Raw genomic sequence first — 72,089 nt, 5'->3', positions numbered from 1 at the left:
TATATCTAGCGTTCGGTACCGATAAAACTGCTGATATTGACTGAGTAGAAATCTATGATGTATTGACAACTTTATCTGAAGCGAGAAGTCCTAGAACGCTGCCTATGATGTGTTAGGATTCATACCAAGATATACTTTTTGTTTTCAACCCAAAATGCTGCTATTGCATTACACATTATATGAACATTACCAGTTTTGGTAGCTTCTCTGCGCGATTTTTCAAAACTGAAACTAATTACAAAATTACTTAAGATCAACCATGACAAAAACATATAAATCAGGACTAATATTAATATCAACTGATGTTACTACAGAAAAAAAACTACAGTTAAAATTTAACTGAAATATTAATAAGACTATGCAAGCCTAAAAAGTAGAACAATTAAATTTATATAACTTTTTTTTGAGAAATGGGCTCACACACCGGAAGACACTAACGTTTCTCTTCGTTAGAGTATGTGAATAACAGTTTAACTAAAAATGTTTGGAGTCCAGAGGGAGGACTCGCTCGCTGAATGATCTCTCAAGAAATCCCTGGTGAGATTCAACAGGTGTTTTCTTCAACAGCCACTAAAAGTCTGATGACCTTCTCTGGATTTTCTGAATATGACGTTAAATTAGTTCAAATCATTTGGTAGTTAACAGAACGAAATGCTTTGGAGGTACATTTAAAACAGCAGAGCAACACTGTAGCACTTCGTGTGTGACTGAAATTAATTGTGTAAAACTGGCTCTCTATGAACACGAGCAAAGAGTTCTCACTCAACAGAAGATTGCGATGTGAGCACAGTAATATAAGACACCTGGAGATGCCGGGGATTGAACCCGGGACCTCATACATGCGAAGCATGCGCTCTGCCACTGAACTACATCCCCTAGGCTGCCGATGGTGGAACTGACGTAAAGATGTTCATATGTTTACTGAACACAATCCACCCTTCACGAAGAATGCCTGCAGTTTCCCACTTTCGCGTTTCTTCTACTACAAAGTAAATTAATGGGAATGAAGAAATAAGGAAGGGAAAATAATCGCATCGAAGCTTCCAGAGACTGGGCAAAATGAATAATTTATTTTTATATCCAATCACATGGGCGACGGTGGTTGATTCTTCCACGGGGGGGGTGCGTTTTTCTACCTCCTTACTCGATTGTCTTTCAATTATGTTTTCCTTGAAACCTTTTTGCATCTTTTAAGTGCTTGCGATTAAATTACGCATAGAAAAACACCAGTACAGTTGATGTTCATGGACCGATGCACACAACTCCAGTGATAAAGCCCTGTCTGTAAATATTGTAGAAGAACGTTAAAGGGCGAAACAACGCTCCAACCACGTGAATGGTAACAAGAAGGATCGTGTTCTTATTTAATATGTGCTTTTGAATTGCCTTGTCAATACACACAGGCTTTAGAGATGGACAAATAATTTACAGTGGTGTTTGTAAACAAAGATGGAACATGTTATTTCTATACCAGGAAGAAAGGAGCAGACTCTTAAACTTTAAGAGGCAGAAACAACACCTCATCACAGCTAACACTAATTAAAACGACATCACAACAGAAGAGTGAAGCCTTGAGTGAATCAAATCAGTTTTTGTTGGTCGTCTGTGTCTTCATAACTTTGTAGGTGAGAGAGAGGATTGCGAAAATGTGCAGGTGCTTCTCAGAAGTGCATTGGTGGTATAGGTTCCTTCAAATAACTGAGCCAGTGCATCCCAAATCTTTTCAAGATGATCTGTGATCCGGTAACACATCTCCTGAAACAAACATTCGAGGTAGGAAGCATGCTCTTAAACACCAAAACACTCAAAAAGGAAGAAGCAGATCTCTGTACACAAGACGGCAGTGCGATATTAGAATTTCTGAGTTCTTGATGGATTCAGGCTCCTTCTCAGAGGTCCTTGCTCGCCAAATAACTTTGCATCTGAGGAAGAGCACCACGGAATAAAACCCAACTCAACAAGCAAGCGCGTTGGTTGCTCTTGCTCTTAATGCAAGGAGCTGTTTTTTTTTTTCCTCACAATAATCATTATTAACCAGAAACAGCAGCACAGGTAGGTCGCATTTGTGATTATGTCACTTCTCTGCTTCAGCAAGGTCAATAAAAGACTCTGAAAGTAGTAAAGCAAAACTGAACTCAAAATCATATTAGGAATTCTGAGCGATATCTCCATACAGGTAATCCAATAAGAACGTTGAAATATTTGAATATCATCTCTCTGTATATTGCTCTGCTTTTTACCCAGAGTAAAACTATTAGATTGAAGGAATGCTAACTGCTGGGTTAAAATGTATAGTTGTTAATTTGGAGAAATCTATAAACTCGTGATCTTTTATGTTTTAAAAGACAGCACAGGAAAAAACGACAGTGCTTATTATTTTCCGGAGATGGAGCACTGATGACCTATCCGAGCTAATTGATAAAGCCCACCCAGTGGATACACTAGCAGAACGTCAAAGAACATTCACCTTTGTATCCAAAGAAACCACAGGAACAACATCAGGAAGCACAATCAATTCCCCTTTTAAATCTTTCCTGTAAGTTATGCTATGTGAATTCATGAAGTTAATCCTCTGATCTCTTTTGATCATGAACAAAGTATTTCTGATGGAGCGCTTTGTTAAAAGGTTTAATAAGCTTTTCCCCTGCCAACGATTCGGCGCTAAGAATTAAAAGTTTCACAGACAAAAGCAGCTCACCACCACAGCCAATATTAAATGTGCTTTCCGGAACACTATCATGTGCACTGCCTCAAAAGTGATCTCGGCAGACGTTGTTCCCTACATAAAGCTGAACATGCCAAAGAGAATTTCTGTTGAGAAAACAAAATATTTCTTCTGCCTTGATGTTAAGCTGACAGCCTGTCTTTTAGAAAGTCTATCTCTAAGCACCTCCCGCAGCCTAACAAAAAGCGCTTTTACTGATCTTATTGCAGGTCTTAAAATACTAACATTTGGCAGCAGTGGGATTCAAACCCACACCCCAAGAGAGACTGGAGCCTAAAATCCAGCACATTAGACCACTCGGCCACACTACTGTCCTCCATCCCCATCTTTCTCACATTGCTGGCTTGGACTGGGGGGCTTCAGCTCTTGTCGTCCGATCTAATGATATCATGACATGTGGAAGTGACTGCACCTTCATCTTCCGAAATGCTTTCAATAGCACAAACGCTACTTTCACCGGCACAAACGTGGCAATAACAAAGGAGGTGGGATTCATCCTTTGTGCTGTTTGTAGGGGCGCAACTCTACGGCGATTTACTGACTTGAAGAGCAAAAATCAAAATCCTTTGCTACTACTGTTGCTTTTTTCATAGTTTCTTCAAATCCTTCATTTGAACGTCGATTTTGAAGGATATTGATGATAATACCACATAAATTGTGGTTTTCTTGTGATTGCCAATTTTATTCAAATACCAGCCTTTTTTACAGTTCCTTCTGTGTTTCACAAGGTGTAATAGCCCCCCTCGCATCCTCAGCTAACATATTTTAAAATTACAATAGATTATACAGCATGCATGTTTACATTTATATTAAAATTAAAGTTAATAAACCAGAATACATACAGTGCTATCCCAATAATTCTTGCCAGGTTCTCCAACAAATCTGCTGAGGGTGCAACAGGAGTATAAATGAATTTTCCCGCCAGCCATTCAAAGACCAAATTCCATGAGTGAACATTATTTTCTCAGACGTTGCCGGCATTGGACTTTGCCGGTGGTATTGAATTATGTCCACAACTGTTGTAGTAGTTCCTTCTTGAAGTTCGACATGTGCAAAGCACTCGTAATATCATAGGTGTTAAAGTTTCGCTGAGTCTAATCGACGTAATTGAAGCCGTTTTGTTATTCTGTTGTAAAAGCCGAAACCCGAAACAATAGTAGTGTTAAGAGGAAATGCCTCCTAACAGCTGACAAGCGCTCCTAGTTAGTGTCATGGTGTGTATCCCTGCCTATCATTGGGAGACGGGTAGCTTTTTTACACTCAAGATTCCAATCTCTAATGCTGTGTGTGAGAGCTTACGTACCTTTCCTTTTCTCACATTTTCTGACAACTATTCCAAAGGGGCACCCTGTCAATTCCGAATACTTTTCAAAAATCTGCCTGCATGTTTGATTATTGTCATTTCATTTCGAAAAAGTTCAATATTGATCATAACTAAAGAAAATAATGATCACGAACAAAAAAGGGATAAAGATGCAAGTCGATCTTGAATCACAGCTGGGTGACACGTGCTTCTGTTCTGATATGGTTGTACGAGAAACAGGAGGAATCGCCAATCTCCTATAGAACATGAGTTGAATCAGGAGTGAGACATTTCGTATACTCGTGCATATGTCAACGCCTGACCTACATCGTAAAACTAACATTAAGTTGTCAGAGACATTCATTTATATACAAACAAGAGACAGACCAAGTAATAATTCTACATTAGTTCAGGTGGGTAAACCTGAACTAACTAATAAACGTATTAATAATTCTACATTAACGTGTCCTACACTGATCAGACTAATTGACATGGTCTGATTCAGAGCCTGTGCAGCTCGTGCTAATTACAGCAATGACAGTTCTGAACCCTCATCACCGAACTGAGCACAAGTTCAGCTGTTCTCCAGTTTTGTTACACATGTTTTTTTTTATTGCAATTGAGTTCAGAGCTGGAGCTGATCTCCAGACAGTACAGTGTTTTGGGTAAGTTGTCGAAATTCGCATGAGGCTGCAGACAACTTACCCAAAGTGTTTTCTATAGTTTTCAGGTGCAGTTCATTTATATAAAAGAATGTAAGTGTTACGAGTTCGGTAATAGGGACCGAACTAGTGAGTGAACCCACTTGCAAGAGCGAACAAAGCCAAGTCGTAAACCGAAAGCAAACCGTAATCGTAGGAACGAGCCGAGAGTCCAGGGGGAGCAAGATATCCGAAAGGGAACGTGTACCGAAGCCGAAGTGTGATCCGAAGTCGTAGTCCGTAGAGCAATCCGAGAATCCAGAGGAAGCCAGTAATCCAAGACAGAGCGAAAGTACCAATCCAAGCCGAGATCCGAAAAGCCGAAGTCCAAAGGGAAAAACCGTAAGCCGAAATCCAAGACAAACACAGAGTAGAAGAAGCGCAACCAGGAAGCTCGATAGGGAAAACCAATACTGAGCAACGAGGTAGGGAAGGACAGGTGTTTAAGTAGGATGAGACGGGGGTGTGGTGGTGAAAGGGAAAAACTGATAGGTGAACTGATGGATAGGGGCTACACCTACTTCTGCCTCCTCCGTTGCCGAGAGGCAGGGATCGTAACAGTAAGTGGTATAAACTCAACAAGCCAGACGGCAGTCCAATCTATAATTTTCTGACGCGAGGCTTGACGCGTTATTCATTACGCCACTGACCCTGCAATTATAGTACTAAAAAAAACACGTTTTCTACATTTATGTCTGTTTAAAAATCACTCTAAAAAAGACAAAGGGTTTGTGTGTCGCGCTAAAATTCCGCTTCATTTCGAATGCAAATAAAAACCGTTTTGTTTCAAGAAATCATAAATTTGTCACACCCTTCATACTATACTTCTCTCTTGTATTAGTAAAGCATTTTGATTTAAACTGAACAATATATGAAAGGTTTCATCTATACACTTACACATAATAAGTATACGAATAAATACTCGGAACAAGCCGCAGCTCAGGTATTAGAGAGATTTAAAATCGGATCGGAGGATTTAGAGTCCAGACTGCAAACCAACAGCTGACACAGGTCTTTTATAGAACCGTTTTGATTTCCTCTACTTTGTCCCCGTGACGTCATTGTCCTGCTCGCAGCCGAGCGCGACACACGTCTGGTTTCTGTTGCTGGGCGCACACCCTGCGGTCCATGCGGGTCCTGATACGCCAGTACAATGACGGGAACACTAAACTGTAAACAGGTGCCGTCCTTCGGCTGAGACGTAAAACCGAGGTCCTGACTCTCTGTGATCATTCAGGAGAATGGTGGTGGTGGAGGGGAGTCCCCATTACCTGTAAAGCGCATTAAGTGGAGTATCCAGAACAGCGCTATATAAGTGTAAGCAATAATAATAATTATTATTATTATTATGTAAAATGCAATAAAAAATAAAAAATATCAAACTTTGATTCAAAATAGATTAATGTAAAAACTGATAAAGCTAATGCTTTTTCAGGGCTATATCTACTTTTTTTTTTTAAAAAAGCGAAGTCTGTCGCGATTGTGAAAGTTAGAGAATGTGTACCAGCGCCTTCATATCGCGAGCGTCAATCTCGCCCGTAGCTGCGAGAAGGTTAAAAGCGCCCGAGTGAGCTGTCTTTCGTCAAAGTAATTGCCGGAGCAGTAGGACGCAGAGCACCATCCAGCAGCTGTAGACGGTGTTCGGGGAAAAGCTAATTCTGTTTTTAGCACAGGGAGTGAGAATGAGCTCAGTCCGGCTCCCAGCACAATCCATCCTGGTTTGGTTACAGTGCGTCTGAGGCTCTTTGGATCGTAACATAAAAAAACAATTGCTCACATCTTGTGACTTCCACGACAGGAAGGAAAGATATCACTTAAAAAAATCAGAACTGAAGATTTGGATCCTGGGCCTCAATTTGATCAAATTATTAAAATAATAATTATCAAAATATCAGATTGTGTTTCTGCAACATTTCGTGCACAGTACGCCATTTTTATCTAAAACAGTCACAGCGAGGGTTTACACGCAGTGTGGGGTATTTTCCCCTTTTATATTTTTGCCACTTTATATCGAACCTGTTATACTCCCAGAAGGGCACAGTAGCTTGTACTTAATAAAAATGTACAATTCACCGCTGGTATAAACATATGTGTGCCGTGTTTGCTTTTGTAAGCATTTGTTTAAAAAATAAGTTCACAATACGATAAAAACACAGAAAGCACAAACTTTATAATACAACGATACAAAATCAATACCAAATCATTATGCCAATTAAGTAACTATCCTTTGAAAACAGAGAACACCTTTATATCTACAAAAAAACTTGACATTTGTATGTATTTTTGAATTACAACGCATGCAGTGTAGTCCCTTAATTCAAAGATCAGATCTTGGCCAAAACAAGACAATCAAACGTGGGCTGAATTCGGAACAGGAGCCTCTGCTTCGTCGTTTATTGAGCTTTTGATCAATGTCTGAATGAAACAGATTCACTTTTTTATCTCTTTGGTTAAAGTACAGAAAAGCACCTTCCTTCGCACCAGAATCGAACCAGCAACCTAAGAGTTGCCACTGATTCTACTACACTCTTCTTCTATACCAACTGAGCTATCGAAGGAATGTCAGTGATTGCTCTCTGGCACATGCTGCCCAATGTAGTGAAATGTTCCGGGTGATTTAAATCCCACTCCGACATCAAGTTTCCAACTCGTTTCCTTAGTCTTGTTTACCTTGAATTTAAGCCACGAACCAGGGTTCTACTGTATAAACTTCCAGGGATATTACAAAATATTTGATGGGGCATCAATCATTCCAGGCGGAAATTGACTCCTTTTTTTCTCGAGAGATCATATTAAACATTTCATTCGTATCGAGAGGAGGATCACCATGAGCCACAAAACAAACAGTTTCTTTCTGTCTTTATTATAAAGTAGCGTTTGTGCTACATTAATAACATTTTCGTGGAAATAAAGAAGTTGTAAATTTTAAAATTTATATTTGAATCGAAATGTGGTTTTGAGTTAAATATTAGCGTGTTCATGTAATTAGTTTGTGTTTGTCATTACTATATATATATTGCCATGTTACTAGAATTTGTAACTGAAGTTTACTAGTTGTGTTTTTTTATGATGATTAGACATTTGTTGATTACAATATTGTATATAATCTATAATTTGAACTACATATTTTTCAGGTGTGAATAATTGTATATTTTAAGAATACATTTCTAAAATAAATCATTGGCTTTATTTACTAGTTTCTACACCTATAAAAATCTTTCTTTGATGTATAATAGACCTTTAACTATATATGTATTATAGTCTTCTAAATTTATCCGTATAATAGAACTCCAACCATTTATGTATAATAAACATATAATCATAGATGTCTAATTGACGTATAACGATATACGTATATTAGAATTTCATTCTAGACCAGTTACGGAGCACATTTACACGTCTAAGGCATGCGTTTAATAGTCGTATATTCTACATCTTTTGCCCACTGGGATGTGCCGATTTTAACTTAGCAAACCAAGATACACATTTTCTAATGAAGCCTTAATTAAAAGACAGTTTGTTTCTCGAAAGCGTGTTATGTAAAAAAAAGAGAAAAACGAAAATATATGGATGACAATCTTTCAAAGCTGAAGATTTTACTTTTGAAAAATTGACATTTTATGTATGCAGATGCATTCGCTGGTTTTAGTACTTTGCTGTACTTCCTGAATCATTTTCAGTATTATAAAGTGGGTGTAGATTTTTCTTTCAGGTTAGGACGCGAGTGTGTACATGTGTTTGATTTTCGTTTTACTGATTCTCATTGAAGATTTGGGAATTAACGACGAAAGAATCAGTTGCCTCGGAAAGCAGAAGGTTTGGTTCTCAACGATATTGAAGACACGCCCATGTAGAGCAGCGGGTGATGTTTTGTACTATAAAAGACCAAGTGCTCAAAGTGACGTCTGCGTTTACCGTTTAGACTTTTCATCTTGGGCGCACTTTTAGAAAGCAAAGATAGAGCAGTTGTGTTGAATCACCCCATAGCAGAGTGGCGCAGCGGAAGCGTGCTAGGCCCATAACCCAGAGGTCGATGGATCGAAACCATCCTCTGCTATGTACACTTTATGCACGATTGATAAGGACACCATCAATTTAATGAAGTGCATTAAAACTGTTTTTTTCTCTTGTGTGTATGCAAGCTTTACACTTAAGGTACTCTTTCATCTTTACCAATAGCAGATGCCCAAGTGTATCTTTGGTTGTTCTGCGATCTTTCATAGCTTCCTCAATTCCTTCAAATGAACATCCATATCAAAGCAATTATGTATATATATTACAATTAAGGTACATATTAAAAATATCAACGCACATTTGTATAATGCTCATTTAATAATGATTGTCAAGGATTGTCAGGTTCTCCAACAAATCTGTGTACTAATTTTAAAATATTTTTGCTAAAGATACAACGGGTGTATAAATGAATTCTCCCAACAGCCAGTTAAAGAAAAATTCCACACGTGAATATGGTTTTCTTGGACATTGACTTAGGTACTTAATTGTTTACTTGTTGTAGTTGCACACGAGTAAAATACGAAGATTTCCTGCAACATTCAAGAGGGTTTGCAAAGAAATCCCTTCAATTTTTAGCGGAGATTATGTTTAAATCATCACAATCTGAAGCGCATCCCTGAGTGCGTTTGACCCACCAGCGCTTTGTTTAACAGCTGCACAAGGACACATTCCCGTTGCTTTTCACAAATCACTGGCATTTTTTGCAGCATTTTTTCTGTCCTGAGAAGCAAGATTTGTATTTTATCTTTCAGAAATTGTATGAATTTCTTGAAGTTCAGAAACAACTTGTTCCAGTAAAGAAATGAACACTTGCTTCAAAGTAAATCAAGACGTATGTGTCTCTTGCTGTATGTGCTCTTATCTGTCCATCTCTCTCTCCTCTTCTCTCACTCTGGCAGTCTGTGCAGAGTATCTGAAGGAGATGTAAAACCACTTGGAAAAGAAGAAAAATTCTCAGGAAAATTCTCAGGCAGAATAAAAAATCATTATTCTCTTCTCAGTCAGAATCACAGCTCAGACAGGATCTCAACGCCGTACTGCTCTCTATCCTCACAATCCAGAACCAGAAGATATTCAGACAATCAGTGCTGCTATATGAACAATATCAGACAGAACAGCCTGGACTCATGTCACATTTCCCCCTTTTAACCTTCCTCCCAGCCCTCTTAGAGACATAAAAGAGCTCCTGGTTCTCCTCTCTGTGAACTGGGCTCAGGGGTCACTGATCTGGCAGTTGGGGGTTCTGATCCAGGTCGAAAGCAAGATGGTTCTATTAACGCTTTCCAGGACTTCCAGCCCTTCAGTATTACTTTCTTTACTGTATGTCAGCCTCCCAAAATGTTTATAAATGTTTTATAACACATATGACTGTGGAATTATCTTATTATTTATATATAGTATTTATGTAATAAACACCAATAGTGACACTATGATCAGTATATTGATTATTTGTAGCCGATGGTCCGATGGTCGTGTCTACAATAGTGACCATTTGACCAGTCTGTAGCTCTGAGCAGTGGGACTCAGATCACACAGATGACCTGTCTGTGTGTGATTCCATACCAGTCCTGGGATTCAGCTACTCTCACAAATGTCTCATAGACCGTCTTATAAATTTACAATTAGATGAAGACATGTAACAGTTTTACAGATAATTTTAATAATCAGACAGCAGTTTTGGCAGTGGATATATCTCCACATGGGAGAAAGAAACTGAAATATATGTGCTCACTGTAAAGTAGGAAGAGGTGGTCAGACAAGCAAAACAACTTTGCAGATAATGTGAAGTGACATTGTTTTGTGTCAATCTGCTCACAGATTTCACTTCATGTGCCTTAAGCTGTGCAATTTGTATGGTTGTTGAATGAGATTGATTTCTTCACAAGCCCAGTCAATTGCCAGTGGAGAGCTTGCCGACGCACACCTTCATGAAGACTTTCTTTAAGATTTCATTGTCACGTCGCCTCCTTTGCATATATTAGTAGCTCCGACACTAAGAGAAAGGATGAGAAATGGCGTTTATCATGCGATTGCAGTGTTTGTTTGACTGAGGATCCTTGTGTGCTGAACTGGCCTCTGGAGAAATGTAGTGCAGTAAAACAGAAGGTTTGTGTCACTCAAGATTGTTACAGAACAGAACAATACAATTACAATACTTTTATAAGAGTAAATATTACTGGTGCATCACAGTTCTTATAATGGTGAAAACAGGAGCACCTTCTCTACATTTTTGACTGAAGTATTTAAACGGCAAGAAATACTATCACTATGCAATTCATAAATGCAATTGAGCTCCTCTAAATGTTCTAGTCTGATGAAACAATGTATGGAATTAGGTGACAATATCGGAATTCATTCAAATGCACAAAATTAATTTTCAGCAACAAAAAAAGTGCTCGGAAATATTTTACAAGAATGAAACCTTACATTCACCTAAATAAACATTCACCCTCTACATTAGCAGAGAACAGTAGGACAGAAGGTTAGTGTCACTAACTGCGTCAGAGAGGCCGATCTCTTCTCCCTCATTATGCAGGCTTACCCACTCATGATGAACTGTCCTCCAGCGATACTCAGCTGCCATCATCGACTCAGACATGACGTTCATGTACATATTATATCCTAATATGGCACTGCGTTACAATAATTTGATCAAAACAACTGGTGAAAAAATAATAATCAAATATTTCTTTCCTTCTTTTAGTAAAGATAAAGACTTTGTCCAAAAAAGAAGCATTTATACCTTTCCTCTCCTACCAGCCCTTACAAGTCACCCAGTTTTTAATTTAGACTAGAGCTGGATTAAAGCTCTAGTCTCTTTGGGGTTGTGAGTTGGAATCCCACTGCTGCCAAATATCTCCAACTATCTCAGTGTTAAGAAGCAAAAAACACACATTTGCTGCAGAAGGAACAGGAGAATTTGTGCCATTCAGCCTTATAGCTTTCATTTCTCATGCTCATTTTTAGATGCTTGTGATCGAGTCTATGATTCTTATGAGTGTGCCCTCCATAAAGGTAGCAGATATAACGTGCCAAGTTTTCAGAGAATCGCATTAAATACAGGTCTGAAGAAGGTGACAAAGTGTCCGCTAGGCAGTTCAGTGATTTCAACGGTGTTCTCTGTTGTTTAGGTCCAGAATGACACCCGTTACAACCAGGAAACACACAGTGTCAGGCATCAAAAAGACTTCCCAAAACCCTGATCCTCTCCTTGATCCGGTGATGGCATCCAGACATTTCCTGCAACAAAGCCAGGATACGGTCTTCAACAACACGAGTGAAAGGCTAATTCCCAACCTTTGCAATCCTTTGCAAAGAAGGACCGCATGTCCTCAGTGTTAAATGCACTGTTCATCATTATTAATCATAATAATAATAATCTTTACATTATATAGTGCCTTTAAAGGTGGCTTTCCAAAGCGCTTTACAGAATGAAACCAATAAAGTTAAAAAAATACACAAGATAAGCAGGATGAGAATACACAGTTAGAGGAGACAATAGATGGTGGTATTAAATACAGTAGGAACAGAGGGGTAAAGAATAGTTCATTAAAGGCTCTTCTAAAGAAGAGGGTTTTGAGTCTGGATTTGAAGGAGTTTAGAGAAGGTGACTCTCTGATATCCTTGGGAATAAAGATCCAGAGCTTTGGGGCAAAACAGGAGAAGGCCCTGTCACCCATAGAGTGTAGATGGACTGGGGGACAGATAGGAGACCAGAATTAGAAGAGTGAAGGTTGTGAGGTGGGGAGTAGGGCGATAACCCAGACAGGTACTGAGGTGCCAAGCCATGGAGAGCCTTATAGATGAGCATGAGGATTTTGAAGTTGACAGGAAGCCAGTACAAGGAGTCCAGGACAGGAGTAATGTGATCACAGTCCAGTGCTAATTTCTTTCTTGTGGCTGCTGGTTCATTTTCAACTGTGGACTCTTAAGAAGTCCTTTATTTGACTTGATCAACACTAATCCCTAGAGGATTTTGAAAGGTTGAATCAAAATGTTACATGACTCTGGTGGGACTCGAACCCACAACCTTTGAATGACTTCATTCTATCAAGGCCTAATAGTCCAATGTGCTCCATTGCGCCACAGAGCCAACCAATATGTAACTATATAAAACAGCTACAGAAAGCTGTAACTCATGCTTCTCCCATTGTCTTTAAATTAAGCTCCATAAATATTAACAATGAGTGGCCTGTTGTCTACGAATAGATACCGCTGGGATTCGCACCCAGGGTCTCCTGGTTTTTAGTGAGGCATCTTAACCAGCTAAGCCACGGTGCCAAACCTGCTAAATGTTATCCACAACTTCAAACACCTGTGAGAAACGGGCAACTGCAGTGTTACGCCTGCTGGCTCAACAGATAATCCTTTTCGAACTTTAAGGAGAGGATTTCTTTGTCAATTCAATTAAACATTTTAGAAATGCTGAACGATTGATGTGTTTCACGCGCAGAAATATTTTATCGTTACGTACTTTTTCTGTGCAGTTAGTTCTCCTTCAACTCCGCCCAACAACAGAGGTCGTTTTTAATACAGGAGTAAAGGCACATTGCACATCAGCAAAACATCATGTACAGGTTTAGGGAGAGTGACATCAGTGATTGGAAGGTTGGAAGTTTCGGGTCACTTTTTTATTATAGATTCAAGCAACCCTGAATACCTTTTCAAGAAACATTTCAGAATCCCAGTCACGTCCAGTATGATTGCTACACAGGTCTACAGTATACAATCAGAATACTGTTTGTGCATTATATAAAACACACCGCCCAAAGCATTTCTAAAACAGGAATTACATGTTCCTGAATGCGCCCTCCTTTATAAATAAAATAAAGGGTCTGAAGCCTGCTCCAAAGAAGCACTATATTCAGAGCTGACAAAGATGTGATAGGAAACATCTCGGAAAACGAAGATGCAGTCATTTCCACGCGTTGCACAACAAGAGCTGAACCCACCCGACGTTCTCCAAAAGAGTAAGGTGTTGGGAGTGTGGCTGGGTGGTCTAAGTGCTGGGTTTGTGCTCCATTTTCTTCGCTGGGTTAGGTTTGAATCTTGCCGCTGCTAAGTGTTGGTGGGTTAAGACCTTCCTTCTATTGCGACTTCAATGGGTAAAAGCTTTGCTTGACAATCTGTCGAGAGACTGAACTAGGTGTTTCAAGATAGTCTTTGTCAGCTTAACATCAAGGCATGAAAAAGCCTCATTTTGTGTTCTCAACAGCAATGCTCTTTGGTCCCTTCAGCATTATGCAGGAAACAACATCTGCCGTGATCACTTTTGAGTCAGTGTGAATCGTAGTGTGCCGCAATTGTTTTTAAAATTGGTTCTGTAGGCATGGTGCATTTGTCTGTGAAACTTGAATGCTGTGCTTTTTCATGCAGAATCATCGGCAGGAGCAAAGCTTATTCAATCTTTGCGCACAGAGCTCCATCAGAAATACTTTGTCCAAGTTTTGAAGAGATTGTGGGATTCTCTGCACACGTTCACATCTCGTACCTCAGACAACTCCACCATTCGATGGGAAATTGATTCTGCTTCTTGCAGTTGTTCCTGTGGTTGCAGTAGTTACAAAGTTGCACTTTCCTCCACCTTCTGCTATAGTATTCACTGGGTGAGCTTCATCATTTGGCTCAGAAAGGTCAACTGTGCTTCGGAAAAAATCAGCTGCAGTGTCGTTATTTTGTCGGTGAGTATGGCTGTCTTTTAAAGCACATGAAAAACACGAGTTTGTGGATTTCTCGAAATAGCAATGAATTCAGTTGTGCAGTGCTTTACTGCTTTCAGAGGGTCTTTTATCGACGCTGCTATAGTAGCACAACCATTTGTGCTGGCTGTTTCACTAAGTATTAAGCTTTTTCAACAATCACATGATTTTAACTAATTTAACATCATCTCCAGGAGAGCACCTCGCACTGCTCACTGAGCTGATGTACAGTATGTGCCCATTTCTCAAAAATTAAATATCATCTGAACTGATTTTTTCTATTTTAAATGCTTTCCTATTCTTTTAATATTTCAGTTAAATCTTGAAGTACTTTCCATTGATATTAATCCTAGTCCCGATGAACGATTCTGGGACATGGTGTACCTTGAATAATGTTCTTATAGGTTTCAGTTTGGAAAAGTGCGCTCTCCAGAAGCTACCGAAACCTCTAATGGTCGCACAAAGCTTAATGCAATAGCAACGTTTGGGGTTGAAAAAGAATATTACTTGCTATGAATACGAACACTGTTACAGGAGGCGCATAAGAACTATTTTAGCTCAGATCATCAATTTATCTTACATTTCTACTCCATTAATATCGCTATTGAGTGCTAAAGGTAGGTCCTGGCAATACTTCATGAGATCTTCTTAAGAAAACTTAAAAAAATATATTTCCAGTGCTGAAAAAAAAGTAAAAAATACCGATTATGTGCAACTGATAAAATCTCTCTTCCAGGGATGTTGTAGCCACATGCAAATGACTTTATCAGCTTTAAAAGTTTCTTTTGCATTTATAAGACGATCAGCATGAGTAGTATAAAGCGACACCTTTCTTCAAACTTTTGACAGGTACCACGCCCCCTTTTCCAGCCAATGGTCGTCCGCGGTGGTTACTGTCCTGCCCCCTTGCCAGCCAATGGCGTGTTGTTATTTGTGCATGTCCCGCCCCCTCAGGAGCCAATGGTGTGGGTCGGAACTCCCGCCTCCCCCCGGCCGGTCGGTCCGGAGCCTCAGGGTCCCAAAGCCCCAAGGCGGCGCATCCCTCGCTTTAGGTGTGTGAAAGTGTGTATTGGTTTGGAAGGGGACCATGTCTGCCGCGGGGTTGAGTGCGCTCTATTATAACCCTAGGAAATCGGGTAGTTACGGCGGCGCGGGGATTCTGGTGCGGGCCGCGAGATCCCGGGGTGTGAGCGGCACCAGCCGCGGCCGGGTGGTCGAGTGGTTGTCCGGCCAGGCTGCTTATACGCTGCACAAGCCGTCTCTCAAAAGCAGCAGGGGTGTAAGCACACACACAAACACTGACTGCGTAAAGTCTCACGGACAAACACCATGTGAAATGTGAACCGCTTTATTTCAACAGGGGGTTTTCAAACACAGAAACAGCGCAGCAGCACTTTTTACACAAGTTACAGACTCCAGTTTGCAAGTATGTGAAATGTGAACCGCTTTATTTCAACAGGGGGTTTTCAAACACAGAAACGGCGCAGCAGCACTTTTTACACAAGGTACGGACTCCAGTTTGCAAGTATGTGAAATGTGAACCGCTTTATTTCAACTGGGGGTTTTCAAACACTGAAACAACGCAGCACACATGCGTTACCGGCTCCTGTTTGCATTCAACAATTAAATGTTGGTGCGGAAAATTAGTTTGTTACACGTAACCACCACCCCAACATTGCTGAGAAACTTTGCGGCATCTGAAAAAGCATTCATAACCCCCTTCCGCTCCCCGTGTCTAAAGCCATGCGAATCACACTGGGCGATCCGATCTAGCAGGGCAAAAAAATTTGCCTGCGTAATCAGTGGGATGGTGTTACCACAGGTTCTGTGCAAAACATGCTGTATTTTGGAATACACACTGTAGAAAACCCAGGCTTCCTTTTCTGATCTGAAAACATCATATCTGCAATAATTTCACTCAAGTTCTTGACATACACATGTAGCGGTAATGCTTGTTAATAAGACAGAATTAAGCGTTGGTATGCTGTCCTAAAGGAGGCCCCATCTCACCCTCCATCTCTGTGGTGCAGCCACAGAGAAGGAATTCATGCAGGCTGATTTAAGATGTTTTCTTTTGATAAGAAACAAGCTCCCAGATGGGGATGCAATTAGCTAAGCCTGGCTATCATGATCAATGGTCATCCATTGGCGCCTATCAGTCTAGGGAGTGCCGAATGGACATCTGGACTGCATTCCTAAGTGTCAAGAGTAAGTGACTCATATCTCACCTTGACCAACCAATCAGGGACTGGCAGGGCGTGGTAATACCACGTGGGTCTACAATGCCCGCCAAACTCTCAACCAATCAGCACACATCTGGGTCTTGATCAAAAAGGGAGCGCAAGCTCAGTTCTGAGCTCTCCTTGGCCATTTTCGCGCATCCTCAGAGACAATCACGTGACAACTGCTGTTGTCTGCAAAAGGACTTGGACTTTGTTCTAAGCGCGAGGCCGAGGATCCCGTACGTACTCAGAATTCTACCAACGTGAATGCTCCGCTTGATCAACGGCAGCCTACAGTTGGACCCTCGTCGACAACCTGAATAGCTTATTCAGAAGCAGCGCTGGACCGGGAACGAACCAGTTTCTTCCCAGGCAAAAGAGTGACTTGTGAAGACTCGCGGTCACACTCTGTGCATAGAGACTTTCTACAAGCCAGCCGGACTGCTGGTAGATCCCCTTGGAGTAACGATTGCCCTGCGCGCCGCTGTTAGATTTCTCCGCCCGTCCTACTCCGAGCTGCACCTCGACAGGTTGGCCGGTAGCCAGAGGACACCGGGACAACGCCCATTGGACAACCGCTGGAACAGAGGCTGCAACAGAGCCTGTCAGCTGGTTTGGTGTTCGTGCCAGGAAATTCCAAATCCAAACACAGTGGATAAGTAAACCCCATGTTCTACATTGCGTCTCGAGAATTCAATTGTACCTCAACACAAGTTGTTATCAATTTAATTCATGAGTAATGTATTTACTTCCGAGTTTAGAGTAACAGTGGGTAATAACACTGATTAGCGATTTGGTAACCGAACGATATATATTGACATATATTCTCTGTTGTGTATCTCTTTGTGTTTGCATCTCTTCGAGATTATATACCTTGTATATTGATAACCCTCACAGTAAGGTCTGCCGCTCGTATCCAGGCAGACTAGTATATGTTTGGTGCACAGTTTATATTAATAAATGTATCACGTGTATTGAACCCGTGTGTGTGCGTTGTTAGTTGTTCTGACGATTGATTTTCTAAAAGCCCCAACGAACAACCTCGTGATTACTGCTACAATTAATAATTGTCTCAGTAACCCATCAAACCACTACATTTAATGGCGTCCCTGGGTGGGCGAGTTTAGAATGAAATGAGAATCAATCACACAGAATAACTGATATTGCTGTGAGTTCAAGTTCAGCACAGCACCGCGGCTTCTATACGCGAATACCGGGTGTGCTGATAACTGCGTAAAGAGATCCCCCTGTTTTCTAGCGTTTAGTGTAACGCGTGCTGATTAGAAATCCATCTGCTCGGGTGTTTAGATTCCATACTGTATTTTGGTAAAAGGAAAAAAAAGTAATACTCTTAAAGTTTCTCTGACGTAATGACAATGGCTGCTAAAATGTCTGAAGTGGAGTCACTTATAAGTACTATTTCTAGCGACGACAATCCTGGTTACTGGAGTGGTATCGAAAAGTTGAACTTTGATGATATTGAGAAGCTGCAAGTAGATTTAGTAGCTAAGGTAGCGAACCAGCTTAACACAGGAGGGTCCGTGAACGCAGTTCAGGTCCTATCTAGTTTCGCCTTAAATCTAGCTAAACAGCTGGAACTGTCTTTGTCCGAGCTGACAAAGTTTCAAAAGCTTCAGGGAAAGCTAGAAAGATATAAGGCGGAGCGAGTTGAGTTGTTGGATATAATCAGAGAAAAGAGAGTGAAAAATGAGGAAAGTGAAGACAGACTCAGGGAAGTTTTAGGTAAATTAGATGACCTGTCTGCTAGAGAAACTGCGGCTGAGGTAGCTAGGAGAGACCTGGAAGCGAGCTTGAAAGAAAAAGAAAAAGAAATTGAGAGTTTAAATGAGCTTAGCCAGAAAAGGCAAAAGGAGTTAGATGCTGCCGTACTGGAAGCAAAACAGGCTAGATTCCACTTGCAGGCCAGCCCACCTAGCAGCCCGGAGCGCTCACCCAGCGCGCCGTGAGGAGGTTTCTCCCAGCCAGGGTCTGTGGTCGGATCGGCATGGGGGAGATCGCCGAGTCCTGCGCAAGACGCAAGGGCGATGCAATTCAGGCATAGACCCCCTGCTCCTGATCACGGCCATCCCCCTGCCCGCGGAGAAACCGTAAAAATTAACCTCCACTCCCCGAGGCAGTTAGCCAAAGATGTAGAAAGGTTTGACCTATCAGTGTCAGGGAATAATGTGGAAACCTACATCAATGAGCTGAGATATACTTTGCAGTTTATGCCCGGAGCGTCCGAACAGGAAAAGGCTATGTTAGTAAGGAAAACTACCAGCCGAGCGGTACACGAGTGGATGTCTAGACAAGGACCGGAGGTCTGTAATAGCTTTGAGGAGCTGTGTCAGGCAGTGATCGGAGAATTTTCGGCTTTTATCGATCCCATAGCTGCCGTGGCCGCTGCGCACCATATTAAGCACGAAAAAGCTGAAGCCCCTCGCGACTATTATGAGAGGCTTAGGCGCACTTATTTTGCAGTGCGGAATGAAGAGGGTTGCGAAGAGAACGTGAATTTCAAAGGTTTATTCATTGCTAATCTGCATCCCTCAGTCAGGAAAATGATTGTGATGCACACTGATGCAAAAGCGATGAAAATGGCTGACATTAGAAGGTTGGCTCAAAAAGCCTGGGGAGCTGAAGTCTCTGCTTCCTCAGAGCGAAAACCTGCTAAAACGGCCGTGTTCGCCACTAAAGCCAGCAGGGTTGACGACTCGCCTCAGCTCGAGGGAGCTGAGGTTCCTGAGCCCGCTAAGGCCCGGCGCAAAATAGGCAGGCAGGACCGCACTAAGCGTCAGAGCCGCCGTGAGCGCTACGGGGAAGGCAAGGGCACAGGCAGAGCCTATCATAAGGCTGGACGAAGGGAGTTGACTGCAACCCGCCTGGCCAGGCTTGAACAAGCCCTGCTTGAGAGATCAGGACAGGGTAAACCTTCCGCACCGAATGCCGGAAGCGTGAATGAGCTTAGGGGGACCACGCCCCCTCCCACTGGAGGAGGCGGGGATCCATCCCAAACCCCTCCCTCAGTCTATTTGATTGGGTGGAAGGGTTCCTGCCTAGAAGAAGGCTGTGACTCTGAGTTGGGCGCTGACCCCGCCCCTGAAGTCAAAGAAAAGGCAGGCTTCCAACAATTCTTAGGGAATCTCAGCCAGAAAGGCAAAGCAAGGCGTATTTATATCAAGGTTTCTCTTGAAAACGTCTTAGATAGAGAAGCACTGATTGACACTGGGGCTGAAATTAGTTTGATGTCAGCCGATCTACTCAGTGAGCTCAAACGAGTAGCGAAAGGAAAAGGCATCAGACTTAAGGTAGAACCGTGTAAGATAGATATTTCCAGCTATACCCAGGATCATGCCAGGATCAAACACCGAGTGTGGGTGGCACTTGGGTTCGGGCCAATGAACGTGGTGCATCCTGTTTACATCTCTAGGTTTAAAACAGAGCCACTACTCATTGGCAAAGACCTGCTTGACAGGCTGGAGCCTCTGGTGGACTGCCAGCGTGGAAAATTGTGGGCTCAGGTCAAAAACCCTAAGCCTGTTGTACAGCAAAAAGGGGGGTTCAGTGGTTATGCTGTGATCACACAGTGCCCACTGAACACTATAGCTGAGTTGGAGGATCCTCCTGGTTCCTCTGGACGAGAAATAAATGCCTCTTCTTGCTTTCCAAAACTACAGGGAAGTCCTGCCCAGGCCAGCACTCCCACGGTCTCCCAACTACAGGAGCAGTGCTCCGAGCAGCTGCTTGACCCGCCAGGTAAAGCACACCCCTTTTTCATCCCTGAAGAAGAGTGGATCTCCCTGTCCGGTAATGAATGGGAGTCCTTTCTGTGCGCCCTGGTACCTCAGGGGGACCAGGACTACCACCCCATGGTGGTGGGAGGGGTCCAGGTGTCAGAAGTGTGCTGTGGACACGGGTGAACCCAGATGCCCACTCTCTAAGCGGCGACCCCGAGAACATTCGGTCAGGTCAGACGATTCCTCAGGCCTGCCAGGTAGTAAACGAATCGGACCTGATCGTTCCTGCGTCAACAGCAGGGTTTCCAGTACGCCTTGTCCTAAAGAAGGGACAGAGAATGGATGCTGAGATGGTTTTCTTCCAACCATCAGCTCAGTTTATCAGACTGAACCTAGCAGTCTGTGGTACCCCCAGACTGGAACGGAATGGCCGAGCCACCTGCCTGTTGGTGCAGAACATAGCAAAACAAGATGTCAAAATCCCTGCTCGCACTGACATGGGACTGGTAATTGACAATGGTTTCTATGATTTCGAACTGGCCATCCCAGTACTGGGGCAGCTCCCTGGTCCCTTGGCCAGGGAGGGGGGAACCGAGCAGGTGTACTACACCTACCCCCGACGGATGATTGCAATTATGCCAATAGAGGGATTCTGCAACCAGGAAGTGTGCAGAGTGGACCTTAGCGATAAGGATGAGATGGTTGTGTATACAGTACACGCAGGTGTTCCGACGGACCACTCAGCCGAGAGTGCGACCCGGGATACCGCCATGCCGTCAAAAGCGGGGTTCCTAGAGCAGGTACAGGAACAGGTTGGTAAGGCAGATGCCCTGGAAACGGAAAGCCAGCGTCAGCAGCTGCGTCAGATCTTCCAGGATTTCCAGGAAGTGTTTGCACGGGACGCCTACGACTGCGGGGTGACGGATTTGCACACAGTGCGCATTCCTACGGCCCCTGGCGCCCGCCCAACCTATGTCAGGCAGTATCGCATTCCCCTCACGGCATACGAGTCCATAAAGCAGACGTTGGATGTTCTACTAGAGCGTCAGATCATAAGGGAGTGTAACTCCACTTATAACTCCCCACTGTGGCCGGTGCTGAAACCCAATGGTAAGTGGCGTCTGACCATTGACTACCGGCAGCTGAATAAACAGGTTCCTTTGTCACGATGGCCAATGATCTACCTAGATCAGGAGTTAGCCAAGGTGACAACAGCGAAATATTTCACCACAGTGGATGTGGCCAATGGGTTCTGGACCCTTAAGGTAGAACCGACAGACCAGTACAAACTGGCCTTTTCCTTTGGAAACAGGCAGTTCACCTGGAATCGATGCCCCTTTGGGTATTCCAACTCCCCAGCGGAGTTCAACATATTTCTGCACAAAGCCATGAGTGATGCAGCCGCCAGGGGCAACCTGGTCTATGTGGACGATATTCTGATGCGGAGTCAGACCTGGGAAGAACACATGGCCGAGATCAGGCATGTGTTGACCCAGCTCTCCCGTGCAGGGGCCAAACTGTCTCTGGCTAAGGGACAGTGGTGTAAGACCCAAGTGGAGTACGTGGGACTATTGGTTGGAGCCCAAGGCATACAGCCACAGTCCAGCAGAGTCCAAGCTATCCAGAATATGAGGTCGCCCACTAACCTGTCTGAACTGCGCAGCTTTCTGGGAGTATGTAATTATTCCCGGCAGTTTATTGAGGATTACGCTGAAATAGCAAGGCCCCTCCACAAGCTGTTGCAGAAAGACGTGCCCTTTGAGTGGGGACCTTCCTCAGAACAGGCTGTGATGGAGCTGAAGCGCAGACTCGGTAGTGCGCCGTGCTTGGCCTACCCTGACAAAAATAAGGTCTTCTACCTTGAAGCAGGGTTCTCAGAGCACTGCCTTGGGGCTGCTCTGAGTCAGGAATATGACCAAGAACGAAGGGTGGTGGCGTATGCCAGTCGAGCCCTGAGCCCAGTGGAGCAAAAGTTCTTGGACTGCGAGAAGGCCCTGTTGTCTACGGTCTGGTCGGTAGAACACTTCCGTAGTTATGTAGGGGGACAAAAGATCATCATCGAAACCTGCCACCAACCTGTGACATTCCTGCATAGCCAGAAACTGAAAGCGGGCAGGGTGTCAAATAGCAGGATTGTGGCATGGATGATGGCCCTACAAGGCTATGAGATAGAGGTACGTTATGCACAGAGCAAGAGAATGTACCTGGGACAGGGCCTGGCTTTGGGCCAAGTGTGTCACGGCTGTGACACTGACATGGAAGCTCCAGAAACAATTCCCGCTGCTGAGCTACCGAACAATCATCGGTACTACGATGAGAACATGGGCCAGGGCTTACCCATGGCCTATGTTGACGGTTGCTCTTTTCGCCACGAACAGCAGGTGCTAGCAGGGGTAGGAGTAGTTTGGCAAGACAATACTCCCTGTGGGCCGACCCGCTATAAGCTAGGACCAAAGACTAGTCAGTATGCGGAAGTAGCTGGGGTGCTGATCACCCTCCAGCAGGCCCTGACAAATGGCCTTAAACAATTTGTCATCTGTAGTGACTCGAACTACGCCCGACATAGCTTCGTGTCCCATCTTCCGTATTGGAAGGGTAACGGCATGAAAAATGCCCGGGGCAAGGAAGTAAAGAACAAAGAGTTGTTCCTGGCCAGTGACAAGCTCACGACCGAGGCTGGAATGATGGTTTACTGGAGGAAGGTGAAGGGACACTCCCAGGTGAAGGGACCTGACAAAGACGGGAATGATGAGGCCGACCGGCTGGCCAAATCTGGCGCCTTAGAGGGTGAACCCTGGCAGTTCCAGCAGGAATGGCTACCCCCAGAAACCGTGGCTGAGGTCAAGGCGGTCACCCGAAGCAGGGCTAGACAGGATGTCGGAGCTGACCCTCAATCTGTAGTGCTTGGGTCACAGGGTTTTAACACCGATCTTGCGGAAATGCAGAAACAGGACCCAGCAATTGGGCAAATGTATCAGCATATCGCTGACCCAGTGCGTCAACCTCTTTCGGAGCAGGTGCTGAGCCAGTCTCCTGGCAGGAGCTGGCAGAGGTGAAAGACAACCTAAAAATTATAAAGGGGTTGTTGGTTTGTGTACCAGTTGCACAAGGTGTCCCAAAGTGGGTAGTTCCCCGCTGCCATCGGGGGGTCATGATCCAACACGCTCATGACGAGCCCTGTGGGGGCCACCGGGGAATCAAGGCCACGTATGACACTATCCAGCAGGTGGCATTCTGGCCTCACATGGGCCAAGACATCGCCGCGTATGTAAAGGGGTGTCTGACGTGTAGCCAGTTCCAACCATCACGGCCCTTGCACCGTGCACCACTCCAGAAAAAGGGCATGACATTCCCCTGGTCCAATCTACAAATGGATTGGGTGGGGCCGCTGGTGAGGTCATCCAGAGGGAACAAATATTTCCTCACTGTTACGTGTGCATTCACAAAATGGATTGAGTGCCTCCCAGCACCCAACGACACGGCAGAGACAACTGCAGTGCTGTTGGTGAACCATGTGTTCAGTCGATGGGGACTCCCCCTGAACGTGGACTCGGATCGGGGAACCCATTTCACAGCTACAGTAATGGCAACCCTGTGGAATATGCTTGGGGTCAAGGCCCAGTTGCATATCTCCTACCACCCTCAATCCTCGGGCCAGGCAGAAAGGGCAAACCGAACGGTGGTTAGTATGTTAAAAAAGTTTGTCTCCCCCAGCAGTAGGGACTGGGACATTAAGCTGCCGCTGGTTCTGATGGCTATCCGAGCCATGCCCCATTGCTCTACGGGGGTCCCACCTTTTGAGATGATGACAGGTCGGAAGATGACTCTTCCCCTACACTGTCTTTATGGGGTGGAGGACCTGAGCACGACGGGCGCTGCTACGGCCCATCAGTATGTGTCAGACTTGCGAGCACATCTGCAGGCAACCTTTGCTTTTGCCCAGAACAATCTGGGAAGGAGTGCAGAGGGTAGGAAAGCATACTATGACCGAAAGGCAGTTAACCAGGAACTCCAAGTAGGAGACAAGGTCCTGTACTTCCAATTTGCCAAACCCACAGGGGTGGCCCGGAAGTTCTTACCCAGTTGGACAGGACCCCACGAGAATGTCGATAAGGTATCACCGGTAGCTTATCGAATTCGGATTGAAAAAGGAAGGCAATCTCTGGTCTACAAGTGGGTGCATCGCAACCACCTCCGGTTGTATCGCCCACCTCAAATGGCGCCGGAGGACACAGAATAGGTTTAAAAGTCTAAACCCGATCAAGAGGGGGGTGCCCTTTTGTAGCTGCAGGTAGTTAGGTACTGTAGTGTAGGTCCTCCTAGGAAAATATATTCAAAATTATAGTGGAACTGTACCATGTGCCTCATCTGTGTTCCAGAATGGGAATCCTAAAACTGCCACGGCTGGTCCTGACAGTGCTGTGGATCGCCTCGACACAGCCCGTTGAAGTTGTGGAACCCGGTCCTCCTACCGGCATAGTCCTGCAGGACGCTCCCGGATTGTTGTTAACAAATTGCAGAACATATACTCAGCGAGTGTATGTGCGGCTGGACCCAAGTGATATGTTTCGGAAGCACATCAATATGAACAGTAGGGTGTCCTATCATGGCAGGCAGTGGGCTAAGGATGCTGTATGGCATGCCCAGCTAGACACTATACACATGCTCCGCCAGCTGAGGAAGGCAACAGTCAGCCAGGAGGAGATGACAGGCCTCAGCCGCCCCAAAAGGTTCTTGGGGGGTCTGATTGCTGCGGCCTCCGCCGTGGGTTCGCTATTTTCAGCTGGTCTGTTTGCTGCTAACACTGTCACCCTGACCACCCTGAGAAGGCAGGTGTCTGGGTTACGTAAGGAAATGCCAGAAATTCAGGACAGGCTGTATCAACAGCAGCAGCGGCTGGAAAGCCTAGGGAAAACCTTACAGGGCACAATATTAGCAGTAAACCTTCATGCAGCAGTGTTAAATAACACCCTCCACACCGTGGGCAGGATTGTCGACGTGTTACAGTGGGATTATGCTTACGTGCAACAGGTCAGGATGCTGATGCAGGATTTGCTTAGGGAGCTTAGTGCCACGGTAACTAGCCTAGCCATGGGACAGATTCCAACCTACTTGGTTCCACTGTCCTTAGTAGAAGAAGTACTGAAGACAACCACTTCCGAGATGGTGCAGCCATTGCAGGTACATCTTGCATACAGTCTAGGCAGTGCCATTCCTATACATGTCAACCCCGAAGCCAAGGAAATAGGTTTCCTGTTGAACTTTCCCATCGTGAGTAGCAAGGATATCTATAGACTCAAGTCTATATCGAACGTTGGCTTCTGGAGGGGAGACATGCATGTGAAGTTGACCACCCCACCGCTCATAGCTTACCAGGAGGATGATCCAAATTTGGTTCATTTGGTTACAATAATTGTTGTTCTGGATAGGCCCTTTACAAAGTTTAAGGAAGATGCAGATGGATCCATAAAAACAGGAATCTGGAAACATTTTCTACCTGACAAATGTAGAGTCACTATGTTTATGGCTGAGATTTCACATGGGTGAATTTTAAGCTAAGGAGTAAAAACATGTGCTATGGAAATATCACTGCTCAATTTTAAATGCCTTTAAAAATAAATACCTCCTGAGAGCAATCTGCCACTCCAAGATCCTTGGTAAGGTCCTGTTTAAACCCAGCCAGGTGAGGAGCATCCAGGGAGTGCGTTCTGTCCAGTCCAGCCTGGGTCACCGTCTTCCTGAGAGCCTGCTGATGGCTTTTAAGAACTGGGGGGACAGTAGGAATACAAAATACACATTTAAACATTTTTACTTCTAAGACAAACTAGAATACAAGTATAAAACAAAAGATACATTTGGAAAAAATAGAAAGTTCTCCAGAACTCACATCTTCCCCTTCCTCTTCCACTTCAGTCTCTGGCATCTCTTCCTCCTGGACAGCAGCCTCTTGCTCAGGGCATCTGGACCACTGGTATATCATTTTAACATACCCTTACATAAAGGTAAAGGTTAGAAATGAAACAGAAGAACCCTTATAAATTATAAATATCTTACCTTGCTGATGTGTCTTCAGGATTCCACATAAAACAGTCCATGGACTCCGCCAGTCTCACATTCTCACCACACATGAGCCCTATGCTCTTGCAATCCCCGACCTGCCCATTCCTCAGGTCCTGGCCTGGAGAAGGACCTTGCTGATCTCCTCTGCTGAGGCTCATTTCATACACACCCTCTTTAGGTGAAGAGGAAACTGGTCAAATGTCTTTAGGCAGGCCTTGCACACCAGAGGAATCCTCATGGGTCTCTCTTGAAAATAAATAACTTTTGTGTAAAGGAACAAGTCAAGACTGTTTCAGTTTCTTAACCGAGCCTTAATTTTCTCTCCAATAGCTTCACCATATTGTTTATTGTATTTTTATCAGAATTATACCTTGCTCTAAAATAATGACTTTATAAAACAACTTAACTCTTACTTGGTCTTGTTCGCAGTCTTTCCAGTAGAAGTCGTTGTAGAATTTAAAAACTGCTGTGATAATTTGATCTGCCCGAGTGTCCTTCCCTAACCCAGTATTGATAGCTTGTGTACTGTAGGGTCCAACGGTGGTGTTCTGCAATTTCCTCCCATAATGTTTCTTTGATCAGTTGGAAGCAAGTGTGAAAGCTTCCTCCCAGTGGGGAAGCTCAAGATCCTCTAGTCGTATGACAGATTTTGCTCTTCGAGGATCTGCAGTGTGGTGTGAAGCCAATTTTTGGCATTGCTTACAAGCTTCAAATGTGTGAGTTTGGGTGGCTTGGCAGGTTTTATGAGTTCCTCGGTCTTCCGTCGTAGGCTGGCGGGTGCTCGGTTCTCCCGTCCAATAAAACTGCTGTGTTTTGTAAATGGTGGACTGTTTGGATCATTTTGTAGATGATCCTGGTTCCTTGTTGGAAGGTATCCTGTCTGTTTGACATGTTTGTTGTGTAGGCAGTGTGGAGGGTGACCGTACGGTTGCGTGCGTTGTCAACTCTGGATTGATCCATACTTACCATTTAAATGCCTAAAGCTTCGTTGACACCGTTAGGTTTCCACTGTTAGGCAGCTTTACCTCTGTAGAATCTGTGGCTCCATAGGAAGACAATCTTGCCTTTCTGTGTGTCGCTATGTTTCTGCCTGGGTCTTCTTCAGGCATTGTTCTGGAACACTGTGTCCATGCTGGCCTGTTTTTATCCTGTTTTGTAAGGGGCAGTGTGTTGTAGTTCCTCCTAGGGGGCTAGTTTGTATCCTATGGTCTGTGTTTCTTCTGTACGTTTCTGTATGAGTAGGTGCAGTTTCAGTTGGTGAATGGGTTTCTGCTTTCCCTGGTGGGGATTATGTATGGACCATTAACATCTCAATAGGCAATCAGGGTCTTTTGTTTTCCTCCCTAGTAGGACTGTGCAAGCTGTGCGAGTTTCCATAGCTGATTGGTTTCAGTTATTCTTCTGTTTGTTGCATGTTAGTATGGTGAAGAGTTCCAGTCCCTGTAGGATCTGGCTAGTTAGGAGAGGGGAGCAAAGCTCCTTCTCCCAGATTTTATCCGAGAGGGGGCCATCTGGGACAAGGAGAGCACTCTCCTTCCAACGACTAAAACCCTCCCGGTTTTTCTGATGTTCAGGTCTTGTGTAAAGATAGTATTAAGTCTTTTGATCCACTCCCTTTCCTTTTTCTTTCTTTCTATCTCTGTCCAGTTGGGGTTGCTTTCCAGTCCCGTGGTTCCTGATGTACCTGTGTTGTGTCAGTTGGGTTCGGATGGAGTTACCCGTTCCCCCCACGTAGGTCACCCCGCACGTTTTGCACTGGATGCTATAGATGGCGTTATTGATGTTTTCTGAGAGTGCCCTTTGCAACTGGAAGATTTCTTTAGTTTCTTTGTTTTGGATCACTGTTTTCTGTTATGAAATGTTTGGCTCTTGGTGTATATGATCTGTTTTGTACAGGTTTTAGCTTGCTTTGGACTAATTAATGCTGAAGGTTTTTGTTTTTTTCTGTGTGCAGATATGATTTTGTGCTCCCTTAGTATGTTTGTGTTTTCTAATATCATGGCTTTTGGTTGGTTTTTATGCTGAGTTGAGAATATGATGTGTTGAGGGGTATTTTTCTGTCATCTGGAGTTTTTCTATTTAGAAATGTTTGTGCCACAGTTTTGAGGAAACTTTGTGTGTATCTTCTCTGGCATAAAGCTTGGAAGAGTGTGTATTTGGCTTCCTCAAAGTCTTGTTATTGTGTACAGATTTTGTTGAAGTGTAGGAGTTGTGATTTTACCAGTCCTTTTAAAGTATGTTTTGGGTGGAAGCTATCTTTGTGCAGTAAGCCGTGTGAATGTGTCTTTGAAAAATACCTTGATGTCCAGTTTGTCTGTGTTGTTGAAGGAAGAAACCTTGTATGTGGTGGTGTCTAGGAAGTCTATCAGGCTACCATGCTTGGTGTATTTGAGTTTAATGGACCTGTGGTGTGTGTTGAGGGCGTTAATGATTTCTTGTAAGGCTTGATATGTGCTGCCTATATGTTTATTTTTTATATCTTTGCCCTGGGATGGACTGGTGTCCTTTCCAGGGTGTAGCCTGCCATGTGTCTATTTCTTGCCACGTTTTAAAGTGGAGTTACAATCTTACTATTTTTACAGTTTTAAATTGACATTTACAAATGTATATTGAAGCAGCTACCCACCTGAACTAAACTATGTCAGCATGTGTAGTCTGCAAAGGAACAAGTAATAGGTTTATTCCATACTGAAAAGAGAAGTGAGAAAACTCAATGTTTCGGCTGTGAAGCCTTCTTCAGGTGTGAGAAAGACAGGGCAGATTACAAAGATTAAGTAGCACAGAAGAACAAAAGCTGGGAGAGGGGAGGAGGTAGGAGCAGCAGAGAGGCCACTCAGGAAGTGCAAAATGGAGAGAGGTGAAGAAAGGTGTGAAGTCAAAACCTGCATGAGAATAGAGAAGATTACATTAAAATAAGTCAGTCATTGAGAGATCCTGGCTATTTGAGGTGAAAAGAAAAACTATGGGTTTGGAGAAATCTTTAACCTTCCCAGCCCTAATATGTTCTCTGAAGCATTCTCCTAGTCTCCTTTTGGTTTCCCAAATGTAGATAGCTGGGCATTTTTTGCAAGAGATACAGTAAATGAGATACAGGATGTTGTCAGGGTTATCTGGAATTGTCCTGTGATGCCCTGAATGTCGTTAGATATGTATTTGCCAGTGATGCAGCGAGTGCTATTGCAGGGGAAGGTGCTGAGTGTGAGGGAGCTGTGAACAAGAAGCTTATGTGGTGGTCAGCGATAAGAGATGATTGGGCTGTCGGAAAAAAGAGTACCAATGGAGGGATCGTCCTGTAAAATTTAGTCATTGTTAATGATGGCCCTGGGGATAGAAATTGGGTTAGGGTGGTAGGGAAGCACCGAGGGAATGCAGTTGTGAGACTGGGAGTTCCTGATTGAGTTGATGATCCGAGGGCTGATTTTGGCCCGGGAGTAGAATAAAGCGACACCTTTCATCAAACATTTTGACAGGTACCACGCCCCTTTTTTCAGCCAATGGGAGGCCGCCATGGGCAGATGTCCTGCCCCCTTATCGGCCAATGGTGCAATGTTATGGGCGGATGTCCCGCCCCCTCGAGAGCCAATGGTGTGGCATAATGAGTGTTGTTGTCCCGCCTTCCTCCCCTAGCAGCCCCAGGCCTCAGGGTCCAAATGCCCACCACCGCATCCCCTTCGATTTATAAATAAGTGTGTGAAAGAGCGTATTAGCAACGAGGGATGGAAGGTGATCATGTCTGCTGCAGGTTTGAATGCAATCTATTATAACCCTAGGGAATCGGCGGTGTGGGAAGTCTGGTGAGTGCAGCGAGTTTCCGGGATGTGAGCGCACGCACGCACGCACGCACGCACGCACACTGACTGACTGACTGACTGAGTAAAGTGTCACAGAAAGAACTCGCAGGACAAATAGCATGTGAAATGTGAACCACTTTATTTCATCAGTAGGTTTTAAATTACAGAAACATCCCAGTATATACTTTTAAACTTTTCACACACATTACAGACTACTGCTTGCAATCGCCAATTAAATGTTGGTGCAGAAAATTAGTTGTAGCTATCGCCCCAAAATTGTTCAGAAACTCAGCAGCATCTGAAAAAGCATTCATAACGCCCTTTCTCTTGCCATTTCTATAGCCATGAACACCGAACTGGGCGACCCTAACAGAGCAAATAAATTAGCCTGAGTGATCAGAGGGACGGTGTTACCACAGGTTCTATGTAAAATACGTTGTATTTTGGAATACACACCGCTGAATCCGCCAGGCTTCAGTTTCTGATGTGAAAACATCAGAATCGCAGTAATTTCACTCATGTTCTTTAAATGCACATCAATCTCTTTAACAAATTCAAGGACATTAGCATTCAGTTAATTGATTTTCATTTCAAGCTTTGCAGAAAGAAGAGTGTAAAGCACTTTTTGTAAGAATTCTTACGTATACATTCGAAATTTTTCGTTCTTCTCACAATGGCACACCTGTGTCTGTAAAACAGAGTGAAAGCTCTATTCACATTGCGAGTATTTCACAGCCCTGGTTTTACATAGATCTTTTTTCTTTTCTGTAAAAATAAGTATAAATAAGTATAAAATAAGTTTTGCAACGCACCAAAAGTCACGTGTAGTTTTTTTCCATCTACCTTTACAAGTAAGGAGCGTACATACTCATATGGCGAGCGGTCGTCAATTATTTTTCTCAGCAAGTGCTTTATACTCCGCTCAGTATCATCTGTAAAAGTATAGGCACCCAGGCCACTGGCGATGTACAGAACAGCCGATAAAATTCGGGCTAAACTGAGACACTTATAAATTTCTAATGCGGCAAACAACACATCTTTGTACTGTAACATGACCAGGGGAAGGGTCATTCATAACAGGTATTTTTGGAATGACCTACTTAAAATACTAGATATGGACCTTAGCAAAATGGCTGCCAAAAAGAATCAGCTGACCGGTAAATGGAAAGGGTCTACCCTGAGAAACAATGAGACACAGCTGAGCCGCATCAGGAACCGAAATATAAGTGCCCTGGAGGCAGTGAACAGGGCGGAAGCCGATAAGGTGAATGCGGTTTGGAGGAAAAGAGAGGAAAGAGGTGTATGTTAAAGATCGGGCTAAAGAATAACGGACTACTGAAAGGAGAAAAGGTTTATGGTTTTTGGATTACGGACACTGGATAAGGATACATCGCGGATTGGCTTTATTACGGACTTTTGGAACTCGGATCGGATCAGGATTAAGGGAACGGATTACGGACTGTATTTGGAAGATAGTTGGAGGAAGAAACGCCACGAAACTCAGGAAAGAAAAGTGTGGTGTGAGTACTACTTTCATTTACATAAACTTTCCCCCGGAGACACCACAGTACCCAGCCGCGCACCCGACAACCAGGCATGTGTGACCCCGTTGACCTGGATGATTAATCAAACAGGCCGCGCACTCATCAACCACAACCCCCTTTAAACAATGGTTGAAGGTGCAACATACCACCGACTTTACAATCTGATCCATAGCATCGAGCTCATTAGAGCCATCGTTAGCTAAACTAGGTTGAACATCATCATTAATCACATTTTGGCGAACACACATGAACAGACACGAAACATTCAAGCTTGATGGTAGTTTGAAGATTGATGCATCGACCTCTTCGTTATTCTATTAAAGGAAAAAATAAAAGGAAGGCTTAACAAAATAAATAGGCATGCTTTTTACCTAAAATATTTAAATTGTAATGCCTCTTTTGTGTTAGAGTTCTTCGTTTGCTTCGAACTTGCTGTGGTTTAATATTTACCATTTGTAGCAACTCTTCATCAGTCATTGACGGACCCCCAACACCTGAATCACCATCAGAGTTCACATGACAGCCACTGTCACACACCACTGAGTGCTGGGTCAGCTTTTGCTAAAAAGAAGACAAAGTGTTGAAAACGAAATACGCTAAACGCAGATTGAAACAACAATTCCACTATCAGAAAAAATATTTTAGCAACCTACTTCTTCAGTTTGCATAGCAGAGGAATCCGATGATTCACTACTCAAAGAAGCCATCTTCGCAGCAGTCAATATCGGGGCCGCACAGCTCAGGTGTCACACTTCAACACTGGCAAGTCGGCTAATTTAAACATAAACTCCAAATTTGTAACCATGCTCAAGACATTTTTCAAATGGTTGTGATGTTTTAGAACGCCCCACCAAATCCCTCGCCCCAAAATCAGACGTGTTTTATCGAGAGTGAAAAGTAATCACGTTGAATTAAAATATGTAAGCTTATTTCAATGACAAATTCTCAACAACTTTTCAAAAGTTTGAAATGATTTTCCACGTATAGTGAACGTAAAGTCTTTAAACCTTAAAAATATTAACATGCAACCCAAGCCTCAAATGATGTGTGTTTCTCTAGAAAAGAAATTACATTGAATCAAAAAATGTAAAACTTATTTTATCTTTTGAGAAGAGCATTGTAGGGCGGGACTTTATATTTTAGTGGATAGGTCATAAAAGTGTTAAAATAATTGAATAAGACACATTTAGCAGCGATAACTTATAAGCACGAGCAAAAATTGATCTTTATAACGCTTATAGATTTTAACAATATAACAGACTTTACTAAAAAGTTTACTTTTAAAATAAATATTACATCACAACATGTCCACACCCAGGCACCTGCCGTTAAAGGTTATGGGATGTAGAGATACAGTATATAAGGTTCATGATAAGAATAAATGGCTGGCGATAAACCTTTCCTCGATCCTTTGTGGACTTGTAAAACTGTTCATGATCAGAATAAAAAACGCTCATGCTAATACACAAGCACCTGTGTCTCACCAAAGCTGACAAAAAACCAAAAAATCGCACTACACGTGTGAACAGGGGAATGAGCGAGCGAGCGGGGATAGGGCGCCTCCTGCGCTTAAAAGCTTACAGCACCTGGTATTCCCAGGCGGTCTCCCATCCAAGTACTAACCAGACCCATCTCTGTTTAGCTTCCAAGATCAAACAAGATCAGGCGTGCTCAAGGGGGTGTGGCCGTAAGCAAGAGTAAGGCTCGCTGGCACCCTTCTTATAGAGAGGACAGCTCCGTCACCTCTTTTACGACGCTGCTTTTTTTCCCTTGCGTTTTTCTCTTCTTCCCACGTTCTCTCTCTTCACTGCCTTCGTCCCGCTCTATTTCACTTCAGCCTTTCACTTTTAGCGGCAATGCTTGTTAATAAGACAGAATTAAGTGTTGCTGTGCTTTTTCATATGAGGCCCCATCTCTCTTCATCTCTGTGGTGCAGCCACAGAGAAACTTTTCATGCAGGCTGATTTAAAGATGTTTTCTTTTGATAAGGGACAGCTCCCAAAGGGGGGTGCACTTAGCTAAGCCTGGCTATCATGATCAATGGTCATCCATTGGCGCCTATCTGTCTAGGGTGTGCCAGATGGACATCTGGACTGCATTCCTAAGTGTCAGGAGTAAGTGACTCACATCTCACCTTGATCAACCAATCAGGGACTGGTAGGGCCGAGTAACCCACGTGGGACTCTGATGCCCATGGAACTTTCTGCCAATGAACAAGCTGAAGTTCCTTCAGGTAAAAACAGGCAACACAGAGGGCCTGAGAGACTATTTTGTGGACTTTTCTAAAGGGAATTCAAAGGAGAATTCCAGGGCAGGATGGCCCAGGAGCAAAAGGACAAAGGACATCCTAAGACTCAGCCCGGACAACCACGGAACGGCCAGTGTGTTCGAGTGCCAGAACTTTCCTTTGTTCTAAGAGTCTAGAGCGGAGGTTGCCAGAGAGTAATCAGAGGATCCACCTGAGCTAAGCACCAGCAGCAAGCCTTGTGAACAGGTCGGAACTGTGGACAGCTGAATCACTATTCAGAACTAGCGCTTCATCAGGAATGAACCAGTCCTCTTCCTGACTTGCTGGGACCCACAGTCATCTTTTCTCCTGTGCACAAACTTTGCTAGTTAAAGCCAACACTAACTAGCCGGTCAGTGAGCATCTGCAGCACAGCACAGCCTGGCACGGAGCCAGAGAGCCCGCAGGAGATCTGAATCCCCAGAGATTGGATGAGTATTCAACTTCAATGCATTACAGCTTGAGAATTCAATTGTTATCCCAACCAGTTGATATCAATTTAATTCCTAAGAGTTATGTACTTGTTTTCAGTATCTAATGTAGAAGTTGTAACCAAGTTCACTTTATGAAACGGTCTAAATGAATGATAAACCGAACGTATGTTCTCTTGATATATGTAACTCTTGGTAACTGACTGAATATATACCTTTTGTATTCTGATAACCCTCTCGATAAGATCTGTTAGGTTTATATGCATATTCTATGTATTAATAAATGTATCCTCGTGTATAAGTACCTGAGTGTGTGCGTTGTTTAAAGTTATATCGCATGGTTGGATTATAAAGCCATCAAAAGAATCAATTTTGTGATTTACAGCTACAATTAATAATTGTCCCAGTAAATGCCCAAACCCTACACTGGTGCATTCAGAGAGCACACTACACCTGATTGTTCCTTAGGCTGGGACAGCAGATCATAATATGCTCTCTTAATATTGAGAGACTGGCTCACTCCTGTCTGTTCCTCAGGGTGGGACAGGAGATCACACACTGTATTATTATTATTGAGAGACGGGCTGACTGTCTGTTCCTCAGGCTGGGACAGTGGATCACACACTATTATTATTATTACTGAGAGACAGGCTCACTTTCAATTCCCCAGACTGGGACAGAAGATCACACACTGTATTATTACTGAGAGACAGGCTCACTGTCTGTTCCTTATGCTGGGACAGTAGATCACACTGTATTATTATTATTGAGAGTCTGGCTCACTGTTCCCCAGGCTGGGACAGGAGGTCACACACTGTATTTTTATTATTGAGAGACAGGCTCACTGTTCCTCAGGCTGGGACAGGAGATCACACTGGATTATTATTATTGAGAGACAAGCTCACTGTTCCTCAGGCTGGGACAGTAGATCACACACTGTATTATTATTATCGAGAGACCTGCCCTTTCCTGATTGTTCCTTAGGCTGGGACAGCAGATCATAATCTGCTTTATTATTATTGAGAGACAGGCTCACTGTCTGTTCCTCAGGCTGGGACAGGAAGTCACACACTGTATTATTATGATTGAGAGACAGGCTCACTGTCTGTTCCTCAGGCTGGGACAGGACATTCCACACTGGATTATTATTATTGAGAGACAGGTTCACTGTCTGTTCCTCAGGCTGGGACAGGAAGTCACACACTGTATTATTATTATTGAGAGACAGGTTCACTGTCTGTTCCTCAGGCTGGGACAGGAAATCACACACTGTATTATTATTAATGAGAGACAGGCTCACTGTCTGTTCCTTAGGCTGGGACAGGAAGTCACACACTGTATTATTATGATTGAGAGACAGGCTCACTGTCTGTTCCTTAGGCTGGGACAGGACATTCCACACTGGATTATTCTTATTGAGAGACAGGTTCACTGTCTGTTCCTCAGGCTGGGACAGGAGATCACACACTGTATTATTATTATTGAGAGACAGGTTCACTGTCTGTTCCTCAGGCTGGGACAGGAAATCACACACTGTATTATTATTAATGAGAGACAGGCCCTCTGTTCCTCAGGCTGGGACAAGAGATCACACTGTATTATTCTTGAGAGACAAGCTCACTGTTCCTCAGGCTGGGACAGGAGATCACACACTGTATTATTATTATTGAGAGAGAGGCTCGCTGTTCCTCAGGCTGGGACAGGAGGTCACACACTTTATTATTATTATTGAGAGAGAGGCTCACTGTCTGTTCCTCAGGCTGGGACAGGAGATCACACACTGTATTATTATTATCGAGAGACCTGCTCTTTCCTGACTGTTCCTTAGGCTGTTACAGGAGATCATAATCTGCTTTATTATTATTGAGAGACTGGCTCACTCCTGTGTGTTCCTCAGGTTGGGACAGGAGATCACACACTGTATTATTATTATTGAGAGACGGGCTCACTGTCTGTTCCTCAGGCTGGGACAGGAGGTCACACACTGTATTATTATTATTGAGAGACAGGCTCACTGCCTGTTCCTCAGGCTGGGACAGGAGATCACACAGTTTATTCATATTATTATTGAGAGACAGGTTCACTGTCTGTTCCTCAGGCTGGGACAGGAGATCACACACTGTATTATTATTATTGAGAGACAGGCTCACAGTTCCTCAGGCTGGGACAGGAGATCACACTCTATTATTATTATTGAGAGACAAGCTCACTGTTCCTCAGGCTGGGACAGGAGATCACACTGTATTATTATTATTGACAGATAAACTCATTGTTCCTCAGCCTGGGACAGTAGATCACACTGTATTATTATTATTGAGAGTCTGGCTCACAGTTCCCCAAGCTGGGACAGGAGGTCACACACTGTATTATTATTGAGAGACAGGCTCACTGTCTGTTCCATTGGCTGGGGCAGGGAATCACACACTGTATTATTAGTATTGAGAGACAGGCTCAGTGTTCCCCAGGCTGGGACAGGAGATCACACACTTTATTATTATTATTGAGAGACAGGCTCGCTGTCTGCTCCTCAGGCTGGGACAGGAGATCAACACTGTTGTAGTGTGCTCTCACGAGGCACCAGTTCGGTAGGGGTTTGTGCATTTACTGGGACAATTATTAATTGTGGCAGTAAATCACAAAATTGATTCTTTTAATGGTCTTAGAATCCAACCATGCGATATAACTCAAACAACGCACACACAGGTAATAATACACGAGTATACATTTATTAATATATAGAATATGCATGTAAACCTAACAGATCTTATCGTAAGGGTTATCAGAATACAAAAGATATAAATTCATTCAGTTACAAAGAGTTACACATATCAAGAGGACATACGTTCGGTATATCATTCATTTAGACCGTTTCGTAATTGAACTTGTTTACAACTTCTACATTAGATACTCAAAACAAGTAAATAACCCTAAGGAAATAAATTGATATCAACTAGTTGGGATAACAATTGAATTCTCAAGCAGTAATGCAGTGAAGTTGAATACTCACTGCCGGTGGGCGTGTTTTCCCACTGTTTCCGTAGTGTAGCGGTTATCACGTTTGCCTTACACGTGAAAGATCTCTCGTTTGAAATCGGGTGGAAACAGGCCAGTTTTGTTTGTCGCTACGCACACTGTTTGGGGATTCAGCTTGCGCTGTGAACACTCTCCCGCTCCTCTTGGTGTGCTCATGCCACAACACAGGAAGGCTGGAGTAGGTGGCTGGGGGTGATGCGCACAGCCGAAGTAACTCAGTTGGGAGAGCGTTCGACTCAAGATCTAAAGGTCCCTAGTTTGATCATGGGTTTCGGCATTTTGTTTCATCGCGCCCCTTGTTCCTCTCTCCAGCGTCCCCTGCCTAAAGTGACGCTTCCCTTTCTCAGCCCGAAACGCAAGCGAGACACCAGCAGCGGTCCCTACAGGTTTCCGTAGTGTAGCGGCTATCACGTTCGCCTCACACGCGAAAGGTCCCCGGTTCGAGACCGGGCGGAAACAGCCTCTTTTTGCACGCTCCTGTACTTCACAGAGGTCTTGAGCGACCGGTCATTTGTTCCCAATGTATTTCCGGTCCCTTCATGCACTCTTGTACCAAACGCACGTTCCTTCTCTACGCGGAGCCGATCATTTGCAATTGGGCTGTGCCGACAGACCAGGACGAGCTCTGTCGGCTCAAAAGCAGCGCAGGACCTGCAAGAACAACAGAAAGATTAGCATCCAGTGGGGGCCTCTTAGTGAGCCCAAGATCTCATCAAGAATCGGCTCCAGCAACAGGGCTGGGCGCATTGTTCCATTCTCCGACCACTCTCGGTGTAAACAAGTCCCTCCTGGTCTCTGCTTGAAATGCACTTTCCTGCGTTTGCTTTGGTGTAACTGGCTTCCCCTGCATGGGCGAATGTGAAGAAGATCCTTAGTAAGTCATTGAAGAAAACCGAGAAGAGGTCGGAGTGGCCTCTGTCGTTCATCAACGATCCAGTCAGGCAGTACTCCTCTGTAAAGCGCCGTTCGTTCACATCGATTGGCTTTTTTTTGCCTTCATTCGCGCAAGTAGTAAAAGCAGAAGCCCCTATTCTGCCGTGACCCGGATTCGAACCGGGGTTGTTGCGGCCACAACGCAAAGTACTGACCACTATACGATCACGGCGAGTTACCGATACACAAACAGCAGGGCGGAAAAGGCTGTGCTCTCTTCATGTGACCTAATTCGGCAAAGTCCTGACGTTGCATTTCAACTGAGCCCCAGTATACATCGACCCTTCGACACTCTGAGTGACAACTCTCTTGCGTGTTTTCTCATATTTATGTAGTTTGCTTGCATGATGCCCGGAACAGCGGGGTTGTGTGCTCCCATATGGTCTAGCGTTTAGGATTCCTGGTTTTCACCCAGGCGGCCCGGGTTTGACTCCCGGTATGGGAACGTGTCAGTTTTGCCTCCTGCTTTCCAAAAGATCAGTACCATGTACGAAGGAGCCGCATTAAAAGCACTCGAACGTGCAAAACGCGCGAGAAGAGGGGGCGCTTGTTTCCAACCGAAGACTTCTCGCGTGTGAGACGAGCTGATCATCGCTGCAGGAGGTGGGAGGGTTACTCTGGTAGACAGGGCTGGCCTTTGGCGATAGGATTTATACTCTCCAAGATGATATTTGCAGATATGTAGCAATCACATTGTAACAGGGGTGACAGTGACTTAATGTTTGTACTAGTAAACTTCTGGTACCTTTAGGGTACGGTGTTCCTTGAAGGGCTCTCAAACCCCGCATTTCAGATGCCTAGCTGTATCGCTGATGTGTTGCACCTCAGAATCACTTTTAAACCTTACCTCTGGTATCTTTAATCCCTATTGCTCAACACATGGTAAAAGTATCGCATACATGTGTCTGAAAATGAGCAATGGGCCCCTGAGAGACTCATTTGCCTGTTTCACAAATGAACATATTTGACTAGGGATTCTGTTTGGGATTCAGTTGTGCATTCTGACTGCAATCCCTTTCAAAAAACGATACATTCTGGATGAGTTCAAAGTTGCAGGAACACTGTATTTAGGATGTGTTTGCAGTTATTCTGTGTCTCTAGCTTCAACACAATGATATATATATATATGCTCACTGATTTTTTGGTACACGCCCAGGAAAATAATCATTATGAGGATTTATTTCCAGATGTGCTAGAGGTAGTGTTGTGAAATACTTCAACACACTGGATTGCAGGTTTAAACCCCCCACACTCTTACTCCTTAAAAACCAACAAATGCAATTTACGAATGCAATACGAATGCCCCCGGCCGTCCCTCTTAATTATGGCCCCAGAGGACAAGATGCAAAGGAAAAGCTACAAACCCTGACAGCTACTCACCCAGCCATCCCCCACAGCTGCCAATCTCCAACACCTCCCCCATTAACATCTCCAGCACTGAAAGTGCTATGTGCACCATCCCCCAGGCCAGGCTGACCAGGCCAGTGCAACACACTGGATCATTATATTATTAGAATCTATTCTACTTAAATTATTACATTCTACACAATTGCAGTTCATTTTAAAAGTAAAAGGTAATGAAAGGAATGCATTTTCATAAGAAAGATAATACCGATATGCATGTGATAATCTTCCTTATATCATGTAGTGCGTCATTTGGTCACTTTGTGAGCTTGAAATACAAAGAAAATCATGTTCTATGGTACAAGATAAATACAAAACTTAAGCTTTTATTTTAATTAGATTTGTTTATAAAGCATAAGCAATCATTTATTACATTAATACATGTGAAAATAACGTTTTAGCATCATACGTTTAGTATATTTAGTCTCTAATGCTGAAAGAAATGATAATTTGTTTAACATGCACAGGTCTGTCTCAATGGATGCAGTGCTCCTGAAAGGGCTCTCAAACCCTGCATTTCAGATGCTTAGCTGTATCCCTCACATGTGGCACCTCAGAATGACTGCTACTTTATTCTACTTAAATTATTACATTATACACAATTTGAGTTCATTTTAAAAAGTAAAAGGTAATGAAAGGAATGGAAGATATGTAGCAATCACATTGTAACAGGAGTGACAGTGACTTAATGCTTGTACTAAGCATTAGTACCTAAGTCCACTAGTGGACTTCTGGTACCTTTAGGGTACGGTGTTCCTTGAAGGGCTCTCAAACCCCGCATTTCAGATGCCTAGCTGTATCGCTGATGTGTTGCACCTCAGAATCACTTTTAAACCTTACCTCTGGTATCTTTAATCCCTATTGCTCAACGCATGGTAAAAGTATCGCATACATGTGTCTGAAAATGAGCAATGGGCCCCTGAGAGACTCATTTACCTGTTTCAAAAATGAACATATTTGACTAGGGATTCTGTTTGGGATTCAGTTGTGCATTCTGACTGCAATCCCTTTCAAAAAACGATACATTCTGGATGAGTTCAAAGTTGCAGGAACACTGTATTTATGATGTGTTTGCAGTTATTCTGTGTCTCTAGCTTCAACACAGTGATATATATATATATGCTCACTGATTTTTTGGTACATGCCCAGGGCAATAATCATTATGAGGATTTATTTCCAGATGTGCTAGAGGTAGTGTTGTGAAATACTTCAACACACTGGATTGCAGGTTTAAACCCCCTGCACTCTTACTCCTTAAAAACCAACAAATGCAATTTACTACTAAAAATTACTGCATTTACTACTAGAAAGAGCTCTCAATTAATGAAATGCCCCATTGAACTGGCCCTGATTATACAATGCAAGGAGAAGTCTTCTATGCCAATACTTGTAACCAGAAAGAGGCTGTATTTCAATTATACAATATACAAAACAATACCATTTAACACAAAGATATAGTCCACACCTCAGCATGCACATGATGAGATTCTTGATATTAGATTAGTAAAAACAATATCAGTGCACTGAGAGACGCTTAAGAATAAAGATGCATCTGCCTGACTGCGTATTAGTTTTAAAAGGTTATCAGCAAATGCATTTAAAAGTAAAAATGTAAAGTCTTACCTCTTGATCGTAGTGGTGATTCAATATCCAGGACCTTAGTCAAGTCTCAGAGTTACTGTACCTCCTGTCTCGATTGCAGGTGAAAAGTGAAAGGTATATTGCACTGCTTCCTATGGTCATATACGGGTTTTTCGCACGAAGCCGTATTGAACAGTATTTCTCGCGTTGTGAACGTGTGCACACAGCGGTCCCCCGCGTTCCAGTTCGTGCGTAATTACGCATCGATGAAAAACCGGAGGTCCAGAAAACCATATTCACCCAAGAAAAATGATCATCGAATCGTCATTTATACTCCCGTTGAATCCTCTGCTGAAATATTTTAAAAATACAATGCAGGTTTGAGAACTTGACAAGCATTGTTACCTTAGTACTGTGCAGTTGGATTTTGATATTTTGACATATGTATCTTAATTTTAAACATAAATACTGTAGAATCTATTGTAATTTTATCATTAGCTCACTGATAGTTTGATGTAAAGGCTGTGGAAATATCCACAAGTAGTGGTCTTTAAAATGCATTTGGTTTGAAGGCATTCTGTGCTTCCATTGCGGAGATATGGACAAAAGAATATTCGTGCTTGGTAAAAAAATGTCATAAAAACGAAAAAGTAAAGGCTGAGAAATCATTCACAATGTATTTTATACACAAAGGAAGTATTCTCGCAACTCTAAGAGGTTTCGTGTAAACGCTACAGGCGTGCCAAAATCATTTTCGAACTTCAAGCTAACTTTACCCTAGTAGAACCAGTAGCAAGGAAGGCAGAATCTTTGGTTCTCAACGATCTTGAAGACACGCCCATGTAGAGCAGCGTGTGATGATTTATTCTACAAAAGACCAAGTGCTCAGTGACGGCTGCATTTACCGTTGAAACTTTTAATCTCAGGTGCAACAGCAGTTGTATTAAACATAGCTGAGTGGCGCAGTGGAAGCGTGCTAGGCCCATCACCCAGATGTCAATGGAACAAAGCCATCCTCTGCTACAGATGCAGCCATTCAAAGTGTGCGTTATAGACACGTACTGCAGGTGGCGTTGCGCATTGTGATGCAAGATGACATGAGGCACCGTAGTATGTGATTGGTTGACCGACAGAAGCACTCGTGGTCTGCCGGTCTGTCGTAGAAAGACTTACAGTAAACGTCTTTGCTGTGTCTGTTGTAGATATTGAATTTTACCACTGAAAGGAAATCTTAGTAGCTGAGCATAAAAAGAATAGGAGCATACTGTAACACGTGTGAAGGCCATAAACGATATTAATTTTGGAACATAAACATACAGTATATGGCTGGTCTTGGTACTTTAAAGAAAAAATACACACCAGTATTCCATTTCTCCCTAAACATTTTAAGCATCGAAGTCTTTAACTAAAGAGATACCGGAGTCAACAGGCATACTTTTAGAATTTGATTAAAAGGAAATATAATATTGAATCGCGTATATATTTTATGAAAGCAAGATTGCTCAGCTGGACAAAAGTACACAACCTACCTTTATCAGAAATATTTATGCATCAAAGCCTTTACTGAAGATATTACTAATAGTATTAATAATGAATGACTTTGGACAAGCTGTATACTCAAAGTATAATGTCTTTAGCACATTTGTACAAGCACTTGGAATCTGTCCAAGCCATACTTTGTCAGGCATTTTGTTTTACTTCAACGGGCATAAAAACTCCCTTGCTTTTAACAGGGCGTTTCATAATTTCTAACTACGAAAATGATTTAAAATGCGACACTTATCATTCAACTAGAGCTCAAAATATCACAAGGATCCTCAAGAGCACAGCAAAGACTGCATTAAAAGATACTTGTATGAGATAAATGAGAATCCAGGCTTTTTTTATCAATGCTTTCTTTTCCGTATACCAGATTTTATGGAACCACTTCAGAATGGTGTCAGCCAGTCAGATTCCAGGAATTGGTACTTTAAAGGAAAAATACACACCGGTATTCCATTTCTCCCTAAACATTTTAAGCAACGAAGTATTTAACTAGCATGTGAAATAGCGTGTGAAAAAGTGGTAGTTTTAAGCTTTTCTGCTAATATAATATGGAATCGCGTATAAAGAATTTAATAACGATATGATTATATTCGTGTACTGCGACAGGGCTGTGTAGGGCTGTTTCGCCTCACTGTCATGCGCGTTGTCTTGTAGCCTGCTTGTCTACGTGCCTGATTAACAACTTGCAGGTTGTGTGTTCAAATCCAGCTAGTGCTGGACTTTTTTCTTTTAACAAACATTTCTTCGAAAAAATAGAATAGCGATTTTATGGACAATCAATTGACTTTTATATTTCAAAATATCGCAACATGATCGATTCTAAGTCATTTTTGATAACAATGAATAGTCACCTTCTTCCCTTCTGACAACGGTCCCTGCTTCTGCTTCCTGCTTCTATTGTGTGTGTGTGTAATAGAGTAAATTTTTGTAGAGAAATGGAGGCTGGACAGTATGCGATACAATATAAACACTTATATTGATTTAAATCGTGTTTTGATTTAAATCGCAAACGCGTGTTTAATTATATGTGTTTTTTTAATCATAATCAGGCTAATGCAACATAAATTGATACAGTATCTCTGTCTTATTTTTAGTAAATAAAGTGCATTTTTGCACACTATATGTTCAAACGTTTTATGATATGTCACTGTTTTGAATGTCTGTGGACATGTGCTGGCTGGACAGGAGGCTCCACTGTACACAGAGAGCTTAGAAGACAAAGATATCAATTTATTTTAGTCAAAAATTTATATATCACCTTTAAAAGTGGAATCTCAAAGTAAATACCCAACACTGATTGAACCCATCTGCCATGCTAATAAAACACCCTGAATTGAATTGAATTGAGGGAAAGAGGGGGGGAGGGCGCTCGGCAAACAAGATACACTCCACAGGCATCCACAACAGCAACATATGAAACGTTTGCACATATAGTTAAGTTATTACTTGGTTTTCAAAGTCGGGAGAGATTAGAGGCTTGCCACACCCGGACTGTTAAACCAACGCATTAGCACGTCAAAGCCCATTGAGGACCCGGGCGCAATAATTGTTTTGTCCCTTGATTTACTGATCTGCATTAATTATGGAAATCGAGTTCCTGCTCTGTGCAGACGACCTGGTCCCGCTGTCGCCCACAGAACAGAGGCTGCACCAGAACCTGGCACTGCTGGAGCAGCACTGTCAGACCTGGGCGCCGACAGTTAATCTGGACAAGACCAGTTATGGTTTTCCAGAAAAAAAGCCAGACCCCAGGGAAACAGCTACAAATTCACACTTAACAACACATTAACACCTAACAACGGGAGCAGGGACGAATTAGGCCAGTACCCACTATTGTTAAACATACAGAAAAGGATATTAAAGTATTGAATATTAGTATTGGCTTTAGTATTAGCCATACAGAACATTAAAGTGCCCCTTTTCCATTCAGCGGGTGCCTGAGCCACTGTGTCCTATCTTCTGACAGTCGCCGTTGTGAACAAACATTTCTTTGAAAAAATGAGACGTTTCCCTTGGTCAGAGATATAAATATATAATATATAAATAAATTAAATTTAACTAACATGTGAAATAGCGTGTGAAAAAGTGGTAGTTTCAGCTTTTCTGCTAATATAATATGGAATCGCGTATCTAAATAATTTAATAACGATATGATTATATTTGTGTACTGTGACAGGGCTGTGTAGGGCTGTTTCGCCTCTCTCTTCATGCGACTGTACCAGGAAGAGGATTTCTTTCTATTCGAAACGTGTATTTTAAAAGTTTAAGAAGTAAAAACCTTACAGCGTACACAGATTTCCAAACTGATAAGGATCGTTATCTTTGTGTTATGCATAATAATGTTCACCGCTCTGTCCAGCAAATTAATAATAAACTTTATTTTATATAGCGTTTTAAACGAATAAGTAATTAGATTGCTCATAAACCTAATCACTTGCTTTTTCTTTTTATTTAGGCTCAGATTTCAACTATAGATCGTATTATTAATAGCCATAATAACAACCAACCAACAAAAACAACCATATAAACATAATACCAACCAAAAACATAGAGAACGACCACAATACAAAATCAAATATATCAAACCATTATACTCTCGCAAATTCCTCCAATTATCATAATCCCGCCCCTTATGCAAAACCAAACCCTCCTCCCATCCCAGTTTCTCCTCTTTATCATAAACAAAATCCACTTCAATTTTCAACATAAAGCCTTACTGCTTACTGGGTTTTTGAGGTGGGGGGGGGGGTGTCTTTTGCTGGAAATCTCGCCTGCTTCTACTTTACGAGTACAACCCTCTCTCTGCAGGAGTGCTAGCTGTGACGACTTAAACCGGTTTCACAAGTATTTTTAAAGTAGGAAGTACAGTGTTAACTGGTAGCTGGGCTCCTCAATGAAATCGCTTTAACATACTAATGCGTTGGTGTAACAGTCCGGGAGTGGCAAGCTTCTAATGTCAACTCGACTCGATTGGAAGACAATGAACGTATTTTAGCCCTAAATGAATTAATAGCAAACATGGTTTACATAAAATACATTTTTCCAAGAAAGTTTATAATAATGCGATCTATAGTTGAAATCTGAGCCTAAATATAAAGGAAAAGCATTTTCAGAGAGCAATCACGCTGTGTTTATGTAGAAAAAGCGATTAGGTTTATGAGCAATCTTATTACCTATTCGCCTAAAACGCTATATGAAATAAAGTTTCATAAAGTTCAGTGTCGCAGTTTAAATAATTTTCGTAGTAGGGCTTGGACAGATTCCAAGTGCATTTTTGCAATTTACGTTGTAATACAGTTTAGAATACAGTTAGTCTAAGCTTTATCAGCTTTATTTATGGGTTGCAATTTAGAAAAAGTCAAAAACCGCACTCAAAATGCAATTTAGAGCTTTCTGGCAAGGACAGACACCCAAATTATAATGTAACATGCCACTGTTTGTGCATTAACTAAGTTATACTGCAATTTTCCTTAGATACGCGATTAAAAAAAATAAATTTTTTGAATATCCGGCGGAACACACTCCATAAGAATCAGCGCTTTTATACAGTATATCGCCTTTAAACACATATATTTAAACACGTGTTTACGATTTAAATCAAAACGCGATTCAAATCAATATAAATGTTTATTTTGTAACGCATAGGTGACTATTCATTGTTATTAAAAAGACTTAAATTCGATCATGTTGTGATATTTAGAAATATAAATTTGTTTGGTGCGAGTGAAGTTTTATTTAATCTCTGACCAAGAGAAACGTTTCATTTTTTCAAAGAAATGTTTGTTAAAAAATAAAGTGATACTGTACAGTAGTTCCATGGGATTCAATCACAGACCATGTGACATGGGAGTCAGGAAACTAACACACAGCGCCACCAGATTTGATAACGCTATAAAAACGCTATAAAATAATGTGACTAGGCACAGAACAAGTTTACAGCACAGTACTATAATAAATGCTGACCATGACTTTAGAAGCATAAATTACCTTACACTCAATTTAAACACAAGCTGTCTTTAGCCCTCTAAGCTGGTTCATACAGAAATGTAGAGATCCAGGCTCAGAACACACAGCTTCATTAGCGAATACATATGCAGGACAACTAGAGAAGACGTTTTACAGAGGATGGATTTTTAGAAACATCCCATCAGTGACATCACTGAAGTCAAATCTTACTGTGGGTAACTGTCGTGTGGATAGTTTCACAAGAATCAGACAAAGGTTTCAGCATCGCTTGTTCTAGATAAAACTGCAAAAAAAACAACAACCCATAATGTACTTCTTTGCGGCTCTGTTTGCCCAAATCATATATTCACAATGATAAATTAGAAAATAATATTACGTAACCAAAATCCACAATATGGAAACAGAACCTGTGTAATTGTTGACAGATGATGTTCTCGTAACATTTTTACAGGACAAACTACAACATTTAAAAAATGTCTTGTATGTACTTGATATCTCTAATCAATCCACGGCGATATAGTTAAAGCAGTCCCCGGACAAAACGAAACTAAAACGCCCTGGGCATACCGTTTCGCGCTTCTTATCAGTTGCTCAAAAGTAATTTGACCGTATGAAATGCATAATATAAACCTAGAAACATATACAGTACGTGAGCAGTACTTACGTAGTATCGGTGTCAAGACATACCTCTCAAATACTGTAAATCAAGTTAAAAATATCTCAAGACCGATTCTGGTCATAATGAAACCATGTTTCGTGTATGTTTTCTTTAAAGTACCGAGACCAGCCATATACTGTATGTTTATGTTCCAAAATTAATATCGTTTATGGCCTTCACACGCGTACGTTGCAGTATGCTCCTATTCTTTTTATGTTCAGGCACTAAGATTTCCCTTCAGTGGTAAAATTCCATATAAATATTTAATACTTAAACGAGCACAGTTAAGACATTAAATATACATATACATACTGTATACAGTACAGTTTGCATACGGTAATATGTTTATGTTCCTAAATCAATCTCTTTTGTGAGCATGTGTAAGGAATGGTGAATCGATTCTCAAAAATTACTGTACTTTGCATGATTGGAAAAAAATGCGTGATTGCGAAATGCTGTGGTGTTACTTTTACAAAGACGGTCAATGAAAAAAAGAATGTGGACCAGGGCAATACTTTGAGTTTACAGCTTGTCCAAGGTCATTTATTATTAATACTATTATTAATATCTTCGTTAAAGACTTTGATGGCTACAGCTCAAACATGAGAGGTTGAGCTTTATTAGCTCCACCTTGCGGAAATTCCGGATACTATTATTTTGCTAGCGGTATTTACCGGTAACTTGCGGTAGATTGCGTACAGCATACCGGAAAATAATGTGGTATCGCCCGCGCATTTTGAATGGCTGCATCTGTACATGTGAAGTATGCAAGCTACCACTGAGCTACATCCCCGACTTAGAAGGCTGTGGAAGTGACTTAGAGATGTGCAGGTGCTCACAGAACACAATCTATCTTTTGCATCTTTTAAGTGCTCTTGATTAAACTTTACATAGAAAAACAGCAGTACTGATGATTTTCATGGACTGATGCACACTTGTTCTGTACAACTCCAGTGATGAAACCTTGTCTGTAAAAATTGTAGAGACAAGGGCGAAAAAGGGCGAAACAATGCTCCAACCACAGGAATGGTAACAGAAAGGATCATTTTCTTATTTAATACATCCTTTTGAGATGCCTTGTCAAAGCACACAGACGTTAGAGCTGAACAAATATTTTGTACACAAGACGGCAGTGCGATATTAGATTTTCCATCTTCTTGATGGATTCAGAGGTCCTTGCTCGCCAAATAACTTTCCAGCTAAGGAAGAGTAGCTTGTAAAATACCCAACTCAACAAGCAAGCGCATCGGTTGCTCTTGCTCTGAATGCAAGGAGCTGTTTTTTTCGCATTAATCATTATTAACCAGAAACAGCTGCACAACTGGTTGCATTTGTGATTATGTCACTTCTCTGCTCCAGCAAGGTCAATAAAAGACTCTGAAAGTAGTAGAGAAACACCGAATTAAAATCATATTAGCAATTCTGAGCGATATCTGCATACAGGCAATCCAATAAGAACGTTGAAGTCTTTGAATATCATCTCTCTATATATTGTGCTGCTTTTTACTTGGAGTAAAACTATTGGTTTGGAGGAATGCTAACCGCTTTGTTAAAATGTACTGTTGTTATTTGGAGAAATCAATGAACTCGTGATTTTATATGTTTTAAAAGACGGTCATGCGCACAGAAAAAAGACAGTGCTGATTATTTTTCTGGAGACGGAGCACTGATGACCTATCCGAGCCAATTGATAAAGCCCACCCAGTGGATACTCTAGCAGAACGTGGAAGAATGTTCACCATTGTAACCAAGGCAACCACAGGAACAACATCAAGAAGCACAATCAATTCCCCATTTAAATCTTTCGTCTAAGGTATGCTATGTGAAAGTATGAAGTAAATCCCCTGATCTCTTTTGAACATGGACAAGGTATTTCTGATGGAGCGCTATGAGCAAATATTTAATAAGCTACTCCTGCTGATAATTCAGCTTGAAGAAGTAAAAGCTTCACAAACAAAAGCAGCTCGCTACAACAGCCAATATTAAATGTACTTGGTGGCACATTACCATGTGCACTGGCTCAAAAGTGATCTCGGCAGACGTTGTTCCCTACGTAAAGTTGAAAGCGCCAAAGAGCATTTCCACTGAGGAAAAAAAAATCTGCCTTGATGTTAAACATAGAGAGCCTACCTTTTAGACGTTCTCCCTCTAAACACCTTGTGCAGCCTCCCGACAGACTAACAAAAAGCGCATTTTCACCAACTCAATTTATAATACGCCCCTCAAAACTCACAACCGAATAACAATCCATCCGTATATTTGATTTCCAAGATCCATTCAAGGCAACTTGGCTCTTCGCAAGCAAATAATTTCAGGGAAGAAACTCAGTTTAGTCAACTACTGGTGTATTCAGCACACCCCTTGCTCTTGCTGTTCAGGGTGGCCGAGTGGTCTAAGGTGCCAGATTCAAAAGCCTGTGTCTTTCCAGCTGGCGTGGGTATTCTAGTCTCCAAATAGAGGTGTGGGTTCAAATCCGACTCCTGACAGCTCTTGTTTTTACCTCTCTTGAATTGTTCCAGTGCTAGCTGACAGTGAATGACTGAAATATAAAACCAGCAGAAGAAAGCAAGCAACTCAGTGCAATTTGTGAGTATTTGTGTTAAAATGCACAGGTTTTTATACTTTTTGGAATTCGTAGCTCAAGAAGTGACTCCTGTTTCATTTTCTATTCACCAACTCGATTTGCATTCCGCCCCTCACACCTCAATACAGAATAACAAACGGCTTCATGTGCCACAGCATTCCCCTGTAGATTCGGTTTGCACTATGAATTAGGCGACCCCGAATGAAATATTTTAGTGTTGGCTCAAATGTGAGGAATTTCATGAACCCTCAAAAAGGAACGCTTTCAGAGAATGCCAGCAATTCAAAGCGTGTAGGCAGCAATTCTGCAATTTATTTTATCAGGGCTGGTGCTTTCCGAGTCGATGGCTCCGCATTAGAAATGAGAAGTGCTGAACTCTAAACATGTTCTTGCCATTACTGCTACTCCTGCTGCTACTCCTTCGTCCTCGAAAAAAGAAAAGACAGGCATGTTTTGAGTCTCAAAATGATCTTCTGGATCCACAAGAAACATGTAAATTTGATTGATTCCGCAGTATTTTGGATGTACTGTACTTATAACTTCCATCGAAGAGAGATTTCATCAGTTGCATGAAATTGAAACTTTCGATTTTTTGTCTGGTATTGAAAATATGTAAAAAAAAAAACATAAACAATTTTCTAATGAACAACTCATGAAGTATTGCCAGGATCTATATTTAGCGTTTGGTAGTGATAACACTGCTGATATTGACTGAGTAGAAATCTATGTTGTATTGACAGCTTTATCTGAAGCAAGAAATCCTAGAACGCCATCTATGAAGTTTTAGGATTCATACCAAAAGATGCCTTTTGTTTCCCACCCCAACTGCTGCTATTGCATTACACATTATGTGAACATTACCAGTTTTGGTAGCTTTGGGGCATGATTTTCCTAAACTGAAACTTATTACAAAATTATTTAAGATGAACCATGTCCAAAAATTGTAAATCAGGACTAATTTTAATATCAAATGAAATTACTACAGAAGAAAAGGTTTGATTTATATAACTTATTTTTTTTATTTTTTGAAATGGGCTCACACATTCAGATTCGTTCTCAGTGGTTCTTGCTCACCAAATAACTTAAAAGCTGAAGAAGAATGCTACGAAAAATACTAATCAAAATACAAAATAATAATCATTATTAACCAGAAACAGCAAAAAAACTGGTCACATTTGTGATTATGTCGCTTCTCTGCTTCAGCAAGGTCAATAAAGGACTCTCTGAAAGTAGTAAAACACTAAAGAACTGCAAAACTGAATTCAGAATCATATTAGGAATTCTGAGTGATGCCTGCTTACATGCAATCCAATACGGATGTGGTCTTTAAATAAGAATTCTCTATGTTTCCCTGCCTTTTCCCTGGAGTGAAACTATTGGATTGAAGGAATTCTTATCACAGGTTTACAAGGTGTCGTTGATATTTGGAGAAATCTATGAACTCGTGATTTTTATATACTTTAAATAACGGCCATACGCACAGAATAAAATGACAGTACTGATGATTTTTTCCTGAGACGAAGCACAGATTATCTTTCCAACACAGCTGATAAAGGCAAGCCAATAGATACTCTAGCAGAACATAAAAAAACAGAATCAATTCCCCACTTAGATCTGACATCTGAGGTATGCTTTGTGATCGCTTGAAGTAAAACCCACGATCTCTTTTGAACTTGGACAAGTTATTTCTGATAGAGCGCTATGCAGAAAGACTTTATCAGCTCTACCTCTGAGGACGACTCGACTTGAAGACGCAGAACGATAAAAGGAACACAACCGACATCATAATTGAGGGCACACTGTGATTTGCACTGACTCAAAAGTGATCTTGGTAGACAAACTTCCCTGCTGAAGGTGGAAACGAGAATTTGTGTTGAGAAGACGAAACATTTTTTTTCCCTGCTTTGATGTTAAGCTGATAAAATAGCTTTTGCTCCATTTATCAAAAAACACATGTCCCCCATTGGATTCCTAAACAGTAGGAAGGTGGTTCTAAAACAAAAACACCAGGCAGCAATGGGATTGGAACCCACACCTCCGAAAAGACTGAAGCCTTAAGCCAGAGACTAAAACCACTGAGCCACATTACCTGCCCGGACAAAACAGGGTGGCTTTTGCTCTTGTCGCCCGACTTAGTGGCGTTATGACCGTCGAACCAACTGCACCTGCTTTTTCTGAGATGCTTCCCCTCTCATGGCAAGATCTCGACTTCTTTAACACCTCTGGATATAGTTCTTCTGTGAAACAGGCTTCACACCTCTGCGTACAGCGCCCTTGATGTCATTTTATTTTTACAGCAGCCGCATCCGGAAAGTTGTGTCTTTTATTTATTATTTGAACAACAAAACTACATACAATACAAAAAAGAGCACATATAACGTATCAAGAAAATCGTCAGCGGTACATGCTATAATACAATTACACTTTATGAAAAACGATTACACAAGGTAAATAAAGATAAGGTCCACAAAGCTTGTTCTTACATTTCGAAAGAGTCCGTAAATACCCCTTTACGTCTATATTGAACTGTTCAAACGTAGGACTCTTCCCAGACCATTTCACTCTATACCACATTCCTAAACGAAGATGCATCTCCTGTTTTAGAACTATTTTGGCCGTGTGGCTTATACAACACACCCACAGTATTCTAATGGTGGACTGCAGATCTGTGCTATAGTTCAGTCGAATTCGAAGGATCCAGCAATCGTACTGGATTTGACTGGGATTCTGAAATGTCTCTTGCAAAAGTATTCGGGTTTGCTTGAACCTTTGGTAAAAAAGTGATCTGATCTGAAACTACCCAGCTTACAATCTCTGAGGTAGTTGTCACTAAAATCGGACGTGATGTGGCACACATGTGCCATGTGCCTTTACTTTTGTAAAAAACTGGTATCGGGAAAAGTTTCTTAATATTTCTTTTGATTAGCTTGCAAGAAAATGTGATCATTACCTATGGAATTTCCAGCCAGCGTGGAGCTTGAATTCAGAACCTTGAGATTCAGTGTTCAAGAGTCACAGAAGAGGTCGGCCTGGTCTTCAATTTGCCAATGATAAGCTCCGGCAGTGCTCCTCTGTAAAACAGATTGTTCGGATCGGTTATGTGGGACGGCACTTCGATACTAAGATTGTTTGCAGCACACGCATGGTTTCCCCCCTTCATGCAAAAAACATAGTCTAAGGAAGCTCTCTTGTCTTGGGCTGCTGACTCCCGGATTTAAAGTGGTCTGGGTGCCAGCTAAGTCTCTAACAAGCACACTATAAAGAAAGGAATTACACTTTGCTCATGTCACGCATGGGATGGCGAGGCTACTTGTTCCAATATTATCTAGTCACACCTCATATGGTGCCGATTCCTGGTTTTCATTTAAGAAAGAGCACTGCAAACACCGTAAACAGTGCAAAACGTGTGATGAAAGAAGTCTTTTCCGCCCTTTGTCTAAAGCAGAACACAGCGGAGTCATGCCGAGGGTTGTGAGATCAAGATTTCAGTGGAGCACTGTCGTCTACGTCTTTAGCTACATGAGTTGGACATCCTCTTGTACACGGAAAGCAGATTGAGATCCTCTGACATGAAAAGTGCCAGATAAAAGCCATTTCTCATCCTTTGTCTTAGTGGTGGAGCTATCGCATGTAAATGAGGCAACTTGCAAGGCGAGCAGGCTCGGTGCACACTGAACGCAGTTGTCTCAGAGCAGTTGAGACGTGTCCAAGTGGCTGTCAAAGGACAGCCCTTTGCCGGCGCCGTGGCTTAGTTGGCTAAAGCGCCTGTCTAGTAAACAGGAGATCCTGGGTCCGATTCCCAGCGGTGCCTTTCTTCCTGTCTTACTGTACAGAATTTATCCTTACGGGCAAATCCCATGCCTTTTAATTCAGGTGAATGCAAGTGTTCGTTTCCTTTCTGGAACAACTTGTTTTGAAAGAAATCTATACAGCTTGCGAAAGATGAAACACAAATCTTTCTTATCAGTGAAGAAGAGATACTCCCAGCAGGCCAGCTAATACCAGCAGTGTTTTTTTTTCACCCTAACCCATAGAATGGAGAAAAGCGAGGCGCCTGTGGCTCTGCAGTGTAATCAGTTCGCGAGTTCGGCGGTTAGCTGAAAGAGTGGCAAATGGAGCTCGCCCCAGCCCGTCCTTATTCTTTTAAAGAGGATAAAAAATTAACTTTGCCGCCATTACTACCAGCTTTAAAAGACTGCCATGGGCACGGAAAAAAACACACTACAGATGACTTTTCTGGAACCGAAGCAGAGATTCCTTTACGAACCAACTGATAAAGCTCAGCCAGTGAATACTGTTAACAGAATGTGAAAGCACGATCAACTTTGTAACTGCAACCACAGGAAAAACAGCAAGAAGCAGGCTCCATTCCCCATTTAAATCTGTCGTGCGAGGCATGCTTCTTGAACGCATGAAGTAAATCCCACGATCGCTTTTGAACTTGGACAAAGTACTTCCAAAGGAGCGCTATGCGCAAAGATTTAACAAGCTCAACCCAAGCCAACGATTCGGTGTGAAGAAGCAGAACATTCAAGTTTCACAGACAGAAGCGGCACGCCAGCACAGCCAACATTAAAACGGAGGGCACACTACGATTTGCATTGACACAAAAGTGATCTGGGCAGACATCGTTCCCTGCATAACGCAAAAAGTGGCAAAGCGCTTTTGGGTTGAGAGGACGCAAGAAGGTTTTTGTTTTGTGCCTTGATGTCAATCTGAGAAAGTATCTTTAAACACTTTGCTTAGTTTCTCGAGAGACTGCCAAAAAGCAGTTCCCTCCCTTTCGTCTGAAGTCAGCTGAAAGGAGGTGGCGACAGAAGCACCTGGCAGCGGTGGGATTCGAACCCACGCCCCCGAAGAGACTGGAGCCTTAATCCAGCGCCTTAGACCGCTCGGCCACGCTACCCGCTGTGCGCTGTCTCTTTGTCTCGTTACTTGCTCGGAGGAGGTCGGGTGGGTTTTGCTCTTGTCGCCCGACTTAGTGGCGTTATGACCGTGGAACCGACTGCACCTGCTTTTTCTGAGATGCTTCCCCTCTCATGGCGAGATCTCGACTTCTTTAACACCTCTGGATAAGGATCTTCTGTGGAGCAGGTTTCAGACCTCTGCGTACAGCACCCTTGATGTCATTTTATCTTTACAGCAGCCGCATCCGGAAAGTTGTGTCTTTTACGTTTTATTTAAACAACAAAACTACATACAATACAAACAAGAGCACATATAACGTATCAAGAACATCGTCAGTGGCACATGCTATAATACAATTACACTTTATGAAAAACGATTACACAAGGTAAATAAAGATATGGTCCGCACAGCTTGTTCTTACATTTCGAAAGAGTCCGTAAATACCCCTTTACGTCTATTTTGAACTGTTCAAACGTAGGACTCTTCCCAGACCATTTCACTTTATACCACATTCCTAAACGAGGATGCATCTCCTGTTTTAGAACTATTTTGGCCGTGTGGCTTATACAACACACCCACAGTATTCTAATGGTGGACTGCAGATCTGTGCTATAGTTCAGTCGAATTCGAAGGATCCAGCAATCGTACTGGATTTGACTGGGATTCTGAAATGTCTCTTGCAAAAGTATTCGGGTTTGCTTGAACCTTTGATAAAAAAAGTGATCTGATCTGAAACTACCCAGCTTACAATCTCTGAGGTAGTTGTCACTAAACTCGGACGTGATGTGGCACACATGTGCCATGTGCCTTTACTTTTGTAAAAAACTGGTATCGGGAAAAGTTTCTTAATATTTCTTTTGATTAGCATGCAAGAAAATGTGATCATTACCTATGGAATTTCCAGCCAGCGTGGAGCTTGAATTCAGAACCTTGAGATTCAGTGTTCAAGAGTCACAGAAGAGGTCGGCCTGGTCTTCAATTTGCCAACGATAAGCTCCGGCAGTGCTCCTCTGTAAAACAGATTGTTCGGATTGGTTATGTGGGACGGCACTTCGATACTAAGATTGTTTGCAGCACACGCATGGTTTCCCCCCTTCATGCAAAAAACATAGTCGAAGGAAGCTCTCTTGTCTTGGGCTGCTGACTCCCGGATTTAAAGCGCTCTGGGTGCCAGCTAAGTCTCTAACAAGCACACTATAAAGACAGGAATTACACTTTGCTCATGTCACGCATGGGATGGCGAGGCTACTTGTTCCAATATTATCTAGTCACACCTCATATGGTGCCGATTCCTGGTTTTCATTTAAGAAAGAGCACTGCAAACACCGTAAACAGTGCAAAACGTGTGATGAAAGAAGTCTTTTCCGCCCTTTGTCTAAAGCAGAACACAGCGGAGTCATGCCGAGGGTTGTGAGATCAAGATTTCAGTGGAGCACTGTCGTCTACGTCTTTAGCTACATGAGTTGGACATCCTCTTGTACACGGAAAGCAGATTGAGATCCTCTGACATGAAAAGTGCCAGATAAAAGCCATTTCTCATCCTTTCTCTTAGTGGTGGAGCTATCGCATGTAAATGAGGCAACTTGCAAGGCGAGCAGGCTCGGTGCACACTGAACGCAGTTGTCTCAGAGCAGTTGAGACGTGTCCAAGTGGCTGTCAAAGGACAGCCCTTCGCCGGCGCCGTGGCTTAGTTGGCTAAAGCGCCTGTCTAGTAAACAGGAGATCCTGGGTCCGATTCCCAGCGGTGCCTTTCTTCCTGTCTTACTGTACAGAATTTATCCTTACGGGCAAATCCCATGCCTTTTAATTCAGGTGAATGCAAGTGTTCGTTTCCTTTCTGGAACAACTTGTTTTGAAAGAAATCTATACAGCTTGCGAAAGATGAAACACAAATCTTTCTTATCAGTGAAGAAGAGGTACTCCCAGCAGGCCAGCTAATACCAGCAGTGTTTTTTTTTCACCCTAACCCAGAGAATGGAGAAAAGCGAGGCGCCTGTGGCTCTGCAGTGTAATCAGTTCGCGAGTTCGGCGGTTAGCTGAAAGAGTGGCAAATGGAGCTCGCCCCAGCCCGTCCTTATTCTTTTAAAGAGGATAAAAAATTAACTTTGCCGCCATTACTACCAGCTTTAAAAGACTGCCATGGGCACGGAAAAAAACACACTACAGATGACTTTTCTGGAACCGAAGCAGAGATTCCTTTACGAACCAACTGATAAAGCTCAGCCAGTGAATACTGTTAACAGAATGTGAAAGCACGATCAACTTTGTAACTGCAACCACAGGAAAAACAGCAAGAAGCAGGCTCCATTCCCCATTTAAATCTGTCGTGCGAGGCATGCTTCTTGAACGCATGAAGTAAATCCCACGATCGCTTTTGAACTTGGACAAAGTACTTCCAAAGGAGCGCTATGCGCAAAGATTTAACAAGCTCAACCCAAGCCAACGATTCGGTGTGAAGAAGCAGAACATTCAAGTTTCACAGACAGAAGCAGCACGCCAGCACAGCCAACATTAAAACGGAGGGCACACTACGATTTGCATTGACACAAAAGTGATCTGGGCAGACGTCGTTCCCTGCATAACGCAAAAAGTGGCAAAGCGCTTTTGGGTTGAGAGGACGCAAGAAGGTTTTTGTTTTGTGCCTTGATGTCAAGCTGAGAAAGTATCTTTAAACACTTTGCTTAGTTTCTCGAGAGACTGCCAAAAAGCAGTTCCCTCCTTTTCGTCTGAAGTCAGCTGAAAGGAGGTGGCGACAGAAGCACCTGGCAGCGGTGGGATTCGAACCCACGCCCCCGAAGAGACTGGAGCCTTAATCCAGCGCCTTAGACCGCTCGGCCACGCTACCCGCTGTGCGCTGTCTCTTTGTCTCGTTACTTGCTCGGAGGAGGTCGGGTGGGTTTTGCTCTTGTCGCCCGACTTAGTGGCGTTATGACCGTGGAACCGACTGCACCTGCTTTTTCTGAGATGCTTCCCCTCTCATGGCGAGATCTCGACTTCTTTAACACCTCTGGATAAAGATCTTCTGTGGAGCAGGTTTCAGACCTCTGCGTACAGCACCCTTGATGTCATTTTATCTTTACAGCAGCCGCATCCGGAAAGTTGTGTCTTTTACGTTTTATTTGAACAACAAAACTACATACAATACAAACAAGAGCACATATAACGTATCAAGAACATCGTCAGTGGCACATGCTATAATACAATTACACTTTATGAAAAACGATTACACAAGGTAAATAAAGATAAGGTCCGCACAGCTTGTTCTTACATTTCGAAAGAGTCCGTAAATACCCCTTTACGTCTATTTTGAACTGTTCAAACGTAGGACTCTTCCCAGACCATTTCACTTTATACCACATTCCTAAACGAGGATGCATCTCCTGTTTTAGAACTATTTTGGCCGTGTGGCTTATACAACACACCCACAGTATTCTAATGGTGGACTGCAGATCTGTGCTATAGTTCAGTCGAATTCGAAGGATCCAGCAATCGTACTGGATTTGACTGGGATTCTGAAATGTCTCTTGCAAAAGTATTCGGGTTTGCTTGAACCTTTGATAAAAAAGTGATCTGATCTGAAACTACCCAGCTTACAATCTCTGAGGTAGTTGTCACTAAACTCGGACGTGATGTGGCACACATGTGCCGTGTGCCTTTACTTTTGTATAAAGCTGGTATCGGGAAAATTAAAGTCAAATCCCAAAACAGTAACATATTTAAGAGTAAATGCCTCCTAATAGCTAGCAAGCGCTCCTAGTTAGTAAAGTTGTTTGTGTCCCTGCCTGTCACGTGGGAAACCGGGGTTTGATTACCGACGGGGAGACAGCTAGTTTTTTTATGATCAGATTCCAATCTTTAATGCTGTGTGTGAGAGCTTACGGAACTTTCCTTTTCTCACATTTTCTGACGACTATTCCGAAGGAGCGCCCTGTCAACTCCTAATACTTTTCAAAAATCTGCCTGCATGTTTGATTATTTTTGTTTTATTTAGAAAAAGTTCAATATTGATCATAACTAAAGAAATTTATGATCAGAAACAAAAAGAAAATGTTGAAGATGCAACTCGATCTAGAATCAGAGCTGGGTGACATGGGCTTCTGTTCTGATATGGTTGTACGGGAAACAGGAGGAATCTCTTCTCTCCTATGGAGCATGAGCTGAATCAGAAATGAGACATGTCATATATCAACGCATGACCTACATTGTAAAACTAAATTAAAAACTAACATTAAGTTATCAGAGACATTCATTTATATACAAACAAGAGACAGACAAAGCAATAAGTCTACATTAACTTGTCCTGCACTACTCAGACTAATTGAAATGGTCTGATTCAGAGCCTGTGCAGCTCGTGCTAATACAGCAATGGCAGTATTGAACCCTCAGCACCATACTGACTACTGAGCACAAGTTCAGCTGCTCTCCAGCTTTGTTACGAACGTTTTTTTTTATTGCAAATGGAGCTGATCTCCAGACATTACAGTGTTAATTAGTCAGCAGCCTCTACTAGTAATACATCGCCCCTGTCCAAAATCTCTAGGTAAAAAAAAACACATTTTATACATTTGTCTGTTTAAAGATATAATCTCTTTAAAAAAGACAATGGGATTGTGTGTCAATTGTTTCGATTAATTTCGAATGCAAAGAAAAGTAGTTTTCTTCCAAGAAATCACACATTTGTCGCATCCTCCATACTATACTTCTCTCTTGTAGTAGTAAAGCATTTTGATTTAAACTGAACAATATATTAAATGTTTCATCTATACACTTACGATTAACATAGGCAGCCTTGAACGGATTGCGGAAATCAAATATACAGATGGATTCAGAGTGTGCTTTCCAACTTTTGTGTAACATTTTCCTTTGATAGGGCGGAGTTGTTTTTAAAATCTGGATGAAATAAAAAGGAGTGACGTCAGTGTAAAACAGCTTTCCTTCATGGGGAACAACAGTTGTGTTCCATATTTCTAATTATTTTGGTTTCAAGATAGCAATTTAGTATGAAACATAAAAGCCAGCTGGATTAATCTGTTACACGTAATTTACAATGGTCTTTCAACTAATAGCCGTGTAGGGATCAAACCCCAACTGTTGGTACGAGTTGCATAAGGCTCTGCAACATGCAGATGAGAAACTAACCTCCGCTTCTTCATTATATACACAGTGAGCTATATATGCGGGCTTACTGCCCCCTACGGGCTCTGTATTTGATTGCGGTACAAGACCGGCCGTGGAGAAATGAAGTGAAGAGGGTGTGTTCATTAAAAGGCTCATAGCGTCCCTGGGAGGTCTCAAACCACCACCCTTTCGGTTAACAACCGAGCCACAAAGACTCATGTACAGATTAACACTTCTTGGTCTCAGTGAAAGTGATACACTCCGTAAAATTTCTGGAGAATCATTTGTCAATTTCCCTACGGGATTAATAAAGTATTATCTATCCATCTTAAAGGAAAATCGCCAACAGTGGCTGATATCTATTGGAGTTTTTTTCATTCTATACTGCAATTTCTGAAGGGTACCCTGTGAAAATACAAATATTGACGAGAAGGGATGGACATATAAGGTCAGCAGGCTTGGGGAATTGGACCTTATGGTGAAGGCTGCGGGCTCAGCATCAGCAGAACCTAATCAGTATCGGTTGACTCTGATATACTTTGACAACTTAACTTCTGGATTTAGAGACATTTACCTTAGTGTCGGTATACTAAGATGTTTTGGTAACGAGGAAGGAGGGACAAAGCAAATTGGCAGAATGTGTGCTATTTTGTTGACTACAAGTCCTCACATGCCATAGGGTCAATATTAAAAAAAAACGTAACAGTATAATCTCTTGTACTTCACAATTTAATAGTGTCTGTTACACGTTGTCTCACACCTCAGTGTCAGAATTGTGAGACGAGTTTGTAATCAGGAGGGAGGCCCATAGCAATTCAGCAGAAATTGCATTCACCTTTTCCCAATGCATTCTCACATGCCATTTTCTCACATGCCATGCTCAGAGGGTCATATTTTTAAAATGGTATCATTAAATGTCCTGAAGTTCAGGATTTTGACAGTCTGTTATATTGTGTCTCACACCCTGATGTCAGAAATATGAGACGATTTTAAAATCAGGAGGGAGGGCCCTAGCAATATAGCAAACATTGCATTTACCATTTGACAATGTATTCTCTCATGCCATGTTCAGAGGGTCGTATTTAAAAAACGGTACAGTACAATGTCCTGAAGTTCAGGATTTTGATAGTCTTTTCCATTGTCTCTCACACATCTGTGTCAGAATTTTTAGACATTTTTATAACCAGGAGGTAGGTTCGATCACCCTCTGCTCATCCTCAGTTAACCATATAGTCTCATATGCCATGTTCTAAATGTCCCATTTAAAACTGCTATATTAAAATTTCTTGTAAAATGCAAGAGTTTGAGACTTTTTATGATCAGAAGGCAAGGTCGTGGAAAATATGCAGAAAGTGCCAGTGAATTTACGTTTTGCCTTTGTCTTATTTACTCGTGGTATAACATGCCAGTTTGTTTTATTGTGAGTTGTGTTTCTGAAATGCGTTTCATAAACAAAATGCATATTGGACAGTCTCTACTTACATATTCCCCTTTACTGAGGAAATGTACAGTAATACATCCGGATAAGTATTTTTAAAAACGACTGTAGAGAGCCATCTACAGGCGAAAGACGACATAACATCATAGCAGCAGCATTTAAGATGGAACGAAAAACGCAAAGCAGCAGCTCGCGAATAAGAAGCCAACTTCAGCCTCGTTAATGCAATAGCATTAGGTGAGGTGGAAAAATATTTCTTGCTCTGAATCTTAACATTTTTATAGGAGGTGTTCTAGGACCTCTTGCCTCAGAAAAAAAAAACTGCCAGTACATCACTCATTTCTACTCCATCAATAGCAGCAGTGTTATCAGTACTGAGCCTTAAATGTAGGTCCTATCATCATATAAAAAGTCGAAAGTATCGACTGCATTCAACTGATAAAATGTATCTTCTATGAGAGTTATATCTTTATCCAAAATACATCGGAAACAAATTTGCACGTTTTTTGGGGGGGATCCCAAAGACTGACACTCAAAACTTTTTTTTTCCTTCTTTCCAGGAGGGAGGATTATTCAGATGCAAACATTGTCCCAAAATCAATGTACTCTCCATTGATATTCAAATCCTCAAATTCTTCATCTGAACGTCGATATTGAAATATGATATCGTACAAATTGTGGTTTTCTTTTTAAAGCAAATTTTATGCTTTAAATTCAATAAATTTTATTTATTATGAATGTGCTGGAAATTTTTCAGTACTTTAGAGGGTTCTGCCATTTTAGATGTTATGCTGTTCCTGTCTGATTTATCAAATGTGTCATTTAAATCTCCAGTCATTTCTATATCAGTCTGAACGCCTTGCAGTAAAGATTGCAATTCATCCAAAAATGCCAAGTTTCCCACTGGTGATACATACAAGGAAATGCATGTATATTTTCCCCCCAAATCAACAAATTTAAAATCAAATACGTCCCTCATCTGCAGGTGGAGAGAATAATGTCAGAATAAATACAGGTTTAAAAGTCAGGAGCATTGATAGTCCTATTTTAAAATGACACTAAAATGCTCACAATATATTAAAAATAATAAAAAAATATTAAAACAAGGTAAAAAGAAATAATACACAGTTATAAAGCTCAGGAATTATCAATGTGAAGTTACAATGGGTTGATTGTGTTTCATGTGATCTTAAAAATAAAATGTTTGCAAAAAATCCACTTACAATATGCAAAAAATGGCAAGAATACTTTACCTTTTACTACCAGTGACATATTTAGCCAAAGTCCACCTGGAATTTCCTCCCCCTTAAACATTTGTTATATCTCTGCAGCAGAACATAGCAGGAGCCTGGTTCAGGTCTTAAATTGAAGCTAACTCCCTTGGCTTTGAGTGTGAATAGTCAAATTTCTTATATTTCTTAATATGTCCACTCAGCAGACAAACATATGAAAAATAAACAAAAAAAACATTTTTGGCGAACATTTCATTTGGTCTTCAGAGGTCAGATTTTCAACTATATGCATGTCAAGGGCCTGGGAATGATTTGTAAACCTTGTTCTAGGTGGCTACTAGCTTGGATAAAAATTTGGGACAAATTGATCAATTAGAAAAAATTCTACATCATGTTTTGTGAAGACTGGACCTGGAATGACATTTCCAGCCTATAATAAAAAATTATTATTTTTTAAAAAATTAATAAAAAATCATAAAAATATTGAAAATAATAAGAATAAAAACCATTGCAATTGCTATAAAAACCTTAAGACACTGCTAGAGAGCCTTTATCTGCTGTTATGCAATAAAAAAAAAAACCTCAGAGTTGCCTTCTGGTGTGAAAAAAAGGAGCACTGATAAGAAACTGATGAAAAACTGATTGGTTATCCCTTCTGAGTCAATGATTGACAGCTAAAAATGCAGCCTGAAGCTTCTAGAGGAAGTCTCACCCCCTAAGGGCTCTGAATGGCTGAAAATACAAAGAATGACAGCGGTTTTTACCAATCAAATCGCCTTATTTCTGGCGCTCGTTCTTCAAACATTTACTATGTAATCAATAACGTTTACTAGTCTCTAGCTCTTGAGATAAACTAGTCTGGGTTATTTTGGATATATATCATGCTCCAGAAAAAGGTAAAAACATGGGATATATATAGTGTAACGCTTACGGCCGACAGGTACTGTGTAAGAGCCGGCGTACCAGAGCAGGTGAGGTCACCGCCCTTCCCTGTGATAGCAGGATAGCTGGTTTTTGCTTTTGCGGTTTTGTTGGTAAAAATGTATGATATTGACATGCTGGGCTGGCCAGGTGGCCGGGTGTTTTTATTGGGATTCTGCTAGTTCATTAATTTATTGGTTTATTGCATAATAGTGTCATGTCTGTGGAAACAAACTTTATGATTTTGTTGTGGTGATATTTGAGAATACGTGCATGTGAGAAAATTTGTGGAGCGGTTTCAAACAAACGTTGTTTATCTCGCGTTTATCTTAAAAATAAAAAGTGTCATCTGGGGAGACAGGAGTGGTCCTCGGTGACCACGATCCGGACTAAGTTAACAGGTGTGTAATTTAAAAAAAAAACAAGTTAAAAATAAATGCTAAATGGGTTTAACATTCAGGAATGTAATTGATCAGATGCTTACGATAAGTGATGCTGGTGTTTCGTGTGATTTAGCGAATTCAAAAAAATATTCATTTTAAAAACGGCAAGAGCTCGTATGAAAAAAAAAAGTTCGTAAGTATCTTTGTTACAATAGCCGCGCCAGAACTATTCAGATATTGTACATCAGAGAAGTACCTGAACTTGACTGGTTTATATTCAGTTATGTGCATTGGGAACGAAAGGGAGACTTAGATGGATTTTATTAGGGTTTTAGGAATCAGAAAATGTATTTTGACACGTTTATGCCTACGAGCAGAAATAACTTCCTGCTTTCAGCGCTTTTTTTTTGTTTCTGCTTGTAACCTCGAACAGAGAAACCCAGTACTGACTCACAGAAACACCCCGGAGTTTCTGGGATTTAAGAGGGATGTATGCAGCGGTGTTACGAGTCTGGAAGGAGGAGACGCGCATTCCGCACGGGGAGCGTAGAGCAATGAGTCGCACCTGCTGCGCGCTGAGTCCTGTCCTATATAACCGCGGAGCACGGACACACAGAGTCTCCAGCCAGTGTTGGAGATTTACAGGGTTAAAGCCTAGAAGTTGAGAGTAGAGTTTGTGTACGATTATAAGATTAAGGGGATAGGGTTTGGTGCACAGAAGAGGCTTAGGTTTGGTTTTTGTTTAGTTTTGACACATTTGTAACGGCCATGGCGGCCTGTAGGGTCGGCATGCGCCGTTACTTTTGCGCGCGTTTGGTGTACAAGAGTGGTGAGGGCTCGGCTCACTCGGGTGATATTTCACGGTTGGACTTTTCAAGGAAGGTGTTACAGAAAGAGTTAAAGGTTAAGGCATTAGATGTCAATTGCTTAATTACTTTGCCGAAGGGAATTGGTTTTGACGTTAGTTTCAAATCGGCAAAGTTATTGGAAGAATTTTGGAGAAAAATAGAAGAGAAAAAAGATGTGGGCCTGATTAGAATGTTTGAATGGCAGAAGCTGACGGATCTTTCTAATAGGACTGTGATTGTTCGCATGTTTAATGAGATGGTGATGAAGGAAGATATTGTGACATGGTTGTCTAAGTATTGTTTAGTGAAAGGTGAGCCTCAGAAAGTCTTGGATGATGATGGCATCTGGAACTGTGCATGGAGAGTACCTATTTCGTTGCATGAAGACAAAAATGGTTATGGTGGATTTAAACACATTCCTTCCTTGATTGGATTAGGTGAAAATAGAGGCCTTGTGTTCTACCAAGGGCAGCCAAAACTGTGCAGGAGATGTGGGGAGCTGGGTCACTTTGTGGATGCCTGTACAAAGGTGGTGTGTGGTAAGTGCAAGGAAATTGGACATGCATATACTGAATGTACAAGCGTGAGGAAATGCAATCTATGTGAGTGTGAAGGTCATGTGTTTAAAGACTGTCCAAATTCTTTTGCAAATAGAACAAAACTGGGAAGACCGATGCAAAAGCAGGAAGAGTTTGAAGAGGCATTTAGGGCTGGAGCAGTGGTTCTGGATCAGGAACTGGATGTGGTTGACGTTGAAGAAAGTAGTGGAAAAGAGAGCGAGGGTTCAGAATGGAGTGAAGGAGATGAGGCTGAGGTAGAAGAGAATGATGATAATGTGGAAAGTGAGGTGGACTCTGAATTGAGTGGTAGCATCTCTCCTGATCGTCTGCCACCTGTGGAGACTGAAAGCGCTCAAATGGAATGTATAGAACAAAGGGTGCAGGCTAAAAGGTCTGCTGAGACATCTGATATAGAAAGTGATCTAACTCCGAGTGGAAAAGTGAGGGAAGATCATTTTCAGAGTCCTCAGATGGCAGGTTCTCCCATGGGATTAGTTCTCTCCAATCCTACTGATCCAGCTTTAGAACTAGAGACTCAAGGAGGGCAGGTGGAGAACCATCCTATTGATGGTGGGGGTGGTGGAGGAGGAGGCAAGGAGAGCAAATGGAAAAAGAAAAAGGCCTGTATAGTAGGTGTCACAGACTGAATGATTCTAGCCAGAGTTTTTAGTCTTCCCTGGTCTAACATCAAGTATGGCTCTGAACATTGTGTCCATAAATGTGAGAAGCATTCGATCCAAGTTAAGGGCAAGGACTATATTATCATTTGTGAGTAAGGTAAATGCTGATATTATGTTGTTACAGGAGTGTGGATTACCTTTTAAAAACAGCTATAAGGATATGGAAGAACTGTGGACATTGGGCCCATCAATTTGGAGTGGGTCCAATGAGAATAAATCTGATGGTATAGCTGTTTTAATTAAAAATAAGATGGTAGAGGTACATCAGTACCTTGTAGTGAAACCAGGGAGAGCACTGGTGGTGTATCTGGGTTTCATGAATGTCAAATTTAAACTTTTAAATGTGTATTGTCCGAGTTGCCCACACGACAGATATGTCCTAATTCAGGAATTGAGAGAATATTTATTGGGATGGGAACCACTGGTTTTAGCTGGGGATTTTAATTGCCTTTTAGAAAGAGAAGGCAGAATGAGGGGTGAGAGACGGGTCCAATTTGATAAATCATCAATATTATTGCAAACTGTATGTAAAGATTTTAAACTGAAAGATGCCCTCAAACTTCATAGTCAGGGGAGGGCAGGTTTCACATGGCACAAGTCTAATGGGACCCAAGCCTCACGTATAGATTTTATTTTGATACGTGATTTTACCTGCACAACTGCAGGCTTAACCCCTGTTTTTTTCTCTGACCATTGTTTACTGTCATGTACACTTGCTATTCCAACAGTTGTTACTGTGGGGAAGGGTGTGTGGAAGCTGAATATTTCACTTCTGGAGGATGAGGAAGTGAGGAGCAGGTTCAGGGAAAGATATAAGGAATGGCAGACTTTGTACGACCTGTTTGGCACAAGAGCACAGTGGTGGGAGGAGGTAAAGGAGCGTACAAAAGCATTTTTCATAGAGATGGGGAGGAGAAAACAGGCTAGGATACGAAGGGTTGAAAACGGATTACAAAAGAGATTGCAGAGGTATGTTAAGTTATTAGAAGAGGGGTGGGACTTCAGTGAGGAAATCAAAGAATTAAAGAATGAGCTTTTAAATCTCTCTAGAGAAAAGATTAAAAAAATCATGTTTCAAAGCAAAGTGAAAGAGCTTGAAGAAGGTGAAAAATGTACAAGATTCTTTTTCAAGAAAAGGGTTGTAGGGAGGGGACTAATGTCTGCATTGAAGGGACGAGAGGGGGTTTTGCAAACTAGTATGGAAGACATGTTGACTGTAGCTGAGGATTTCTATGGGGAGTTGTTTGGAAAGAAACAAGTGTCTAAGGATTTGTTAGAAAAATTTGTGCAAGTCATTCCAAAAAGTGTAAAAGATGATACTGTGTTATCAAAAGGCCTTTCTGTAGAAGAGTTAATGGAAAGTTTGAAGACCTTCAAAACGGGTAAGACTCCAGGGTTGGATGGTCTACCCATTGAGTTTTACAGGGCCTTTTGGGATATTTTAGCATTGGATCTTTTAACCATTTTTAAAGAATTTGAGTTTTTAGAAGAACTGCCGGACAGCTTTAAGACGGGAGTTGTGATCTTACTATTCAAAAAGAATGATCGCACAGACCTGGCAAATTGGCGACCGATAACTTTATTGAATTGTGATCTTAAACTGCTTTCCAAGTGTTTAACGCTTCGATTAAAATCTGTCCTGAGTGAAGTCATTCATCCAGATCAAGCTTGTGGAGTGGCAGGGAGGAGGATCACGGACAGCCTGATACTGATTAGAGATACCATAGGTTATGCGAGAGAGAGGAATATTGGATTGGCGGTTTTAAACTTGGATTTTGAGAAAGCTTATGATCGTATCTCTTATGAGTATATGTTTAGAGTACTACAAAAGATGGGGCTTTCAACCAGGTTCCTCACTTGGGTAAGGTTATTATATAAGGGTATAGGAAGTAGAATAATGATTAATGGCAGCATGTCAAATGTGGTTAATGTGAGTTGCGGTGTTCGCCAAGGCTGTCCGTTATCCCCACTCCTTTTTGTTTGCTGTATAGAACCACTGGCACAAGCCTTGAGAATGGAGAATGGGATTGAAGGCATTAAAATCCCTGGGAGTGGGGCCCAAGAGGTGAGAACTGTACTATACATGGACGATGTAAATGTTTTTTGTACAGATTATAAGGGAGTCAGAAATAGCTTGGAGGTGACAACCCAGTTTTGCGGAGCATCAGGGGCCAAGCTGAATAAAAACAAATGTGTGCTGATGCAATATGGAAACTGGAGTGAAGAGGAAAATGTGGGAATCACAATTCGTAGAGATGAAATAAAGATTTTGGGAATAAACTTTGACAGAAATGGGATGGGGAGTAGGAATTGGGAGAGGGTGGTAGGGAAAGTCAAAAGCAAGATCGGGCTGTGGAGTTTACGGGAATTAACAATGGAAGGCAAGGTTTTAGTTGTCAAGACTGTAATTTTACCACTACTGTTGTTTGTCAGCGCTGTTTTTATGCCATCAAGGTCTGTTTTACTGGTTTTAAAGAGGGCTATTTTTTATTTTTTCTGGAGGTCAAAATGGGAGAGAGTAAAGAGGGTGGTTGTAGAAAAAAAGGTGGAAATGGGTGGAAAAGGCATGCCTGAACTGTTCACTTTCCTAATGTACAAATATGTATCATTGCATTTGTCTTTAGCGGTAAGGAACAGGGGGAAAGTATCCTTTATGTCTCGCTTTTTGTGTGGTTTTTATTTAAGGACATTGAAAGTTTTAGAGATCCCTTTAACAGCACCCGTTGCTTTTAACCTCCCGTATTCTTATTTTATCATAAAGAAATTTTTAAGGGAACAGAATTTGGAGAATGAGGCACTGGATGTGTTGACAAGCGCAAGAAGGTTGGAACTTGTTGTGCAGGGTAGAGGTGCAGTATGTCACATTCGTGGCCTCGTGGCTGGGGATCCCAGCCATGTTTGGAAAAGGGTTGGCCACACAGTTTTGTTGAATAGACACAGAGATATGTGCTGGTTGATTGCACATGAAGTTTTACCAACAAGGGCTGTGATGCATTCGAGAGGCATGGGGAAGACATCAAGGTGTCCAGTGGAAGGATGCGGACAAGAAGAATCCATCCGGCACGTCCTGTGGGACTGTGGTATCGCAAAAGAGGTGTGGACATTGGCTAACAGCTGGATAAGGTGTTTTCTGGCTTGCGGTATAAGTGACCCCCAGGTAGTGCTCTATGGACATGGACTTGAGAAGCTATCAAAATCGGAAGAAAGCAAAGCCTGGCAGGTCATCTGTTGCCTAAGGGAAGCTTTATGGAAGACTAGAACTACATTGGTATATAGAATGGAAAAAACCCTGCCTCTGTCAGTGATACAGAAGGCTGTGTCTTATTTGAGAGACTACATTTTGATCCACCGGAGAAGATTTGGGGAGAAAGAGACTGAGAGGGTCTGGAAGTTGACATTATGGCCCAAGCATGTTGCAATCAAGTGGTGATGGATCACAGGTCATGTTTCAGCAGGTCATGTTGGAAACTTTTTTTGGTGATGCCTCTTGCCTTGCACAAAATCTGTCTAGTGTTTTTATTCTTTGCTTTTGTATCTTATTTAATTTTATGTAAGAACTTAATAGTGTAAATTGTTATTGCTTGTGTATCAATAAAAACTTTAAAATTTCAATTTCCTTTTGAGCAGAAACTGGGTTTTCTTCCTCTAGTTAAAGGTATTGGAGTTGTGGTTACTGTGCTAGATTGTCGGAAATAGCGCTTTAATTTATTTTTTTCTGCCATACAGTCTGCTGTATACGTGAAATAAAGATAAGAGTGCTTTCTTGATACTTTACAAGAGTATACATAACTCACGAGCTGCATTTAAAAAAAAAAATGAACTGGAAGAAAAGCAATAGGGCTGGAGTTTATAGACTGTGATGCAAATACGAGAGTAGGAGAGGAGGGGACTAGTTCAGGAGCACAACCGGCCCTCTCCTGCCCATTCTCCCACCAGGGTCTGTTGTAACCCAGTGTGAAATTCAGCTCCTTGCAGTTCAGCTTTTGATCACTCAGCTGCTTTGCCCTGGGAATATGGGGCAAATAAAGGAGATAGCAACCAGACTAGAGGGAGAGTTTTTATTCCTAAGGGATGACTTGTTTTACAACAGCAGACAACTTAAAGAAACAAAAACCTCTGTTCTGCTGCTCCAGGTTGGTTCCACTGGGAACAAGTGTGGCCAGGAGCTCATGAACAGTAATTAGGGGTTGTTTCCACAAGGGGGGCTGGAGTAAGTTAGATGTCAAGGGCAATAAAACTCATTAGACCTAATTGACCAGTTAAAGTGAGTTGTTCTGCTTTCTGCACAGAAACCAGTGCTCTCTTCTCAATGTGTGGGTGAGTCTGTCAGTGATATAACAGCTAGGCAAGACTGCTACTCTTCTGTGATCTATTTCATCTCCTGTGACCCCATCTTCCAAAGACAACAGTCCAGTCTAGCATGAAGTGTCCCAGACTGCTCTGTCAGTGACAGTGGGAGGTTTATCTTGTCTCTTGTTCAGCCAGAATGTGACAAATAGTGACCCCTTAATGGAGGAAACTTTAACTTTACACCACTTGACAATATTACAGGTGTTGGTGGGGGGGATCCCCAGTGATCCCACAGTCTCACATAGACAACGGCCAGTCTGGTTTTCAGAGCAGAGACATCCATGTGGGCAATAGTCCTTTCCTTGAGGTCCACTGCACTTCAGCTAGCCATGTTCTGGCTGGGTCGTGTGTACTCCTGGGAACGTGGCCTGCAATGAATATCGGGCACTTTGTACAAATGAATAATGTGAGCATATTAATATGATTTGTGTTGAAGCCAAACATAGAGAATCACTGTTAAAACTTGAATTCAACCTCCAGTGTCTGCTTTTGAAATGTTGATCATCACCCGTCTTTTGGCATCTAGATGCACGTGTTAATGGATATTTCTTGTCTTCTCCCCCCCCCCCATATGCTCTTCTCTGCATCATTAAGTACTTCTGGGTCATTTCATGTACCTCGTGGCATCTTGGCTGGTGGTGAATGGCAGGCAGCTGCTCTAAAAATAAAATGCCTATTAATATGATGTTGAAGACAAAACTAAAACAATACAACTTTGTTTTGCACTTCACAATTTATCACAAACTTGTCATATTTACAGTCATCAACTGATTTAGGCTGCTGTTCCTGTGAAAAATGTCCTTTGTTTAAGAAAGATTCAATTTAAAATCTTTAGGTTTTAAATATAAACCACTGGCAATATGGTAATCACTTTTACAACTTTTAAGAAGTTGCAAGATAGCTCTACAACTATGTTGTCCTTAACCTATTCAGAAACTACCACTAATATTGTAAGAAATTGTTCTCTAGACTCCAGATCTTGTGGGTTCTGTTCTCGATGAATTGGGAAGGTGTCGTTCATGAAGTCCAGTACTCTGTCGATCTCTCTCTTACCAAGAGACTACCCATCTAATGCTGCAGGACACTCCAGTGCCTGGTCTGGGAATGCTGTGCTATTCAGATTCTGTCAATAAATTTCAAGAATGGTTCACCTTTTTGTTTACACTGTGGCATTTCTTTGCAGTAACAATTGAGTGGGATAGTTATCTGCCTTCTATACTCTTCTGAAAATCATGTATCTTTTTAGCAGTCCCATATCCCTTCCTTATATCCTTGCTGATGAGAATGAGAAATGCTATTTTCAAGACATTAACACGAATATAATTTTTACATTAATTCCAAGGTACAAGAAAATGAATATCTTCAAAATATGCACTTTAATATACTTACTTAGTTTCTTTTTTGGAAATGGTCAGTGAACCAACCACTCCAGA

The 72,089-nt window shown here is 42.0% G+C and overlaps 6 non-coding genes and 1 pseudogene across 6 annotated transcripts; 2 read left to right on the top strand and 5 right to left on the bottom strand.

The window, feature by feature from the left end:
- Positions 1-804: 804 nt before the first annotated feature.
- On the bottom strand, positions 805-876 carry trnaa-cgc (transfer RNA alanine (anticodon CGC)). The gene has a single exon. It is a non-coding gene; the product is annotated as a tRNA-Ala (tRNA).
- Positions 877-33,370: 32,494 nt separating this feature from the next.
- Positions 33,371-33,489, bottom strand: LOC148812083 (5S ribosomal RNA; annotated as a pseudogene).
- Positions 33,490-38,580: 5,091 nt separating this feature from the next.
- On the bottom strand, positions 38,581-38,652 carry trnah-gug (transfer RNA histidin (anticodon GUG)). Its single transcript has one exon. It is a non-coding gene; the product is annotated as a tRNA-His (tRNA).
- Positions 38,653-53,955: 15,303 nt separating this feature from the next.
- trnat-agu (transfer RNA threonine (anticodon AGU)) lies at positions 53,956-54,029 on the top strand. Its single transcript has one exon. It is a non-coding gene; the product is annotated as a tRNA-Thr (tRNA).
- A 1,013-nt stretch (positions 54,030-55,042) lies between these two features.
- Positions 55,043-55,124, bottom strand: trnal-aag (transfer RNA leucine (anticodon AAG)). Its single transcript has one exon. It is a non-coding gene; the product is annotated as a tRNA-Leu (tRNA).
- A 1,678-nt stretch (positions 55,125-56,802) lies between these two features.
- Positions 56,803-56,876, top strand: trnat-agu (transfer RNA threonine (anticodon AGU)). Its single transcript has one exon. It is a non-coding gene; the product is annotated as a tRNA-Thr (tRNA).
- A 1,013-nt stretch (positions 56,877-57,889) lies between these two features.
- On the bottom strand, positions 57,890-57,971 carry trnal-aag (transfer RNA leucine (anticodon AAG)). The gene has a single exon. It is a non-coding gene; the product is annotated as a tRNA-Leu (tRNA).
- Between the last annotated feature and the right edge of the window lie 14,118 nt (positions 57,972-72,089).

The sequence above is a fragment of the Atractosteus spatula genome (genome assembly GCF_055471065.1).
Source record: "Atractosteus spatula isolate fAtrSpa1 chromosome 10 unlocalized genomic scaffold, fAtrSpa1.hap1 SUPER_10_unloc_5, whole genome shotgun sequence".
In the NCBI taxonomy this organism is placed as follows: Eukaryota; Metazoa; Chordata; class Actinopteri; order Semionotiformes; family Lepisosteidae; genus Atractosteus; species Atractosteus spatula.
Note: the sequence above shows the minus strand (reverse complement) of the source record. Positions and strands in the feature narration are given on the sequence as shown.